Raw genomic sequence first — 72,089 nt, 5'->3', positions numbered from 1 at the left:
CAGTCCAATCAAATTTATGCAACGGAGCCGTATATTTTAATTGCGCTCCTAATTTTCAAGTCAGTCTGCACGACCAAACTATACTCAACACTCTGACCTTAAATGTTCATCTACCCGAAATTAAATTTCAAAACGAAAGACATGGATATTTATTACTATACAGTGTATATTTTAAACAATCAATTTCAGAATTTAATCCAAGATGTTTACTACAAGATAATAAATGTGAAACAACAATTTTGGCCGTTCCTAGCAAAGACACTCCAACGGCTACATACACACCTAAACAACTAAACTGGGATGAGATAACTATACCGGATCAATGGAAAATTGAAATTACGCAACCTCCCAGAAATATTGAACAGAAAAATATATCAAAAATAATTGAACAAATAGACGGCAAAATATTATTACAATTTGGATCTTATAGAGATCCGCTACCACCTAGAATAAGTCCATACCACTCAAGAGCTTCCTTTTCTGAATATCGCACTGGTCAATCCAGTACAAACTCAGAAACAGAAAGCGTAAATCAAAATGTTAGACAAGAAGAACCAATTAAATTCAAAGCTCCAATAGCCGAGCCTCATCAAGATATGTACCCAACTTCACCAACTTTATCAGACTTCAAATCAATAAATGTTATAACCAAAACATACGAAATAAATAAACAATACATAAAAGAAGACTTTTATTCAAAACAACACGAAGAAAAAAGGAAATGGTATTTTAATACCTTTCCTAAAGAAGAAACTATATTATATCGAGAAAATTGGTATAATTTTATGAAATCCAAAGAAACGGACATTCCATTTTTCAAATGGTTTAAAGATTATGCAAACACCAATAAAATAAATTATCCGTTCAAATCAATTAATGTAAATACAACATTAAGCCAAGTTTGGGAACAAACGGATGGGAACAAAATTAGATCTATCCATCCACCTCTGAAGGATATAAAAATAAATACTGCAAATAGACAAGTTATTGCAACCCCGTTCAAAACCGGAGCTAATAAAGATGATAAAGATCCAATTCATATGCAAGATATAAAATCAATATATCAACAAAACAATTATCAAAGCCAGATATTACACACAATATCTAGACAAATAAATGAAATAGATATAAAAATAAATAATAACGAGACTAATAAACAAGAACAACATCCCTTTTCATCAATAACTCCACCAATATTTAAACCAATAAACATGCAAGTAAAATTACCAGATAACCCTATTTTAACATCAATCGCATCCAGACTAGACAAATTAGACAGAGGCAAAAATATAAATATTATAGATGAGAAAGACAACGAATCAACTTCAGCTATAATATCCGAAGACGAACCAATAATCAATCGAATAAAAAATAAATCAACAAAATCATATTATAAGAGACATACTCCACCAGATTTATTATTTGAAGAACACCATAAATATTCCGCAAATATGTATTCCGGAGACGGGATATATGAATGGAATATTGATGGAAGATCAGAATACGAAATAATGAATTTATTACAAGAAATGGGAATGGCCGCTATGGCCTATAAAGCAAAGGGAAATGATGATAAGCAATCATGCGTATTATTAATAGTAGGATTCAACGGAGCATTAAGATACTGGTGGGACAACTCACTAGACAATGTTACCCAAGAATCGATTATCAACCATACTGAAACAAGAACGGTAGAAAATACTGAAGGAGAATTAGAACAAGTGGAAACACAAAACGCAGTAGAAGTATTAATTCATACTATAACCATGCACTTTATAGGAAATCCGAAAGAAGAACTAGAAAGCAAAAAAATAATCTTAACCAATTTAAGATGTCCGACATTAGGAGATTTTAAATGGTATAAAGATGTATTTGTAACAAACATATTTCAAAGAAATGATTGTACTCAAGCCTTTTGGAAAGAAAGATTTATAGCAGGATTACCAACATATTTTGCAGAAAGAGTAACAAACAAATTAAAAGAATATTCAGGAGGACAACCAATCCCCTGGAATTCAATAACTTATGGTCAATTATTCGCATTTATCAAAAAAGAAGGATTAGCAATATGCCAAGACCATAAAGATAAAAAGAGAAATGAAAAATTTCAATTTAAAACAAATATGGGATCATTTTGTGAACAATATGGATATAATCAACTCAATCCCCCATCAAGAAATAAAAAAATTAAATATAAAAATAATCAAGGAAAATTTAGAAGACATTATCAAAAATATAATAATCAAAACAAAAAATTTAATAAAAAATCTAATGATCAATATTATTCAAAAAACAGAGAATCTTATAAACCAAACAATAAACAAAAAATTGTATGCTGGAATTGTAAAAGGCCAGGACATAAGTCCTCAGAATGCAAAATGAAAAGAAAAATCAATGAAATATTTCAGGACCAACCTGATATTCAACAAAAATTAATGAAATTATTAATATCAAAATCAGAATCATCCAACGAATCAAGTAACGAAACCTCAGAAATGAGATAGACAATATAAGCAATTCTTCAGAAGAACCGCCAGAGTTATCTGACAACCTATGCGACTGCAAATTAATTAATGTCATTACAAAGGATAACGATAAACAATTCTTATTGGAAATAATCGATAAAATAGACAACCCTGATATTAAAAGAGATTATTTAATAAGACTAAAAGAAATAATTAGTAGAGAAAGCGAATTATTAACCCCAGATACCTTTAGTTTAAACAAAATATTCGAAAATATCCAACCCAAAGTTTGTTTAGACAAGTAACAACAGGAGAATTACAAACCGAGGTTAAACAAATAAAAAGTCAAATAAAGGAATTACAAATAATAGTCAACCGACAAGAACTGAGCCAATTCCATATGAATGCAAGACTAGCAATAATAGAAAATAATTACAATAAACCAAACGGCACTAATAAAACTGACCCATCTACAAGTAATCAAAATACGTCTTTAAACAAACTAAAGGGAATAGTAATAAGCGAACCAAATGAAGATGAAACAGAATATATACAAATGATTAACAAAATAAATTACCAAAAATGGTATACAAAAATAACTTTACATATCGGTAACAACTTCAAAATAAATGTAATAGCTTTAATGGACACAGGAGCAGACTATAACTACATCCGAGAAGGAATTATACCAACTAAATATTATGAAAAAACAACTGAACGTTTAAGTGGCGCTAACGGCACCAACTTAAAAGTTCAATATAAATTACCAAGCGCTAAAATATGTAATCAAGGCTATTGTTTTAAAAATCAATTTATAATGGTTAAAAACTTATCACAAGAATTAATTCTTGGAACTCCATTTTTTACGCAAATATATCCATTTAAAGTAAATGAGATAGGAGTAACAACGAAAATAATGGGAACCAAATTAACGTTCGAATTTTTATCACCTATGAAAACAAAAGAAATATTGAACCTACAACAAAATACAATAGGAAAAACGATCAACTTGATCAAAAACAAACAAAATCATATTCAATACTTACAAGAAGAAATAACATACAAAAAAATAGAGGAACAACTCAAAACGCCATACACAATAAGTAAAATAAAAGAAATAGAAAACAACTTGATAAAACAAGTATGCTCTGAGCTACCGAATGCCTTTTGGCAAAGAAAACAACACATGGTAGAACTACCGTATATAAAAGAATTTAACGAAAGAAATATACCAACAAAAGCAAGACCTATCCAGATGAATAAAGATTTATTAGAAACCTGTAAAAAGGAAATAAAAGAGTTATTAGATAAAAAATTGATAAGGCCTTCCAAATCCCCTTGGAGTTGCGCAGCCTTTTACGTAAACAACCAAGCAGAGATAGAACGTGGAGTACCACGATTAGTAATCAATTATAAACCGCTAAACGATGTACTACAATGGATAAGATATCCAATACCCAATAAAAGAGATTTATTAAAAAGATTATATAATGCAAAAATCTATTCAAAATTCGATATGAAAAGTGGATTCTGGCAAATCCAAATTTCAGAAAAGGATAAATATAAAACAGCATTCACTGTACCCTTTGGACATTACGAATGGAACGTAATGCCATTCGGTCTTAAAAATGCACCAAGTGAATTCCAAAACATAATGAATAACATATTCAATGATTATTCTAAATTCACAATCGTATATATAGATGATGTTCTAGTATATTCAACATCAATAGATCAACACATAAGCCATATTAACACATTCCTTAATATAATCAAGAAACATGGATTAGTTGTATCTGCTAAGAAAATGTCATTATTCCAAACAAAAATACGATTTCTAGGACATACTATATACCAAGGAACTATCACACCAATAGCAAGATCAATTGAATTTGCAAATAAATTCCCTGACGAATTAAGAGATAAAACTCAATTACAAAGATAGAAAAGAAAACTCAGATTCCTGTGTCAAATTTTCTTGATACTTCAAAGATTACAACTTTTCTTACCATGAAAATAAATAAATTTTATAACTTACATTGTTGTGTATAGCTTGCATTGTTGCTGCTTGCTTTTATGTTAATTGTATATTCTTTATGAGCTCATAGTGATTATAAATTTACAGGTGTTTGATCTTACATACGTGAAACACTACGATACGAGACGTTTGCAGCGAAAAGAGATGATTGCAAACTTAGTAAGTAACAATAATAGCGCTTACCACTAATATCAAAGGTATTAAATAGCTTACATTTTCAAATTCCTACCACCTCATCCGAACTATATAGTATTGTATACGCATCAATTTTTTAATATAAACACGGCCATCAAAATTTAACATAATACATCTTAACATTTATAAACCCTTTACACCCAAAAAAAACTTAAAAACCATCAACGTTATTATGCATCCTTCTTGCAAATCCAAACTTGAAACACATACAATGAAAGTATACGATTATATAGAAATATATCTCATACGATTCTCATATCCCGCGCGTAGCGCGGACCGACCCTAGTAATTGATATATCGATTAGTGTTGGAAGACGGGGCTATAGTTAAGTTTTGTTACGAGGAAAAGGGCTAATACGTCCAAAATGTTGCAACCTAATTTTAATGACTTGTTGGCATAAAACAACATACATAATCGCATTTATTATTTTGTAGCAAATTATAATGCGAGAACGAATCAGATTTTCACTCAGCACTTCATATATATATATATCCTTTAAAGTATGTGTATGTTTGTTTATTTGATTTTAGTTTCATTTATTTATGAAAGATAACTTTGAAAAGCACGTCTCAACAAAACTCAGCCGTATATTTTTCGTTGACGAAGACTTAACCGAAATAATGTCGTAAGATATTATGTGCTTAGCAAAGAAGGACACGAGTCTTCATATAATACGAATCCTCCCTCTTAGACCATCAAAGAATTGTTACCAAGAGACGAAAAGTTCACTTGAAACCATTTGCAGAGCATAAGATGTCCACCAGGGCCGTCAGGAATGGAGGTAAGAAGAGAAGAGAGACAACTACAAATTTAGTATATATTTTTTGGTTTATATTTAATTTAAATACGGTGAAATATTTTGATAGTTGATTTGATCCATTGGACTATTTCTCTAGGTCGTGAGGAGCGTCGCATAACGGTGCGTCCGTCTTCGGGATCAATCACTGCAGATCGCCTTCGTTCCTCGCGTGGGACAACTGCAGTTCATGAGGTAACCAAAGAGCTTCGGATGACGGAAAGACGTTCTTCGTCAACAGCGACGACTGCACGTCGTCAAGATTTTCAAAGGACGGAACATCGTTCCTCCTCGCGTGTGGTCAGTACTGCAGTTCGTGAGGATTTTCAGACGACAACACGTCGTTCCTCCGGATCGATCACTTCACGAGAGTTTCGGACGTCGGAGCAACGTTCCTCAAGAAGGATCTCTTCAAATCGCGAAGAGGTCCGGACGGGGGAGCATCGAACGATCACTACAAGTCGTCAGCAGGTTCTGATGTCGAAGAGTCGTTCTTTGGGAACGGTCACTACAAGTAGGCAAGAGGTTCGGGTGGTGGGCCCTAGTTCTTCGCGTACAATCACTACAAGTCATCAGGAGGTTCGGACCTCGGAGCGTCGTTCTTCGGGAACGATCAATCGTGAGAAAGTTCGGACGAGGACGACAGAGCGTCGCTCATCAGGAACCATCCCTGCTGGACATCAGGAGGTTAAACGCCGTTCCTCCAGAACGATCACAGCCGATCCCCACCGCCGCTCCTCTTGAGGAGACAGATTCCTTCAAAATGCAGCGTACAAGAGTCTTCTTTTTCTATGTGTGGTTGAAACGTATTTGCTTATGTTATGTTTATCTTCTTTCTATGACTTTGCTTTTGTTGTTCAGCCTTTCTTTCTTTTTCTAAATAAGAGTCCCAAGCAAGTGTAATCTTAGGTTGTGTTTTCATTTACATTTGCCTTCTGATAAAAGTATAAAACATAAATCAAAGAGTTAACTATTGTACTTAATAACGAACTAAGACCAGCTCCATTGGTGAGCTTTTAAAGAAGTTCTTAACATTAAAGAAAAATAAAACAGTAATTAATATTAGTGAGAGAGTGTAGAAAGGTTCTTAATTTGGACATTTAAGGACTGGTTCTAAACATCAAATGACAGATGTTACACTATCATTGTTTCAATTGGTTTTAAAAAATTAATGTGTAACTAAATTATTATAATAACATTATTTTTTTTGTTTTAGAAACTCTTATAGGTTTTAACTGATGGAGCTGCTCTAACAAACTACAGTCCATACGAACAAATGGCTTGTTGGACAAACTTAGTTGACAAGCCATTTGACAGTTCTACGTTTTAGTATTTTTGTAACATCCCGAGTTGTGATATGTGAAAAAAACTTAAGAGAATTGATTTGGCTACCTATGTCACCAAAGTTGACTTACCTTTTCCGGAGCACATCCAGAAAGAATTCCAGAGTTAAGCGTGTTTGAACTGGAGTAGTGGAAGGATGGGTGACATATCGGGAAGTGATTCGCGATAGCATGCGAGTGAGGCCAAAGCATGGAAAAATGTCGGGTGGTGATTGCAGGGTCAGTAAACAATGATTTCGAGCCTTTAGAAAAATTAACGGACCGATCGCTGGAACGGGATGGGCCCACGGGCCGAGAGAGCGGGCATGGGTGACCCATTAGCTGTGGGCGGTCGGGGCGTTACAAGTGGTATCAGAGCTGGTTAGCCATCTCAGTTCTGACCTGAGAGACGTCTTGAGACATGTCGTGGGGCGCAACGAGGACGTTGCGTTCTTTGAGAGGGGGTGAATTGTAACATCCCGAGTTGTGATATGTGAAAAAAGCTTACGAGAATTGATTTGGCTACCTATATCACCAAAGTTGACTTACCTTTTCCGGAGCACATCTTGAAAGAACTCCAGAGTTAAGCGTGCTTGAGCTGGAGTACTGGAAGGATGGGTGACCTATCGGGAAGTGATTCGCGATAGCATGCGTGTGAGGCCAAAGCATGGGAAAATGTCGGGTGGTGATTGCAGGGTCCGTAAACAATGATTTCGAGCCTTTAGAAAAGTTAACGGACCAATCGCTGGAACGGGATGGGCCCACGGGCCGAGAGAGCGGGCGTGGGTGGCCCATTAGCTGTGGACGGTCGGGGCGTTACAATTTTACACTGTTTTTTGTTCTGATCGTGTATGACAATCTTAGGGCATGATTATTGGTAGGACTAATCTTTGAGTCCTTAGGTTATTTAATTAGTATTTTGATGTTAAGAGTTTTAGTTAAGGACAAACCTAAAAATATAGATTATTGGTAGGACTTTTGTAGAATTTTTAGATTATTTTATTAGTATTTTGAAGTTAGTAAATTAATTAATTATTTTAATTTTATTGCATAAAAATAAAACATATTACATTAAAATTGAAAACATAATAAAAGTACAAAGTTGGAAAAAAAAATTGCAAAGAACATAAATAAAAGCAAATAAAAGAACCTGTCTCACCTGTTTTTCTCTTTAAACTGCCACTGGGTTTAGGTGTGTTAAGGCTAAGTCATTTCTGCTCAAACCTCAACACACACCATGCATGTTCAAGAGTAAACTTGGTGTTATGATCAGCGTAGAAGATCTGGTGAGCAAGCTTCAGAACATCAGTGTCATTCTGGCCACTGGCTTGTTGTCTTTCTGCAGAAGCAAATGCGGCACATAACTTGTTGGTGAGCTCATTTATTTTGTGCCACTTTTGCTTACAATGGATATGCTCCCTCTTCTCACCCTCTGTAGCATGACGAGTTGATGCATAATATTCTCCAACTCTTTTCCAAAAGGTCCGTGCATTTTGATCATTTGCAACAATAGCATCCTTAGATGTGTTTAGCCACGCACTGATTAAAACCTCGTCATCAGCCGGGGTCCATTTCTTTCTCTCCCTACGCTCTACAGGTGTGACTTCAGGTTGAGTTGGAAGGTCAGTTTGTTGTGAACTGAAAGGAGGGAGTTCAGATGCTCCAAGGTTAACAGTACTAGAATGAAAACTTTCGAAATGAAAGTTTTCATGGACAACACTTGGTTGTTGACTGTGAAGAAGGCCTAGATAGCTAGCGGACTGGCTATATGGATTCCTTGAATCCATGGCAATTACTATAGAGAAGGGATTATAGAGGAAAAAACTATTTGGTTACTGGTTTTAGCTAAGCCGAGAGCTGAGTAAAGAAGATGTTGGATGGTTGGGGTTAAATAGGTTCAAGTGTTAAGTGTAATAAGTTCTAGTGTTAATGCTCAACCATAAACTACCGTTGTCTAATCAAAAGTTATTACAAACTACGCAACTTAAAAGCTATCAAGTGGAACTTAACAAGTTGACTAGATTTATTACTGAATTTCGTTTCAAACAAACTACAATTCAATCAACAGTAGCAACAAGACACAAGAAATAACCTCCTCTCACAGTTACGAAGCAGTTTGAGAACAAACTTATTAACACCTATCACAGTTATGAACAAACTTAACATCTTAGTATTCTGTTTAATTGCTTATTAACAACTATACAACTTCTCAGTCAGAAACTATCCACGAACGAACGAGAAGAAACCAGACACAACATTTCGAAATCGAACACCATCTAGTACTATCAGTTTAAAAAAAAATGAATTTTATCAAGTTTATAGAGTTCAATTAATCATCTACTACTATCAGTTTCAAAGAGAATCGAATTTTATCAAGTTTATGTAGTTCAATTCATCATCTAGTGCTATCAGTTTCAAACTAATCATCTACTACGAGAAGAAACCAGACACAACATTTCGAAATCGAACACCATCTAGTACTATCAGTTAAAAAAAAAAACAAATTTTATCAAGTTTATAGAGAGCAGTTAATCATCTACTACTATCAGTTTCAAAGAAAATCGAATTTTATCAAGTTTATGTAGTTCAATTCATCATCTAGTGCTATCAGTTTCAAACTAATCATCTACTACGAGTTCCCCAATCACTGATAAACTAAAAAGAATTTTTCTGTCACACATCACCCATGATTCAATCACAAACAACCACATACAATCACAAACATCACCCACGATAAAATATAAAACAACCACATACTATCGGTTACAACGACGAGGACAGAGGATTGAGCGTTACCTTATTTCGATTCTAACCGGCGGAGAGATTAAACGGCAAAGAGATGACTCAGCGGAGAGAGGAAACGTCGGGAGACAGAGTCGGAGAGATAGATCGGCGGAGACAGATAGATCGGTGGAGATAGAGCTCGAGAGACAGATCGGGAGAGAGAGGAAACGTCGGAAGACAGAGCCGGAGAGATAGATCGGCCGAGAGAGGGAACGGCGGAGATAGAGCTCGAGAGAGGGAACGGCTGAGACAAAGATCGGGGGAGATAACGGTTCGTGTCAGACAGAGATCGGGAGAGGGAACGGGGTGAGACCGAGATCGCCGTCGAGAGAGAGAAGGGAGAGGATGAGAATGACTCGACTCCGCTTTCCCAACCCTAATCCGCACACTCCCTCGCGCGATGACACGTGCCATTAAGGACGGAGACAAAAACTTCTTAATTAACATACGTTTTCTTCATTTTTATTTCATTTCGATTTAATTTTTCGGTTTAATTCTGTAAGGACGCAGTTTGGGACGCCGATAATCATGCCCCTATGTTGCCTTTGATCATCTTGATTGGCGTAGTGATCAACGAGTGGTTGTAGCCTCTTTTTGATGTGAATAGGGTTTCAAAAGTCCTTTGAAGGGCTTGCACAGAAGTGTCCTGCTATGTGTGGTTTTGATTTGAGCATGAAATGTGTAGAGTTTTTTTGTATAGAGCCATTATCCCATTATCTTTTGGAGTGCTGAATATAGTGGGCTATTATCCCATTATCTTATTGGGCCAGATTTTGCAGCAATCTCTAAATGTCTCTTTTGTTAATCCTAAATAACATTCAATTGACCAAAAGAAATAACATATACTATTCAATACGATAGCACGTTGACAGCACAAAGTCATTGATTGGCCCAGTGCCCATCAAACCTATAAAGCAATCACATTTATATTGCATCTAATCTTTAGTAACGTTACTACCCAATTTTCTGCAAATATTGACCATAATTATTTATTTCAGCCAAAAATCTTCATCTTATAGGAAGTGAAACGTGGTTTGGACATCAATCGTTTTATATAAACTATAAACGCATCGCTATTATAAAATTATAAGTCTTGACTTTAAGGGATATCACTCATAAGTTTCGTTTAAATAACTAAATACACAACTCACAAGATGTGTGCAGACAAGAGAGGTATGGATTGGTGTGTTGGACTATTATCAGGAGGAATGATTAATATTCTGCTGTTGTGGTTAACCATCTGTATTATTGACCTATTTTCTAGTTGATCAATAAATTATTTATTGTATATAGACCAGCATGACTCAATCCAATAAGGACAATTACTGACTATTCTCAACACGCTTTTAGCAGCTTCTTTAGAGTTTATAGCTTCAGACGAGACTTCGGTTGAATGGACTGACTAGCCAAACGTCTTCACCATTATCAAGCTTGAATCATATATCGATTAAATAACTTATCCATTTAGAGTTAAATGAGAGGAGCGAGTGGGTCAGTGGTCGCATCACCTCTGCTGCCATCTCACCAAGCGTGATCGAACCCAGCGACTGCCTCTTATAAGAGGAACTACTAGGCCATTGTGCCACAGAGAAAAAAAAAACAGAAGAGTTAAATGCATGCATTCGTTGTTTCATCATATACGGTCTATGTATGGAAAAGTATCAACTTCATAAAGTTCATAAAGAAAAATTCCCAACTTGATGATATATACATAATATTATATATTGTTATAAATCATGGAGTGGATTGCCACTAACCAGGCCCGGTCCAAGACCGGCCCAATACCTAGAAGATGGAGGGACGGCCGAAGCCTAGAGAGAGGAGAGAGAGAGAGCCGACTTCAGGAGAGAGAAAGGCGGCCACAAAGCTTAGAGAAAAGGAAACCCTTTCCTTTTCCTAGTAGATGTAATCTTTCCATTATTATGTATGAGTAGTTTTCCTAATCCTAGTGAGTTTAGGTTTTGGATAATTTCCATTTATCTTCATCTTGTAATCCTTATATAAAGGAACCCCCTTGATCATTAATAAGAACACAGAAATATTCAGTATCTAAACTCTCTAATTACAACACGTTATCAGCACGATAGACTCCAAAACCCTGAGACAAAACCTAACCTAAAATCCGTCACACATAAACCCTAAAACAGGCGCAACATAAAATCGATCTATCTCTCAAACCCTGAGGAACCAGACGACGAGCCACATATCAAATTGAAGCACTTGACGAGACAAATCCATCAGCGCAAACCGTTCGTCGATCCGATCTCAGACGCGCCCACACTCACAGAAACAATATTCGGCACCGTCTTGGTCTTTTGGAACCCTAATTCCGAAAAAACCCCAAATTGTTCTTGCTTGCGTTCTGGCTTACAAACACCCGATCAGCTCCAGCCCTAAGGTGTTCCTGATCCTAGACGACCTCAGTTTCCAGTTCACATCACAGCCAGCTTGAGTTACCAATCAACCCGTTCGCAAACTCAAGAAGAAGACACGTCCGACGTCCTCGGCGCACATCTGCGACCAGACGCCAAACCATCCGATCCCGATCAGACGCGTCTCGCCTCAGCACGCGACCGTTCCAGCTCGTCCCATCTTGTGTCCGTTCGAGGTTCTCTTGGTGGTCCGGGTTCTACAATCTGCAAAACAAAGGTAATCCTAATTCTGAGAACATGAATTGAACATGGTTGTTTTGTAAAGATTGAAACCCTAAAATCAGAACTCTAAAGATGAAAGCCATAGGAAAAATAGATCAAACCCTAAAGAGTAAATCGGAGCTCGAATAAGTCTGATCTTCTAAACCATAATTCGAGATTGATCCATTGATCAATTAAAATCAAAGTCTTAATGATTTTGAATCTCAAATAAAATCCCCTTGATCAAAGATCAAAGTTTTTCGAAATCCCCTAAAAACCCTAATTTTGGAAAATCGGTTTTAAATTGTTTGATTTGAAGTTTGATTGTTTGATCACCTAGAGCTATTGATAGGATTGTTTAAATTCGAATCTAAATCATTCAAACTGAAACCCTAAAAAGTTTAAATTCGGTTTTAAAATGTCTTTGTTTGATGATTGATGATCTGAGATGTTAGGATTGATAGATTGATTAATAGATCTAATCTCAAGATTCGAAATCCTTAAGGCCTTGAAACCTTTAATCTTGATTGATATTCCTAAAGCCCTTGAAACCTTAAATCTCTCATTACTTAAAGATTGAAAGATTGATTTAAAGAATTTACATATTGAATGAGAGTTAGGTTGCTAGATCGTTTAATTCTAAAACTTAATAGATATACAATTAAGAAATAGAATTGAATCTAGATCTTGTTTAGTATATGGCCGTGTGGCCTAATGCATTGCTCACACTTGCGGCCTTGTGCCCTTGATTGATTAAAAGACGTGTGGCTTAGTGAATATCAAAGTGACCGTGTGGTCTAATAGCCGAATGGTTATATAAACCGGATTGCATTATGATCTGATCCTTAATATCGTTGTATCACATAATAGTCGTGAGGTATAAACATCACAATGCAAAGCCATATGGCCTAAGCATCATATTGAAAAGCCGTGTGGCCTAAAGTATTATAGATAAGACTTATGAAATCATATGCACTGATTGATTGCAAGAATTCTAAATCATGAATTTATTGATGATTTCAAATGTCGAGATTTGAGCCTTCGGATTATGCTGCCCTAGATATCTCTGGAGATAATTATCCAGAATGGGAAATGAACACTTCAATTGCCCTGAAGTCTAGAGGACTCGGGAAATGTATCATTGAGAGAAATGATGAAATTGAAAGTGAAAAGCATAAAGCCATAACAATTATGCGCTATCATCTCACTGAGGAACTGAGAAATAAGTATGAAGATATTGAGGATTCTTATGATCTTTGGATAAAACTAAAATCCATATACTCAATGGAATTATGGCGAAAAGCCATGAATGATTGGAAGATACTCAGGTTCCAGGATTTTAAATCCGTGGAAGAATACGATTCTGCTCTAATGAAAATCGCCAATAGTCTTGAACTATGTGATGAAGTGGTTACAGATAATGATCTACTGTATAAAACATATTCCACATTCGATCCAAAGGATCGGTTGCTATCATATACAGCTAAGGTTTTCACAACCTATAATGACCTATTGTCATATCTATTCATATCTATTGGCAACTGAGCAAAGAAAGCAGAAAGTTAAAGATATCATTGACAGATTTGAGAAACTTCAGAAAAGATGCATTGAGCAACAGAACAGTGAGATGAGATATCCTGAGGCATTGGATTAGGATGAATCCAAGAAAGCCGTGTGGAGTAATATAGATTGTGAGGCCGGCTTATACATTGACTAAAGAAAGATCTCGACATGATAATTTTATTTTAAGTCTATGATTTTGTGATTTGCTTTTGACCTACTTGATGATTCACGATTTTTATATATATATAAAAGAGTTTGCTTTGATTTCATTATATCTTGCCTGATCTTACTTGAACATATGAATGTTTTTACTGATAAAGAATTGCCTAAAGGGCATAATATCCAAGTAAGAAATCGTGAAAGTAGTATAGTGAGCCTAGTAAAGAAACTATGGCTAAGGCATTGTCTAAAGGACATTAGATACACCCAATAATATGTGACCCATTGAGATATGATAATATGGTTTCTAAATAGAAACAATGGGCAAACAAAAGGAAACAAGTTCCTTCAGATTTTGAAAGAAAAATCGCCTAAGACCTTATAAGAAAGTGGTCGAGACTATACCTAATGATCTCTACTAATTTAAACTATGCTATAAGATCAGTATGATGAGAGGCAAGAACCGTGGTGACCATATTGAGATACACCACGAAATTTTACACTATATGGCATGATAGGATTAGCCATCCGAAAGTCTAAACTCGATGCAAAGATTGAAAAGGCACAGAGTTATCCCGTAAAAGATCTCACGTTGTGAAACATGTACACAAAGGGAAACTCATTAGCCTTAATTGTCCCAAGCACCACGACCTTATAGTATGGTCATGAGGGGGAGAGAGAATAAACCCATGATCAATACTACAAGTTCGTGTACCACTATGGTCTAAAGACCATGTTATAAATGGCTCGGCCATAAAAAGGTCATTCCTCAGCTGTAGAGGCCATACCATGTTACAAATGGTTCGGCCATAAAAGGCCATTCCTCGGCCGTAGAGGCCATGTTTTAAAAACGGCCAAACCATAAGGCTATTACTCGGCCAAAGAAGACCATGTTATGAACAGGTCGGCCGCAAGGGCCATAACCGGCCAGAGAGGCCATTTCCTATAAAAAGTTCGGCCATGTAAACCATTATCTATAAGACTAAGATTCTAAAGTCTATAAGCTTGGAACATTATGAATTTACATGTATAGAATTTTCATATGCATCAGGCCATATAAAGTGAGCATAGATATTCCCATCTCAGATTATATACGGGTCATAAAACCAGACATACATCATCTTAAGAGATTTTGAATAAACCACCACATACATACATGTGCCGTCTAAGATGGAACCTCAGTAGAGGATTGGGAATATATAAGAATAGGACTTTCTCCACGAAATCAAAAGGACCGAGAGCCAAAACATGGGTGATCAAATAGTGGCCAAGAACGGATTACATGAAACAAATGAATCCGAATATTAAAGGAGAAAGATTATAAGCTGGATAAAGTATGTTAAAAGTACGAATGGTTTTAACCATCATTGTTTTGGCAAAGATCCTCGGACTAGAGATTATAATTTAAGACGTCCAAAGAAATATTATATAAAGCTAGCTAATTGAGAAGCTAATCGAAATGTCAGACACTGACCCGAGAAATGACTAACCAGCTTAGCACCAAATGAATGTCCTAGAAGAGACATAATCAAGTTGCTATAGAGTCTATACAAGATAGACCAAGTGTTCCATAAGACAAAGGAATCTCGGATAGAAAAATGGTGCATAGAATACAGATTCGAGATTATAAGAGAAACCATACCAGACATTGAGAAAAGGCTGCGCAGCTACACATCTAAGGTACCAAACCATGTGGCTTGGGACGCCAAGCTACTAGGTAACAAAGGTCCTGGATAATGAAATCTCAAAGTGATCATATCATGTCCGGAACATAATGGAACCACATGAAAGTGTCGACACACACACACATTTGTATAAAGATACATAAAGAGAATAGCACTTGAACATAAAGAGATGAACGAGGATCATGAACCCACGAATGAGTACTCATACAATCATAAAAGATCATAGAGATTAGAAAAGATAAAACGTGGAGGTTCAAAGTATCTAAAAGAGAGATGGGCGTATTGGCCATATACATATACAGAAACGCCATCTGATCAACCAGTGAAATAGATGGATCTTGTGATAAGTAAAGAAACCGTGAGAGATGTACATGATGTAAAGGTGTTCATGTTTTCCTACTAACAGCATTATACTAAAGCTTGTTACACAAGGTACTCACAGAGATCAAAGGAACAGATTATAAGGAGATAAACTCCTATGTGGTGGATGCTGCTACAGATTTTCGAAATTGACAATGGTCTGGTCATAAGAAAGAAATTAGATACAATGATGTAGTAAGCAGCATATGGATCACTGGATAAGATGAAAGAACAGCTTCGTTCCTAAGCTGATTCATGGACTGAAATCTAAAGCAGCTGCATATAGTATGTAAAAGAAATTGATCACGCATGATCATTGATCTTGGAGTTGTATAAAAGACAATCCAATACAGTCCATATACTTGAAATTCCTTGTGATTATACTAAACCTAAAAGAGGCATAGAATAAATCTATATGGGTGCCCGGCTAAAGGCGTCCGACCCTCTGGCTAAAGGCGTCCAACACTCCGACTAAAAACGTCCGCCCCATCGGCTAAAAGGCATCCGGTCCTTATCCCTTGATCACGGACTAGTAGAAACAAAAGATCAACCATCAGGTTGCAATCCGACATCAGATCCCCTAAGTAAGGATCCAGCATAGCAGAACGGTCTGCTGCCGTATAAACTCCACAAGGCAAGTAGTGGACACTTATAGACGACGTCTATGACCCGGTCATGATTCGGCCAGATTGATACATGGTCGATGGTAACCATAAATCGCCAAAGTAAAGAGCAGTTGATAGTAGACGATCACGTCTAGACTATGGACACATACAAACACGATTTGCAAAGACCAAATAGTGATCTCTGAGGACAATATGGTTCATATTGTTTAGCACACATGCTTTACCAAGACACTTAATGTCAAAGGACATGAGAAACGACCTAAGAAGTCGAAATGGTCTAATTACGGTTCAGTAATGAAACTGGGTGATTACTCCCATCCTATACATACAGGAAATATCACGCACCAAGATGCGTAGAATGTAGAACCTACAGTGAGGTTCACATCAGGGGGAGTAGTGCGTGTTGTACTCTTTTTCCTTCATCATGGTTTTGTCCCACTGGGTTTTCCTGATAAGGTTTTAATGAGGCAACATGAAGCGTACTACGAATCATGTATGGTTATGGCATCCAAGGGGGAGTGCTATAAATCATGGAGTGGATTGCCATTAACCAGGCCCGGTCCAAGACCGGCCCAATACCTAGAAGATGGAGGGATGGCCGAAGCCTAGAGAGAGGAGAGAGAGAGCCGACTTCAGGAGAGAGAAAAGCGGCCACAAAGCTTAGAGAAAAGGAAACCCTTTCCTTTTCCTAGTAGATGTAATCTTTTCATTATTATGTATTAGTAGTTTTCCTAATCCTAGTGAGTTTAGTTTTTGGATACTTTCCATTTATCTTCATCTTGTAATCCTTATATAAAGGAACCCTCTTGATCATTAATAAGAACACATAAATATTCAGTCTCCAAACTCTCTAATTACAACATATATATATATATATATATATATATATATATATATATATATATGTATTAAATGTCAGATCTGGAATTATATTTTACCAGAATCAATATAAAACAAATCCTCGATATAATAAATATAATATATAACTAGATTTTAACCCGCACGTCCGTGCGGATATTTTTTTCATTTTATAAATATATTTGATATTATTAAAAATGTTTTAAATATATAATTTTTATTTTAGTATTATATATTGTGTAACTCTATAATATTATTGTTTATATTTTTTTATTTGGCATTATTAATATATAGTGATTTGTTTAATACATTTTACTTTGTTGTTAATTTTTATTACTTACTAATATATTTTCGAGTTAGGTATAATAAAATAATAATATGAAATTATCAAATAGATAACTTCCTTCAAAATATTTTTTTATTTAATTTATAATTTTTTCTATAATACATTTTTATAATTTATTTGTTTATATTATAGAAAAAAATGTTTAAGATAATTTATATTTACATGTTGTGTTTAAAAATACATACTTTAACATATATTATTTTAGTATTTTACATGATTTTTAAGTAAAAACATTGTTTTGTTTAAATAATATAACCCTATTATTTTAGTAAATTTTATACATAATAGCATCTATCATATTATTTTAGTAAATTTTATTGATATAATATATTTTTTTGATGTTATGATACTAAGCTTTATTTTTATTTTAAATTAAGATTTCAAAATATTAGATTGTTTTAATTTTTACAACATATATAGTTTGTTTTTCGTGGTGGATTTCTAAAAGTTGTTATTTATTATCTATAATTTTATCTTTTGTAAAATTTGAAATATTATGATTTTGAGTTTGAAATCCAATAATAACTTTTAGAAATCCACCACGAAAAACAAACTATATATGTTATAAAAATTAAAAGAATCTAATATTTTGAAATTTTAATTAAAAATAAAAATAAAGCTTAGTATCATTCAGCAAAAAAATAGATGTGGTATTCTTATTATAATAAATAGATATGGTTACAGTGGACCCAAATGGAAGAAGTGGTGGATTAGCACTTTATTATAATAATGAGTATCAGATTAAGATTCTATATTCAAGTAACCGAATGATAGATGTGGAAGATGTGGCTTTGGGGAAAAGAGTGTTTCTAACATTTGTTTATGGAGATCCAGTTCAACAAATGAGGGAACGATTAACTCGGTATGGACTTTCAAGATCCGAACCCTGGTTTATTATTGGAGATTTAAATGAAATTACTGGAAATCATGAAAAAGATGGAGGAGCTCTGAGAAGTGCGGACTCATTTATTCCCTTTAATGATATGATACGAAATAGTGGCTTACTGGAGTTTTTGGTTCGTTTTGATAAGAGATGGGTTGGACAAGAGGGCCTTATGGATGATATAGTGGCAAAAATTAGCAACTGTCGACACGAAATTGCAAAATGGCGGAAAAACAATCCACCATACGGAAAGGAAAAAATTAATGAATTACAGAAAGCCCTCGAAGAAAGTACAATCAGATAATACAAGATCTCAGGAGGATATAGTGGAGGTGTCCAGGAAGTTAAAGAGGCATATAAGAATGAAGAAGATTATTGGCATCAGAAGAGTATGAATATGTGGTCTTCTTCAGGGGATCTTAATACAAAATTTTATCATGCCTTAACTAAGCAACGACGAGTTCGTAATAGGATTGTTGGATTACATAATGCTGCGGGGAATTGGATTACAGAGGATAATATGGTGGAAAAAGTGGTTGTAGACTATTTTGAAAATCTGTTCAGTACCACTTCACCTTCAGGCTTCGAAAGTTTCCTCGCGGAGGTAACAACCGGTATCACTCCTCAGATGAACCAACGATTGCAGAGGCTAGCGACTGAGAGTGAGGTTAAAGAGGCTTTATTTATGATGCACCCAGAAAAGGCACCAGTGCCAGATGGCATGACATCCCTCTTTTTCAACATTCTTGGCATATTATTAAAAAGGATTTGGTAGAAATGGTAAACAAATTTTTGGTTTCCGGAGAAATGGATCCAAGGTTAAATATTACTAATATCTGTATGATTTCAAAAACGGAGAGACCAACGAGGATGACAGAGCTGAGGCCAATTAGTCTATGTAATGTCGGGTATAAAATTATATCGAAGGTATTGTGTCAGCGGCTGAAATCATGTCTTCCGTTCCTCATTTCAGAAACTCAATCGGCTTTCGTGGCTTGGCGGTTGATAACTGATAACATTATTATAGCCCAGGAGATGTTTCATGGGTTACAGACTAATAAGGCATGTCAGGGAAAGTACATGGCAATTAAAACGGATATGAGTAAAGCGTATGATCGAGTAAAATTGGATTTTATTCAGGCTTTACTAGAAAAGATGAGCTTTGATCTTCAGTGGATTAAGTTAATGATGGAATGTATATCATCGATTCAATATCGGGTTTTACTGAATGGCCAACCACGGGGTCTCATTATTCCACAGCGGGGATTAAGACAAGGAGATCCTTTATCCCCTTATCTATTTATATTGTGTACTGAGGCATTGATTGCAAATATTAAAAAGGCGGAGAGCGAGAAACAGCTGACAGGCATGAAGGTAGCCAGAGCATGTCCATCAATTTCTCATTTGATTTTTGCGGATGATAGTCTATTCTTTTGTAAAGCCCAAAGAGAAGAATGTCAATCTATTCTCCGGATTTAAAAGGAATATGAGATGGTATCAGGTCAACTCATTAATTTTGATAAGTCTTCGATCCAATTTGGGCACAAGATCGAGGAATCAATTAGACAGGAACTAAGGGATTTTTTTGGATATTCAGAATCTGGGAGGAATGGGAACTTATTTAGGATTACCAGAAAATCTTGGGGGCTCAAAGATTCAAGTTTTCAGCTTTGTGCAAGATAGACTTAACAAAAGGGTTAACGGGTGGACTTTCAAATTTTTCACGAAAGGTGAAAAAGAAGTGATTATTAAATCAGTAGTTATGGCATTACCAAATCATGTGATGTCTTGTTATAGATTACCGAAGGCAACCGCGAAAAAATTGACAAACGCGGTAGCACAATTTTGGTGGAGTCCAGGGGGAAGTACAAAAGGAATGCATTGAAAATCATGGGACAAGGTATGTGTTAGTAAGGAGGAAGGAGGATTGAGGTTTAAAGATATCATTGATTTCGACACATCGATGCTTGGTAAACAGTTATGGAGTTTGATTGAGAAGCCTAATACTTTATTCTCTCGTGTTTTCAAAGGTCGGTATTAAAGGAATGCATCACCCATGGAACCGATTCGCTCATACTCTCCGTCATATGGCTGGTGGAGTATCACATATGCTAGATCTCTGGTAAGCAAAGGACTAATCAAACGGATGGGATCAGGATCATCTATATCGGTACGGAATGATCCTTGGCTCCCAACCACTCGCCTGAGACCAGCCAATTAAAACCAACACAATCATTACCATGACCTCACAGTGGATTCTCTCATTGATCCTACTTCGCGAAAATGGAACTTGCGGGCAATTCGGGCTTTAGTGGACCCACAGGATGTGAAAATTATAGAAAGTATACCTATGAGTAGAATTCAGATGGTCGATGGAGATGGTTGGTATTTCACAAACAATGGGAAATATACGGTCAAATCAGGATATCAGGTAGAGCGGGTTTACCCAGATAGGGAAAGACCACCAGTGATGTTTGGACCTTCAATTGACGCTTTAAAGTCGTTCTGCTGTAAAATACGATGTCCACCAAAGATAAAACATTTTCTATGGCAACTGCTAACATGATGTGTAGCAGTCAAGAAGAATTTTCAAGCGCGAGGGATAACTGGTGATATATGTTGTGCAAGATGCGGAGCTGACGAGGAATCAATTAACCATGTGTTTTTTGAATGTCCTCCAGCACTACAGGTATGGGTGCTATCGAAGATATCATCAAATCCAGATATATTTCCAACAAGGTCTTTTTTTACAAATATGGATCATTTTTTTTGGAGAGTTTCCCTCCAATTAGATGATCAGTTTGCATGGATTTTATGGTATATCTGGAAAGTAAGGAATAATAAAGTTTTTAGTAATCTTGATGTGGATCATAGGGATACACTCAAAGTGGCAGAAACAGAGTCCACACTATGGACTGAAGCGCATATAGCAAAAGAATAGAGGACAGTGCCACAGGCAGAGGTTACGGCATTACCGTTAATCCCAGGTAGATGGTGTTTCACAGATGGTTCCTGGAAAGAGAATAATGGTTTCTCCGGACAGGGGTGGTTCAGTACTTTAGAAGGTTTTGATGGGCTGATGGGGGGCGAGGAATGTTCGGGCTAGTCTCTCTCCTCTCCATGCGGAGATGGAAGCACTACTTTGGGCAATGAAATGTATGAGAAACTTACGCCAATTTCAGGTTACGTTTGCAATAAATTGTTCTCAATTGGTGAAGATGGTTTCAGAACCAGAAGAGTGGCCAGCTTTTGCAAGTTATTTAGAAGATATTAAAGCGCTGAAAGGAAGTTTTTCCCGATCAGAGATTGTCCATGTGCCAAAAACGCAAAATACAAAGGCGGATAGCCTGACATGTAGTGCCAGGAAGCAGCCGTCTTTCGTCGTTCACATGGATCAACATCTCTCAGTTTGGTTTACAGAGTATGTATGAGTCTCTTTATGTTGATGACAAAAAAAAAAGATTTTGAGTTTGAATGTTTTTTTCAAAATTTTATATTTTGTCAAGAAAATTTTGAAAAACTACACTATTATTTTTGAGTTTGGAAGATTAAATGAATTTTGAATTTGTTTTTGTTACTACATTAATACATTGTTTTATAGGAAATAATTTTGGAATTATTTTCTAAATTTTTCTCAACCGATTTTGTTATAATTAAAAAATATTATAACTAAAATTTGATTTTTCATTAATATTTTAAATGAATTACAAAAATTTCATAGTTTTTTAATAACGTGTTTTTAAATAGTATATGAACTAAAGGTTATTATATATTATTATATTTTTGTATATAAACATTTTAAAAAATATATTGTTGAGAGTTTAAAAAAAAAGAAAATAATATATATTTGTAGATATAAAAGTTTAACCAATGTTAATAAATTTATTTTTGTATACAAATATTATATTGTTTATGAATTTTAACCCATTATAATGATGAGTGAGAATTTATTTAAGTGAAACAATTTAAAAAATAAAATTTCTTAGTTTACCTATTTAATATAATTTTTTCATATTTAATTCATATAGCACTTCTATTTTTATATAATACATAATAGAACTATAGTATTTATAAAAAATAGTATATAATTTTTATTTTCTTGATTTATTATAAAATTTTAGTTAATATTGATTTATAATAATATTATATTATTAATTTTTGAAATTAATTAATATTTTATTTTATAAAATATTTAAAATTTTTAAATAAGATTTTGTTAGATTATTTCTCAACAAATTTGTTATAATTAAAAAAAAAATTCAAATTTATATCTTGTTTATTTTTAATGTAAATAATCAAGGGGTTTTTGCAAAATTGACTCAAAACATGAAGTCAACCACAAAACTAACATATGTATTTTTTTAGAATTTTCTTTTTACCTGCTTACCACACAAGTTCACATTATTTACGAAAATGCCATTAGCTTTTCTTTTTTTTCGAAATGACATTTTTAATATTTTGTTTACATGTAAGTCGTCTAGAAAAAATATATATTTTGTTTAATATTTCAATTGCAAAACTAACCTGAGACGACTTGCATATAAGTCGTCTAGAAAAACCAAAATATTAATTTTTTTAATTTTCTACTGGACGATGACTAACTTGTAAGTCGTCCAGGAAAAGTCAAATTTCTGACACCTTCCGGCAAATGCAAAACTAACTCGTTTTCCCTAGACGACTTCCAGACGATCTCCGTGGAAGTCGTCTAGGTTAGAAGTCAATTGCAAAACTAACCTAAATGGATGAAGGAAGTCCAGACGACCTCCGTGGAAGTCGTCTGAGTCAATGTTTAATAAACTTTCATTTTACCTAAACCTATAAATAATTTTAATATTTTTTTGTTAATTCATGTATATTAGTCAATATGAGGTCTACTGAATGAAATTTATTACTTAATTGGTGATATTTATGAGGTTACCAACATTCACGTTAATTAAAGTTTCTAACTGATCCGAGAAGACTTCCGTGGAAGTTTTTAAGTCTTCTACGCTAGTTTTTGAATAACTTGTATATTTAAGAGTGATAAGTAATTTCAAGATATGTAAAACTCATATTTTCAAAATATGTTTCCTCCCTTAGTTTTACTAAATTTTTCTAAGTTTTTCAACGCAAACTTGTAAAAAATGTGATATGCTTTTACTAGTTAATCTTGTTTGTTTCCATCTCTTAAGTATTATTGTTATAGACACCAATGATGATTATTGTTATGAGTTGGAAGAAGGGTTAAAATGCTTCTTAAAATGTTGTATCAATATGAGGCTACCAACATTCTTGTTTATTAAGATGAGAAGAAGGCCATTGGAGTTTATTATTGCATATCGGGATCCAAAGATAAGAAAAAAGGCTATTAAAGTATATTATTTCATTGATTTGTAAATGTGTAAACATATTATTAGCACATATATTACATATTGGGAAACATTATTACTGATTTTACAAAAAATTCACAACTAAAAGAGTAGACATGCAAATCAAAAACAGACCACAGACAAAACTATTATAAATCATTCCTTTACAAAGACAAGCTTGGACTCCACTTGAAATGGAAGAGGACTTCCTGGAAGACTTCTTAGAAGTCGTCTAGCACATTATATTTTAGACGACTAACAGGTAAGTCGTCCCAGAAGTCTTCCAAATCTGAAAAACCTGCATATTAAATCCAGATCTGAAAAACCTGCATACAAAAAATTTCAAATGGCTTAAAAACAGAGAAAATGAGTGGAAGATTAGATATATCTACCTTTATAGAACACACAAAAATACATATCTAAAATTAATAGATCTACCTTTAAATGAGTGGAAGATGAGAACTATCTGATTAAAAACCTCCAAAGAGGATAGATTATTGAGAAAGACATGAGACAAAACTGAAAAATTCATATAAAGTTTGGTGTTTTCAAGTCAAAGAGATTAGAGTGTGTTTGGAGAGTTTTAGTTTGGGAAAAAAAGTAAGAACTTTATACAACATAAAATTACCAAATGAAGAAAAATCGGACATAAAATTTACCAAAACGCTCAGATCTGTTATGAAAGGGAGAGACATGGGAGAAAACTCCGTCAGACGACTTCATGGAAGTTTTCTAGCGCATTATATTTTAGACGACTAATAGGTAAATCGTCCCAGAAGTCTTCCAGATCTGAAAAATCTGCATATCCAAATCCAGATCTGAAAAAACCTGCATATCCAAAAACGTTCAAATGGCTTAAAAACAGAGAAATTGAGTGGAAGATTAGATAAATCTACTTTTATAGAACACATAAAAATACATATCTAAAATTGATAGATCTACCTTTAAATGAGTGGAAGATGAGAATCATGTGATGAAAGGCCTACAAAAATAAGATAGATTAGTGAGAAAGACATGAGACAAAAACAATAAATTGATATAAAGTTTAGTGTTTATAAGTTCAAAGAGATTAGAGAGAAGTTGAAGAGTTTTAGAATGATGAAAATTACATTTTTGTTGCAGCCATTTGAGAAAATGAGAGAAAATGTATAAATTTTTCTTTATATAGGGAGACAAAAAATCTAATTATGTTAAACATTTTTGTTGCGGCCTTTTGAGAAAATGAGAGAAAATGTATAAATTTTTCTTTATATAGGGAGACAAAAAATCTAATTATGTTAAATATTTTTGATTCAGACAACTTCCTAGTCGTCTAAGTCGTCTGGTTTAAATTATTTAGGCGGGAAAATAATTTTTAAAAAAAAATTAAGCGGGAATATTTGGACGACGTACATGAAATCGTCTGGTTTAAATTATTCACCAGACGACTTACAAGTTAGTCGTCTAGACCCTAAACATAACCCCTAAACTTAATTAACTAACTAAACACTTCATAAAATCAAATTAAACTTCAAAAATATTTGTTATACACAAAAATAAACACTTATAGGTAAAAATTTAATTTTTCAGAAAAAAACATTTAAGGTTTCCAAAATCTAGCCCTAAGAATACATACAATACTACAACATATGTTGTCAAACCATAAAACCAAAGAATATCATTATTAACTATTTTCACTCATCTATGATGAAAACTATTCAATTTTATTATATCTTAATTTACATTACTTAAAATTGTTTATATTTAAATGATTTTAATTTTTCATTTGTCAAAATATATTTTTAAAAATTTAAAAATTATTTTTAAGATCAACTATACCAGACGACTTACTATGACTATATTCGTAAAAATGACTTATGTTTTTTTGTTTGGTCACAAGGGACTGGCTGTAATTACACAAAGTTTTTAGGTTAGTTTTGCATTTGATTCCAGTTTGGGTATACTTTTGCAATCTAAGTCAAGTTTTGAATCATATTTGGTAAATCCCCCAATAATCAAATATGTCATATTAACTAATTTTTAAATGGTTCTATTATGACTTTTTAATGATTGATAAAAATATAACCATAAATTAATAGATTAGACGTGAAAAAATAATAAATTAGCATAATATGCGTAATAATAATCTTAACCAATCGACAAGAAAAAGAACCAAACCAAAGATAAATTATTCACATTTAATTATGTAGATGATTGATTGGGGTTTAACGGTGAAAAAGTTGTTGTAAGTCGTTAGGATTTTGAGCTGTATTTATAATTTTTTAACTGTAGAAGTTAAATACGAAAAAAAATACTACTACTGCTATATCTTTCCTACAACATAGTTTTAGACTTTTTTTTTTTTTGATCAAATAACATAGTTTTAGACTTTAGTACACAAAACAGCTACATCCATTTTTTTTAATCTTTTTATTGTAGTTTTGAAAATTATTTTAAAACATGATTAGTAAAATTAAAGGATACAGAAAAAGTTAAAACTAAAACAGATTTTAAAGCCCAATCAATACGTGAAAGATAGAAGAATTATATGTGAACTAAAACTTGACAGCGCGCAGATGTTTGATTTAACTTGTGTTCAACATAAATTCATAAACCACTGATTTTATAAAAAAAATTCTCATGTGTATTTTTTTTATGTTTTGTAATTTACATATAGAGTATAATATATTATTTCATAATATAGATGTTTGCTAATAATTTCTTTTATTTGTACATAATAATATAGATTTTTGATAATATAGATGTTTGATAATAACCAAAGATGTCTTTTGTAAGAAACACTCATATTCTGCCCAAGAAATTATAACAAATATTTAAAATTGATTAGCATATATTTTTCATAGGATATCAGAGCTGTATTGTATATAGGAAAATATTATTTCCCTTTAATACAGGCGATTTAGTTAATGTTCGAATAATTGATGTCAAAAAACATTAATATTCGTATAATATTAATAATGGTCAATATATGAATATCAATTTGGTTAGATAAGCTTTGAAATTATAATTAATTAATTTAAATTGATTTTAACTGTAGTGGAAGAATCTATAAATAAAAAGAAATACAAAAAAACAAGTATTTAATTTATGTAAATGCAATGGTAAAATGTGTAAATAAAAAAAAGTAATAAAATATTGTTATTCATGTTTCCAAACAATTTTCATTTATATTGTTATCTATGTTTCCAAACAATACCAAAAGATACTTTAGTTTTAATAATATAGATGTGATCAAAATTTTGTATTTAAAAATAGATTATTCAATTAGATCTCTAAATTGTTTCGATATTTTCATTAAAGAATATAAAACTATTTTGAGAAATAATATAAAACTATTTTGAGAAATAATTAGAAGAAAATAAACAAGGTCAAACCTAAACTGATAGGGGGGTTATTTGAAAAAATATACTGTAATTAATGAAAAAATCATAATTTTCATGTGGTCAGCTGGTCTTTTCACCTTGCCTTGTTACTAGACTATTAGACATTAGTAGATCCCGTGTATTATATATACCACTACTGTTCATTGTATCTATAATTTAAAAACTCTAATTATCATAAAAAAATTGACTAAATCTACTTTTTATACTGTCTTTTTCTACATCCTCATCCTAGGTTCGTTTTTTTTTTTTTTTGTCAACTCGGTTCGTTTTCTATTTACCATGTGTACACATAACTATTGTTTTTGCTGCCAACTAAATTAGAAAAAAAGATTGATACTTTAAGCTTTAAGCTTTAAGCAAATATTTTGACAGGGCTGGCGGTGAAAGAGGTTGAAGGACAAAACAGAATGTGTCATAATTTTATCACAGATAGATTGTGGCGCTGGCTCATGCGGTGCTCTGTGCCTACAATTTTGGAAAGGAACTGGCAAATGCTTTCAGTTAATTGACCAGACCTTTGCATGTCTCTGTAATTTTCCTTGCAGTTCTTGAATATTTTTGTTTCATTGTTCTATCTAAATTTTACCAATGAAGAATAAAGTGAAAACTATTTTTTCCCATAGGCAAAACAGAAGAACATAAACATATAGGCCATGTTTGTTTCTCCATCTGTTATTTCCATTTAGTTATTCCATCTAAGTGATCCATTCAGAAGATCCATCCAGATTTTAAGGATTGTTCGTTTTTTCATCCAGATGAGCCATCTAAATGAACCATTTAGATGAATTTTATGTTTGTTTCTTTTTTTATCATTTTCATTCAAATGAGTTTGATACACAAATTACAAATGTACCATTGTTTAGATTTAATCATATGTTTGATATTAATTTTAACTATACTAATTTTTATTATTTAGTCTAAAATATATTTATACTAAAATTACCATTTTGACATTTATAAATTTCATATAAATTTATTTATTTTTATTTAAATTTGCAGTTTTGCAGTTTGGCGAAAAATACGTTTTTACGATTTTGGCGGAAAAACGCGTTTTTACGGTTTTGGCGGGAAAATGTGTGTTTTCGGGAGAAATCACAGTTTTGGCGGGAAAACATGTTTCTTCGGTTTTGGCAAAAACACTTTTCTGCGGTTTTGGCGAAAAATCACGTTTTAAGGTTTTGGCGGAAAACGCGGTTTTGAGGTTTTGGCGAGAAAATACAATTTTCAGTTTTGGCGAGAAAACAAGATTTTTTTTTGTTTTGGCGTGAAAACACGTTTTTGCGGTTTTGTCGGGAAAACGAGATTTTTCGGTTTTGGCGAGAAAACGCGTTTTTGTAGTTTTGGCGGGAAAATGAGATTTATGGTTTTGGCGGAAAAACGAGATTTTTCGGTTTTGGTGTGAAAACGCGTTTTTACGGTTTTGGCGGGAAAACAAGATTTTCAGTTTTGGCGGGAAAACAAAATTTTTCGGTTTTGGCGAAAAAACAAGATTTTTTGGTTTTGGTGGGAAAACGAGATTTTTCGGTTTTGGCGAGAAAATGAGATTTTTTTTGTTTTGGCATGAAAACGTGTTTTTGTGATTTTATCAATTTTCGTATGTGGCAAAATGATATTATATTAAAATTTGTAATTTATGAATTACATTAAAGGCATAATAGACATTATATCATTTTGAATGAACCATCTTCATTCAAATGGTTCAAATTGGTTTAGCTGAAAGGACTTTAAAATTAAACCTAAATTTCTAAAAATTATTCGAATGATCTATCTGGATGAATTATACTTTTAGTGGTTAAACGAACAAAACTCTCATTTCCACACCCAGATAGTTCTTCCAAATGGAGAAACGAACAAGGCCCATATTTAACAAGAAAACTTTATTCTAACACTATCACTTCCCATTCCACAGTTACTACAGAGTCTGAATTGTATGACAAAAGTCTTGCACTGGTCAACGAACTATTCTCTCTCCTCTCTCTTCTTTCACACATACTTTTCTACGTCTATGTCCGTACGACGCGATTTCTTCTTTACTTCTTCTTCCTTTATCTTTATTTATGAGTAAACACTTTTTTGTCCCTTTCCCATCTCAAAATTTTCTCTGGTTTTCTTGACAGAGGGATAGGAGAGAGAGAGAGAGAGAGAGAGAGAGAGAGAGAGAGAGAGAGAGAGAGAGAGAGTCTTCTTACTTACTCTTATGATTTTTCCTTAATTTTCCAGAAAAATCTCTCTTCCTCCTGGTTGTTATATAGATCTGTGTTCATACCTACCTCTTACTCCACATCTCATTTACACACGCTGTCCCAAAACACAGTTTATGTCTCTTTTCAGATTTCATTGTTCATATAATCTAGCTTCTCAATTTTAGTTTTCCTATTAGAAGATCCTTTAAAAAGTCGTTTAAGTACATTCTTGGGTTCAAGTACTCTGATCAAAAGTAATCATTTTTTTTTTGCTTATTTCCATTTGTGTGTTTCCACAAACATTCCCTAAAAAAAAGTTCCAATCTTTCTGCTACTTTTCTCTCTCCTAAGACATGAATTGTCTGTTCTTGTTCAAATCAAAGAAACCCAAACCCACAAACCAACAAAAAGACAAAAGAAAAGGAAAAGAAATAGCACAAAACTCAGCTCCTGAGCTGAGGAACCAGAGCGAAAAGTCGTCGTTTAATCTCCAGACGCCGAGATCTTTGCCTTCTCCTCGAAGTATCAGAGACTTGTATACAGATAGAGAAAAGAATCTTAGGGTTTTCACTTACCAGGAACTCAGTGAAGCCACTTATGGGTTTAACAGAAAGCTTAAGATCGGCGAAGGTGGATTCGGTAGTGTTTACAAAGGAAAGATTCCCACCACAAAAGATTCTGATTCTGATTCTCCACTTGTCGTCGCCATCAAGAAACTCAATCGTCAAGGATTACAGGTCTTCTCTTTGTTCCTTGCTCTGTTTTAAAAAAAAATGTAAAGTCTGAAAGTTTTGCTCAAAGTTTTGATCTTTTTTATCTTGTCTGTGTTGTAATGGTGTTATTAGGGTCACAAGCAATGGCTAGCAGAGGTTCAGTTTCTAGGAGTAGTGAATCATCAGAACGTTGTGAAGCTATTAGGTTATTGCTCAGAAGATGGAGAGACTGGGATCGAGAGGCTTTTGGTTTACGAGTTCATGTCGAATCGAAGCTTAGAGGATCATCTGTTCACCCGTGGATCACGTATATTACCATGGAAACAAAGGCTTGAGATCATGCTTGGTGCAGCTCAAGGATTGGCTTATTTACATGAAGTTAAGGTAAAATATTTGTAACGAAACAAAACCCATTAGAGGAAACCTGGTTTTAAGACGGATCCTTTTGATAGTTGTGACTATATAGAAATGTTGACATTGACCATGATTAGTAGATCAGGAATGAGACATTTTGAGAACCGTTGGGGGAGAAAATGTGGGGTGTATCCTGAAACATTCAGTGTCTAGTTTCTAAGTTTAATGTGATTTCAGTGGATGGATGATAAGAGTGTGTGGTATATTTGGTTGGTCAGGTGATATACCGAGACTTCAAAACCTCTAATGTGCTCTTAAATGATGAATTTTGTCCGAAATTATCGGACTTTGGGCTTGCAAGAGAAGGACCTCAGGGCGACAATACTCACGTCACAACTGCAGTAAGTATTGATTACTTCTTACCTTCTTGGGTTTCATTGTGTTGTTGGTTTTAGTAGTGTGCATTCGGTTAGGTTTGGTTCTGTTTGGCTTCATTACGATTTATAACTAGTTAAACAGTTTTCAATAAAGTTAAAGTTGCATAGACATGTTAGAACATTTTATATTTTGAAACAACAATTTTTTTCTAAAACATCATATATTATAAAACGGAGTAAAATTTTAACATATTTTCTTCTTGATTGTTTACTTCATTTTCTTAATAGAGAGTTGGAACACAAGGTTATGCAGCTCCTGAGTACGTGCAAACAGGCCATCTTCGCTTAAAGAGTGATGTATATAGCTTCGGTGTTGTTCTTTACGAGATCATTACAGGACGCCGAACCATTGAGAGGAACAAGCCAGTAGCTGAACGAAAGCTATTAGATTGGGTGAAAGAGTATCCTGCTGATAGTCAGCGCTTCAGCATGATCGTTGACCCTCGGCTACGCAACAATTATCCAATTGCTGCAGCTAGGAGTTTGGCTAAACTGGCTGATCTTTGTTTGAAAAAGAACGATAAAGATCGACCCGCAATGGAGATTGTCGTGGAAAGATTGAAGAAGATTATCGAAGAATCTGCTGGTGGAGAGTCTTCGATGGCTGGAAGTAAGGAAAGTACAAGTCAGGTAAGAAGCAAGAGTCGGGTCGCTGGACCTGTGAAGGGGAGTTTGAGAGGAGGAGTTAGTGTTAGAGGATGAGTTTTGAGTTTAGAAGACCTTTTTTGTGCAGGTTTAGTATATATAAATAAGTGTTATGGTTTATGTATTACTGTGGGATGAGTAGAAGAAAAAAATCAGTAGCTTATTATGTGTTTATAAAAGAGATTTAATACCAGCGAATGGCAGAGAAGGGTGCGTGTGTTTTTGCTGTTGATGGTGTATGCGATAGACTGTAGACACGACAATTTCGACGATTAACGTTTTGAAATTCGTTGTTCAAATGTGTTGCACGTACTGTATATATAACAAGTAACGATCAAACGTGGCTTATTGCTGAAATGTGAATTTCTGTGAATCCTCTCAGTGTCGTTGAGTAAACTCTTCATGGCAGCAAAATGACAGCTTTGAAAAAAGTCTGTTTCTCATACTCCCGCAGCGAGGCCTGCGGGTTCATAGACCAAAATATTCTTCAGCTTTTTGATTTTTTTTTTAAATTAAGAAACAAATCCGCGCGAAAATCAAATAATATACTAAAAATTAAAATTATTTAATATTAATAGAATTATATACTTGCAAGTATATTTATTTTGATTTAATATAATGGAATGTATAATAGTTATACTTAATTTTTAATATTTTTTATTTTTTTTCATTTAAACAGTTAATAAATTAGTTTTTTTTGATAAATTAGTTGATACATTAGTTAAAATAACAAAATTTAATAACGAAAAAAATAAATAATAGTTATTAAACGATCATAATACAAGTTTATAACAAAACTTTTACTTCAATAATATACCAGTTGAAATATATGTAATGTTTTGAAAGTACAGAAAAATAAAAGTAATAGTTCTAAAAGAATTTGAACATTTTCCAAAAGGGCAAAGAAAATAGCATACATGGTGTTGGAAACTTAATATTTAAACAAAATTTTGTTTGGACGTACACACACAATAAAAATGGTACACATGAACTCATTTTATAAAAAGAAACAGCCATTTTACAATTGTTTACAATTGCTTTCCAGAAAATATATGTAATACAAAAATATCTTGCATACAATTACATTTCATTATTGATAATACATGTATTTTGCATTAGTAGTTTTGAGCTTATGTGAAAATATCTTGCATACAGTTATATTTACATCCTTATATATTTTGTCAATTTCTTCAAACTAATGAATTTTCCGTTTTTATATGTTTTTCAAAGATCTTTAATGAAATTTTAAAAATGAATCTCTAATTTTCATAATATATTTAGTGATTGACGTGAAGTTCTTTTTTGGGTTGTTCTTTTAGTTGTGATTTATCATTCCCACAACTTTTTATATACAGAAGACTAAAAATTGCAATGGTTGACAACTAAATATTGCAATGGTTAGTTAATGGTTGCAATGGGTAACACCAATATTTGCAATGACTCATCACTGAGTACTATAGTTACTAAATGTTATAATCACCCGGGGCTACAATTACCAACAATTACAATGGTTCATTATCACATATTGCAATGGTTCATCACCAAAAATTGCAATCACCAACAGTTGTAATGTTTCATTTAGTCAGATTTAGTTGTTCATATAGATAAATATAATAGTTCACTTAATCGGTTTCAAAGAATCATTTAAATCTCCAACAATCATTCCCAGTTATGTGTAGTTAGAGACTCAATTAATAAATATTCACATATGTCAATCTCATTTATAAATTAAAATGTGTATATATAAAAATATTTGTTCATGGTTTACATTTTCTTAATATTGATCTATTAATAAATAAAATTGTCTAAATAGACCACAACATTTTACCTGACACCCGAATAAATGAAACAGAATCAGACAAAAAATATGCACACCAAAAATGATATTATAAACCATACAATATAATTGACAACCATACAATTAATTTTTATTATATAATATTATAAGAATAATTAAATTACACAACAAAAAAAATTATCATAATATTTTTAAGATATTTATAATAACATAGTCAGAAGAAACATAGTCATTATCAAACTTTGCAAAAAAAAAAAAATTAATCTAGAAAAAGTAAATAAAGACTAATAACATCATTATTTAATTTAGGATTTTTGGCTATCGAATTGGAATAACCCTTATTTTTTGTTCACAATGTTTCATTTAAATATCATTTAAGAATTTATAAGCAGGTGTGTAACAAAAAAAAAAAAAATTTATAAGTAGGTAACTGCATACAATTTTTTCACCATTCTATGAACAAATTACAATGAGGAACTCTTTTATATGAACTATTCACAAATATATATATATATATATATATATATATATATACACACGAAAAGTCACAACTTTTAGATTTAAGATGATTATTTTAAGATAATACATTTACAATATATTATGAGTAAACACATCGTTACAACTCTGTTTCATATTAAGTGTTATTTTAACTTTTAATTTTTTTTTCAATATAAATGTCGTTTTACATTTTCAAGGTAAATATTAAATGTTTTTTCCAGTTTTTATCCTTATTATTAGCTCATTAATTAATAAAATCAAACAAAATCATGTATTAAATATGGGTAAAACAGAAAATTTAATCATTTTCTTAATTCGTGTGCAAAAACCTTAAATGTCACTTATAATGAAACGGAGAGAATATAATGAAACAATAAAATCAATGATTTTCAACCTTTGTCAAGTATTAGGTTACACAATATATTTATATGATAAAACCACTAAAGTTTTTTTCAAAACTAAGATACAAAAAATATAAATAGAGTTTTTTTTTTTGTCTAAATATATATAGATTTGTATACATACTTTTCTGTAAGACTGTAACCCCTGACCTTATAGCTTCAACCCCGCTTCTTACATCATAACTTCTTACATCATTTTGTTCAAAAAAAAAAAAAACTTCTTACATCATAACTTTAATCACATCTACTCATACCGAAAAGGACAATGATGGGGAGGGTGAGTAATGAATTATTCATGAACCCATCAAAACATAATATATATTTTACTACTATAAAACAATCATCATAACATATAAACTTAGATATTAACATTCATACAACTTGGTTTAGTTTCCAAATTTATTCTTGCCCAACTAAACAAGATATTCATATAGTCTTCCTCGTGATGACTATCACCTATCGTTAGTTTCAGTCGTCTTCATAACGACTGAAACTCGTGAGAGCTCTAAGACCCTCATGAGTTGAGGCAGCTGTAGGTGACACTCCCATACTCGGCGCGTTAGCTGTTCATGACCTACATATAAATGTAACTCGTCTGCATTTCACAGTCTTTTTCGTGGAAAGACCATGGCTCATAGCTTGATTATCCGTCTCTTACATCACACACTCATATCATATCGTACATTTCGTACCATATTGTAACATCATCATATCATACTTTAGCATAACATCACCATCTCACACATGCATATAAAGTTCATTATACTGAAACATACTCAAATCCTATATATTCCTACAATCATATTATCATCAAATTCAAATGTCAACAATCATCATTTCACGTAAATTATCATAGAATTCTTAATTTTACAATCAGATCTAAGCCTACATATCATAACTCATGTACTATAATAGAAAAAATATGAACTATGCTTTCATAAGTTCCTCACCTGAGCCACTTGATGATGATTAATCATTTTCTCCCTACTTCAACAACACGTTTTCCCATGCTTCCAAACTCCACACCATCTTTTCTATGATTCATACCCATAGGTCTACAATGCTCCTGCCAAATTTGAGCTCAATCGAAGCTCTTGTGCCCAGCCAAATAATAGTTCGTCAGACATATTACATTGTTTTATACTGCATAAAGATACAAATAACTGACAAACTGACCGTCCACTTCTCAATCCCACCGGTGAATCCTGAGTCTGCAGTGTTCCGTACATCTATACAAAATTTCAGTCAGATCGGCATACAAATGAACCTCCCACGTTCTCTTGAAGTTGCTGCAACAGACCAGTTGAACCTCCCAGATTTGAGCTGCTGCTTCTGCTGCTTGCGTAGGAAGCAAAGCTCACCACCACAAGGTCATAACTCTAATCGCAGTAACGTCGGCTTTGTACGGTTTACGTGGCATATCCTACTTTAAGAATCAATACGTGTATGCTCTCCTTAACTCAAATATGAACAAATCCTCCTCTCAAAAACAAATCTCGGAACTGTTCTCTTTCTTTCTCTTCTCCACCTTTGTTTTTTTTTCGCCTTTGCTCCCATCTCGTTCTGACAACCATATCATCATGCCTTGACCACACCAAACTTATATCTCTCACCCACAACGCTTTTTCATCACGGTGTTAATCTCTTTCGACGTCTCCGCCTCCATAATTATACTTCACGTGCTCTATCCTTCTTCTCCTATTGTTTCTCATTTGCTTCTTGAATATTTATTCTACTCCAAAACACTTATTGTCATATTGCTAACATCAGAGGTTTCCTCTTTATGGATGTCCCAATAATATAGGTCTGGTTACAACGTTTCAAAGGAACCATTGTTCTTGAATGGTCAATTACACAAGAGTGTTCACATTCATAGATTATGTATTATGATACAAGAGAGTAAAGATGCATGAGTAAAAAACATAAAAACAAAATTTCACAAAAACATTCAGTCACCTGTGATGAATCTGGATCTGGACATTTCAAACAAAACCCTCCCACACTTGTTCTTCCCATCTAAACTTGCGCAGAGGACTCTCTCTCATTTTCACTTCAAACAGAGTGAGATCATAGCAATTTGGGGGAAGAAAGGAGAATCTGCTCCAAATGGAAGGTGTATGTGTGTCTGTTTGTGTCTTAAAAAATCCATGAGCAGCTAAAAGTTTCTAACTTGTATACTGTAAACCCATTAGCCAACCCTTTTGGCTACACAAATGTTTCTCCCAACACTTTGATCTACTTCATAGAATTGCAACATAGATTACTGAAACTGCATACAAAACCCACGATGGATATACACATTAGTATAAAAAAGTTACTCATTCCCTACATGCATAATTAACAATGAACCTGACATTAATTTCCAACACTATCCAAAACCAAGATTGCAGAAACGTAAAGTTCCAAGAATGTATTACAGTCCCGACAAGGTCCACGAATCAACAGTCAAGACAAGAGATTCGAATTCTGGAGCTTCAAAATACATACCTTGTTATCCAAACAAAACTCAACCTCGTTCTAACCAGCGACACAATCTCTTTGAGTCTCGAACAAAGACATGAAATACCGGTCGTGAACAACTCGGACATTGAAATATATAACACCAGAGCAAGGTATGTCCACATGGAGCCCTCTAACCGGAAACCACAAGAAGAGATCTTGCACCGATAAACCACCGATCGTTCTCCGTAATATTGGCTTCGTAATATGTAAACTTCCAAAAACCTATACAATCTCTTCAATATATAAACTTCTGAAAAGATACAACTCTTGAGTGAAGATAATGACGGGAAAAGCTGTGTGTGAAAGGATGCAACTCTTAAAGAGAAATAATTTCTACAATTTATTTAGGGAATGCCTTTGAGGAGATACGATGAAGGCGACGATTGCTAATGTGTCATGACGTCATACCCTTCATCCTAAACAAAATTGTATCCGTTGGATTATATTCTCGGAACCATTCTCATCGTTAGATTTTGATTTTTTTTTCCTATAATAAAAAGATGACATCAGTGGTTAAAAAAAACAGGTTTGCTATTATATATAAATTCGATTATTCTTCAGCTTTTTGATTTTTTTTTTAAACTGAACCGATTTATACCAATATTTTCTAACTGAACAAATTGAAAATAATCAAAATTATCTGAATATAATACTAAAAACAAAACCAAAATTATCTAAAAAAATCCAAAACTTCGATTCAATTCGATAACAAAATTGTAAAGTCAAATTAAATTAAAATTGAACCTTAATTGATTTCGGTTTAATTTAGTAGCTTTTTAATTTCTAATTTAACCGAAAATGTGATTCAACCAAACCGAAATTACTGAATCAGATGGCCTACTAGCAGCCACCAAACAAGAAAAATGACTAAGTTTAGTTTTGTCAAAAAAAAAACATAAACTTACATAAGTTCTCATAGCTTTCTCGTATATATTATATTCTCAAGGTTGAACATGTACTTTATATTACATGTATTTTTGTTTTCTTAAGAAACAAGAAAATTTACTCAAGGCATGCCATGGACGCTAATTCATACAGGCATTTACAATTTCTCTCTTCTCATACTCCCAACACATTTCTTAGGTTAAAAAAGAAAGAAAAAAGGAGTTAAAACTTAAAAGGATCTTTAGCTTTCTCCTTTCCTTGAAAACTTCAAGTGAAAGTGAACTGATCTTTTAGATTTAAAAAAAGATCAAAAGAAGATCCAAAGACCAGCTTCCAAACAACGTTAAGCCACATTCTCACTTCTTTTGTTTCTTTAACCTAATTATATTTTTATTTATTATAGTTCCCAAACTCATCATCAGATTCGGAACTTCAAGCTGCAGCAACAGGACCGTTGTGAATAGCATAGCCACCAGATCTAGTCGGAGAAGAAGAAGAGCTTCTTTGTTCTTTTCTCCTCATTGCTGATTTCACTGAATAAGACAGATTCTTTTTCTTCTCTTCTTCTTCATCTCTCTCTATCTGTTCTTGTCTACACTCTTCACTACAAAACGGTGTGTCTCCTCTGCAATTACACACAAATAAAATATCAAAACTTCGATTCAGATTTAAAAATTGAAAAAAATGGGTATTCAAAAAAATCATTCTTTTTTTTTATAATTAAGAGGAAAATGAAACCAGATCTGATGTAAAAGATCTAAGATTTACCTGTACATGTAGATATCTCTGTTATGAAGTGGCTTCTTACAGAGGAAACACGAATCCAAGTAATGAGGCTGTTGATTGTCTAATCTGAAATCATGGAATCTTCGGGAAACGACAGATCTCGGAGACGAAACAGAGTATTGATGGTAATAATAACCATGAGTGTAGGTATTATTGTGACAAAAGTTCGTGTTCCTGAGACTAGAGTAAGAAAGAGGACGTGAAACGACACCGTTTTGTAAGTTTCCACCAGAAAACCCAGCTTCCATCTCCGATAAGGAAGAAGCCAGATCATCATCTTCTTCGATGAAATAAGGTTTTCTCGCTGAAACATCCATGTTTCTGGTTTAGAGAGAGAGAGGCTTTGTGGGTTGGTTGAGGATTTTATGAGGAAAGTGTGAGTGCGAGAGGTTTTATAGGAAAAGATATTTTGTTTTCTTTTGGGGTTTAAGAGAGAGGAAGTAAGAAACAAGGGGCGAAATTTGAGAGAGAATCTATTGGCTTTGTTGTAACCAGAAACCTTTCTTTACTTCTTTCGAAAGTATAGAAAAAATCGAAAACCACTTTTGTTATTTTCTAGAAATGCTTTATTGACACATAAGGAATAATATTCGAGGCGTTAGAAAATAATTTACTCGTTTCGTTGTTGTAAATAAATACAGAAAGAGAGAATTAGTTTTTCTTATTCATAACATAATGCGACATTTATATATAGGGAATTACAAGAAGTATAAACCGTCATATATAAATGGAAAGATTACAAATCCTAAACCAATAAGATAAAAAAAATCCTAATCATACGAAGAAAAGAAAAACCATGAGAAAAGAAAAAGTCTAAACCGTCTTTGGTTATGGTATTCACTTAAACGGTTCATAACATTTTCCCTTGAATGTTATAACCATTAAGAGCTCGTAATACGCTTTGGATGTTGTCTCATTAAAACCTTACCAATAAAACCCAAAGGGATAAAATCATGGTTAAGAAAAAAGAGTACAAGACGTATTACTCCCCCTGATTTGTACCTCACTGAAGGTCTTTCAGTCGACGCATCCCAATCTGATGCGTAAGCTTCTTGAATGTAGAGTTCGGAAATGACTTAGTGAATAGGTCGGCTGAATTGTCACTTAAACGAACTTGTAGCACTTGGACCTCACCGGCAGATTTGACACTCCTCACTGAAACTTGAATATCTTGATGACCGTAGGACCAAATGACTTTGAAACACTTGGAAATCGAAGCGAACATCCATGTATAACTTCAGGCACACGTCTAGATCTTGGAAGATGGGAATATCTAGCAATATCTGGGATATCGGTCGAAATTGGGTATTCTGAGACAGCTTGTACATGTCTCACAAAAACAGTCATATCTCAAGTTATATCAGCTGGAATGACTTGATTCAAATTGGAGATAAAAGTAGACTCAAAGATCTTTCTCTGGACGCCAAGTCCATGTTTTAATTCCATCTAGAAGATCTTTTTTGATTCGCAAACATTTGACCTTCGTTTCTGTCCCGCGAATGGAATGTGTTCATACCTTGATTCCTTTTAAAGTATGACTGATCTTTGATCATTCTCTTCTCAGTCTCAAAAATACATTAGAAGATTGATATCTTTATCACTTAAGTGATAACGTTACTCTTTAGGTATGTATCATTAAGTGTTCTTTGTTGCCTCATTAAAACTTTAACATGGAAAACCCAATGGGACAAAAACCATGATAAGGAAAAAGAGTACAACTACGAAGCATCATCATATTTCTCCCCCTTGAAGCATCATCTTAGGGAGATGTATTCTCATCATATATATAATCCTTTTAGGAATTGCTATAAGCATATTCTTAGAGAATAAACTTGTTTGATTGTGAGATAATCTCTTAGACCATTGGACTCTTGGTCTATTTGGAATCCATGTCCAAATTTCTTTTTTTATAGACAATCTTCTAAACATGTATATTGTACATACGAGTTATTCCCCCTCTTCTTATAAAATTAAATAGTATGACCATTCATCTTATCATACAAAATCACATCTTTCAATCATGAAAGAGATCATAAATTTTTCAATTTCATGGTACTTCATGAGTAAGAATTATTTCCTTTATATACTCAAAATACTCTCGCGGTAATGATCTCGAGAACTAGTATTTACTGCTTTTAGCAATCCAAATTCTTAGGAGTTTACTGCTTCTTGCAGTTTATATTATTTTGAATCATTGACATCATTGTCATTTTTCAGTGGCTTTCAATTCTTGCCAGACTATAGAAACTTGAAAGTTGATGCTTCCACCACATGATGATGTGTTTCTTATAACAATTTCAGGTCTTTGTGAGAAATTTTGTGCAACTACTCTTTTGCACCTCACAATTTTTTTTCATCATTTCATTGATTCTTTCACATAAGATCCATTTATATGCCACTGGTTTTACACCTTCAAGTGTATGGACTACTTGTCCAAATACTCTCTCTTTCCAAGAGATCTGCATCTATTGATTCTTTTCATTTTCGGTCATTTATCATATTGTGTACACTTTTCAATAGATGGTTTATGATCCTCATTCTCATCAACTGCTACATTGCATGCATAAATATTTAACGACGTCGATTTGATATCGGTTCCATATTGTTCAAGACATGACATATCTATTTGAGATTTCTTTATTCTCAGGTACCTGAATTTCTTCCAAGTCATGTTTTCTATCTCTTCTTGAGATTCTTAATATTTTATTCCTCGATTCTGCCATTCTCATTCATGCTCTTTTTTTCGAGGATTATTATATTTGGAACCGATAGGTCTATCACGCTTCAGGTGATCTTTAAACTCATTTGCAGTTTGAAATTGTCCTTCTGGGACATCTATATTAACTGGAGCATTTACAGCTGGTACTTGTGACTTAATCACTTTCTTAGGGTCAGTTAACGAGTCTGGCAATTCATGTGTTAATCTTTGTAATAGAATTATCTCTATACATTCATTTTGGACTTCTATTCGCGCTCTTTAGTCCGAGGATCAATGATAATTCATTTCAACACGTTAATTCTCCAGCTGATTATTTTCTTCCCCTAATGTTGGATAGACTAACTTTGAGTCTTTAAATAAATCTTGTAAAATCTTCTAGATTTTATCATCAGTGGAGATTATATCTAACATATTCATAACCTCCTTTGAGGTCCCATCTTTTATTGATGTGGTGGAGCAACTACAACTTATCCAAATTTTCTAGATGGGGATCTTTGGTTTCTGACCCAAAACCAATTTGATGGAGAGAGTTCTTAATTACTCTTTGGCATTATGAAAATCAATGCTGCTGCATCTTACGTATAAACATTAGATACAATATGTTCATCATGTATCCTCACATGCATAAATTAATCATCAAAGGCTTGTGAATTCACCAGTATTACCAATTAGTCTTGCAAACATTAGGCTGCGGATCTATGACAAGGATACATGCGAACTTCTTGTCGATGCATTAATTATAAACATATGGTGGATGATCATTCCACCAGTGGATGATCATTCCACCAGTGGGTGATCAAGCCCACAACATCTCCTTGTATAAATAGACTCCAAATCTTTTGATTGGTGAAAAGCGTATTCTTATATTGCCTTATAAGCAAGCAGCATATAGAAGATCATTCGTAAGAATCTTCTGGTTCTTCAATGAATGTCTATATGATTATCTTTCGCATTATTAATAAACCGGGATGGCATAACCGGCTTGCAAAACATTACACGTTCAGTAAACTTCTGGTTTACTATTACATTTTCTCCATTTTCTAGTCATTGTGTAGTACAATACAATAGTGCCTTGGGTAATACTTGTGATTGAAAGTATTCAACATTTCCCTTTACTTATTGTCTCAACATTGTTAGATGTAAAATCCCTTGGTTTTATTTTATAAATGACTCCTCAAATCTATTTTCAGTATGAACATACTTCTGGATGTTCCACTTACTAGGGATGTGAGATTCTCTAATTCTCCCCCTCGAGATGATAACACTACATTTTTGTCAATCTCGAATAGAATCTCAACTGAAAATCAACAACATACCCAACTTAAGGTCATGTGTTATATCTTAAATCCTTTTGATCTTTGAGACTTGGGAAAGTTTAAGTTTCGTTCCCATAGGCATACATGTATTTGCTCTTCTAGAGCTTCCAATAATCTTGATACTGCAAGACATTGTACTCACAATAATTTTCTTTCATCTTTAGATGGTTAAATCATATCATTTCTTTTTATTACCATCTTTATTTTCTCAACTTTAAGTGAGAGTATGAGTTTTAAAAAGAAACTCTTTGGATCTTAACCTTACATTAATAGCTCATTATTTTTTTGAGTCTCAAGGAGACAAGATGCAAGTATAAACTTCTTTAATCTCTTTTGTCTGTTGGACAACATTACTTGTTTGAATATGTATTCTCATCTTTGCATTATTAAATATTTTCCGAAATTTTTTACTTTGATCTGAACATCCAAAGTAGTTGAATTATATTTACAGAGTCAATGTCTTGTAATCTTTAGATGTAAAATACGTAATGAGCTTTAAGTTATCACATTCAGGTGATTATACCTCTTTGGATTTGTTTTCCAAAACTTATGATTCTCTTAATGTCAAGTCTTAAACTTAAAACTTTCACATATAATAGTAATAATAATAATTATCTTAATTTATATAAAAAATATGTATAATCACAAGTATCTTATTATACAAAAAAAATAGATAATACTCTATGGACTAGATTATTACTATCATGCTATTTAACAAGGTTTAACCAATCAATCAATTTAGTGATTAAATTTCATATCACTTGTACCACCTTTCATACAAATTATTTTATCTAATCAAGTTTTAGTTAACCTTGTTTATAAAGCATAAAAACAAAAAACTTATCTTGGAGAACTGCAGCGAATATGAGATATGAGATATTGTTCGCACTCCTCAAGTATTATCTTCAATATGTCTCATCTGTTAGTCTTAATTCATTTGAAATTTTTCTTATGACCATAGGGCATAGCACAATTGTTAGTACATTAAATATATATATATATATATATATATATATATATATTTATATATATATATGTATAAGGTACGTCCAAACGATTGAACTTTCAATATTTACCAATATACATATATATAAAATATTATAATATTTATTACACATTCATACCAATACCACATAATAATTACTTATCTCGATTGGAATGGAGATTACGTTGGAGAGTTTCAAAACTGAAAACGGAGGCCACATCAGAGACTACGGTCGGCAAAAGTGATGAGAGATTTTAACCAAGTCAATAATCTCTAAGCAGGACTGCATGTTACTTTTGGAGATTAGTCGAGCATGCCATGAACGATGTGAAACAAATAAAACTAGACGTAGTAGCAAAATTACGATGAATAATTAGACATGTACAACATGACACCATAAATATAATATATCCTTTTAGATTCATTATACGACTTACGAGCACCATAATAAATAGTATAAACTAATAGACTTAAGTAAATAGAAAATAGAACTTATCTTGATATAGAATCTGAGATGGTCTCGTAAAACAGAGATGGTGTACGAGACAGAGATGGTGTACGAGACGGCTTGATTAAGGTTTCTTATAAAATCTGTTTGTTTACACGGCTAGGGTTTTTGCTTGGATGATTAGAGTTTTGTGTTGATAACGTGTTGTAAATAAAGGCAGAAAGAAGAAATTAGTTGTTTTTATTCATAACATAATGTGCTCTTTATATATAGGAAATTACAAGAGGAATAGACCGTCATAGATAAATGGAAAGATTACAAATTCTAAACCAATAAGGAAAAAAAAAATTCTAATCATACAAAGAAAAGGAAAACCATGAGAAAAAAAAAATCTAAACCACATTTGGTTAAAGCATTCACCTTAACTGTTCATAACAGTCGTGACTTATTATTCATCCTGCTGCAGTTTCAGAGGAACTATTGAGAGAGCTTAGTAAAAATGGTAAAATACTTTTTCCACTCGAACAACATTATTAAAGCAAATCTCGCTTTTAACTTTTCAGTCAAATCATACAGGAAAAATATACTAACTTATACCGGCTTTAACTGCATATCTATACCTAAATTACATAACATATTTTGGGGAGTCAAGTCGTAAGTAAATACTCTCTCCATTTTAGTTTGATTGTCGCTGTGCAACAAAATTTTTGTTTTAAAATAAGTACCGTATTAAAATTTAATACAAAATTTATTAACAATATTCTCTGATTTATTTTTCTATCGGTTAAAATATGCTTAGGTGTATAAATATTAATGGTGATAATTAGTTCGACAGTGACCGTAAAAAATTAGCTATTAAAGTTTAACTGCAAAAAAAATTTGTAGAGAATTTTGCATTAGTTAAATTTGTTGTACGTATAAGTTATATATGTTGTATATATTTTAAAATAAAGTATATAAAATATATGATAAATATATAAAATAATTAACTTTATCAATTAAAATAATTTATATTGACAGTTTTTATAAATGATCAAAATTTACTGTTATTTTAAATGTATGTAAATAGTATTTGTGTTATTTAAAATATTTCAATAATTTTAAAAACACCCAAAACTAAATTAAAATATTTTTAGATTTTTTTATTATGTTTATCTAATTGATTTGATTTTCTTTAAAAAATCGTAATTTAAAAGCTTTTTAAACTAAAAATATTCAAATAATTTTTATTAATTTTCTAAGAAAATGAATTTTTAAAAGAACAAGTAAAATTGTAAATATCATAATACTCAAAATGAAAAAATTCAAACCTTAAGAAATTTATATTTAAAAAAAATCAAGTAACAACAAATTTTAAATTCAAATAACAACAAATTTTAAATTCAAGTAATTATTATAAGTTTTAAATTCAAGTAATTGATTTTTAAATAAAAGTTTTCTTAAGTTTTGAAATTGTTAAACTTATAATACTCGAAAAGAAAAAAATCAAACCTTAAAACTTTTAATTTTTTATAAAAAATTCAAGTAATATAATTTATTATAAAGTTAAAATTTTGTATTACTTGAATTTGTAAAAAAAATTAATTTCTTAAGGTTTGAATTATTTTTTGAGTATTATAAGTTCAACAATTATAATGAATTTTTTTTAAATTAATTCTTAAAAACTTAATTTTATTTTTTAATTTAGACAATTTATAAAAATTACTTGAATTTTTAGTTTATTTTTTAAAAAACAAATTGCGACCTTTTCTAAGAATTTATATTTATCTAGTTTTATTTAATTTTCTGATTTATTTATTTTACTGATTTTTTTAGTAGAAAACTGACAAATCATTAATTTTAAATGCAAATGAATAATTCCGTCATTTTTTACTTCATGACAAGTAAGTTAAGTTGATTGTTTTGTGTGATAAAAATGTCTGGTCGAACATTTAATAGCTAGTAAAAAAAATAAAGGTTTAAAGTGTTATTGAATGTCATTTTGAAAATTTTTTATGCGATTTATTTATTGCACCGGAAAAATAACATGTTTACTAGACGTATATAGCAGAAGATATATGCAGTAACTAATGAAAACGAGTGTATGCCCTCCCACTATAATTATTAGGGGCATTGCCTCCGCGCAAACGCGGAGTTGTAGACATATTTCTTGTTTCATCTCAATATTTGTTAGAGTTTTGTAGCTGTGAATTTTGCGTTTTGGCTTAATCATTGTTTTTTTAAGCTTTTTATTGTTATAGAGTTAGAGTTGTGAAGATGTATTGTGTATGCATTGTTCTCCATTCATGAAGGACTAAACTGTGTTAGTAATGTGATTGATATAGTTCGTGGTGTTGCTTGCTGTGTCACTGAGACTTACTGTTGAGATTACATAAATTATATTAAGGTTGTTGAGAGTACCTTTTGTTTCTGGATATTTTTTCTCCAGTTTAGTTGTGTAAGTTGTGTGTATTAAGTAATAATTTTTTTTATTCTTATTATGTTGGTTATATGTTTTTTTACTTTTAAACTTGTTGTTTTTATCGGACATTTAAAACAAATATATGAAGACTTGTTGAAATAACTATAAAATGAGTGACAATTAGTATTTGGGTCTTAATGTGTTTTAAACGAATATATGTATTTCTCATAAGAAGAAAATTGCGTTGTCATGTTGACATTGAGCATATAAACTATTTTTATAAGACAAGAGGAGTGAGCAGGTGGAGATGTTGTTTCCGTATTTGTGTCTGTGGGATTGTCTCTTGTATCTTTTGGTGTGGCTGTGTTTGTTTCTCTTTTATTTGATGGGTAATATGTAAACAAAAATCATTGTTAGTTGTATTTATCAGAGTTTGTAACTTACTCTGCTTTTTTGTTTAGGTAATTTCACTGATCTTGGTTGTCGTCTTCGTCTTCTTCGTAAGCATCTGTGAAAGTAAGTTTGTAAATTGTTAAATACTTGGCTGTGTAGTTTTTATTTGTTTAGCTGGTTCAATGTATGTGTCGTTGAGTTTTAGTTGAGTTGATTGGTTTGGTATATCTGTTTTGAAGTTTATTTGTAAGATTAGATAAAAAGAGAAGTGATCATTAATGATTCGTCTTTTTTGGGATTCTAGTTTTTGGTGTTTTGATTGTTTGGGTTATTGTGGTTTCTTTTAAACAGTAAAATAAAGATTTGTGTAAAATTAGATTGATAAGTATGAGAGATAAATAGAAGACCACAAATCTTGGGTATGAAATATTTTTTGATTATTGATGTTAGCACAATATAGACAGTAGTATAAAGAGAATTATGTGTTAATTGTTTCTTACGGATCAATGAGGAGATGGATAACGACTCGAGTTGTTTCTTTGGTGAGGCCAGAGCCCTGGATAGAACGGATTTGCCCAACCACATCTGTGAGTTTAAATATCAGTTATGATATCAAAACATAATATAAACCCAGATGCAATATGATAATATACCTGGGAGTTCTAGGTTTGTGTACGCAATCACTTGGAGATTGTCGAACAGTCTAATCTTGACTGAAGATTGATCTCAGGAGCACCCGTGATGACTTCATCAATAATGGTTAGTGAGATGAAACGAATGAGGAATGGATGATAGTTATCTTGTACATGCTTGAGCACCTAGAAACCTCAAAACGATCGGCTTTCACAATGGAACCAGCTTTCAAAGATGGCATGTAATGATTAGCAAATCCAACGGGAGTAAACCCATGAATCACGGAATCTGCAAATAATATTATTCAACAAAGAATCAGAAAATAAATTAAAACAATTATGTTAAATAAGTGTTATAGATCGAAGATTAACTTACCTTTTCATCAAGGAAGAAAACCGTGATTTCCACAAACTCCCTGTCATTCTTGAAGTTCAGGGAATCCCAGAAGCGAGGAAGCCAGAGACTATGCTCTGACTACTACGACCAAGACGAAGAGATTCGAAGGTTGAGTGACGGACGCCGAGATGCCGGTTTGACGAATTGGAAAGACAGAGAGAAACATTTTCTATAAGTTGGTTAAATCTAAAAGGAATCAATGAGTTTTGTGGAGATGCAGATTGGGTTCATCAAAGATGAGAATCACATATATAGGGTTTATATAGGGGCTACAAATCAGGAACATTTATGATCAAGCGATTTAAGATGTGGACATGAAGAGTTCACCGGTGAAAAAATAGATTACGAACAGACACATGGTGCAACTCTGTAACTCAGACTTGTTTGAGACAGTGATGAAAAGAAATCAAACTCATGTTAAACGACAACAATTTACAATATGGAAAAACTATAATTGTTGCAAAGTTGTTTTTTTTTCATATAACGTGATGAATATCATTTAAAAATGAAACCCATAACGCACTTGTAGGCTCGACCCTCAGAGGAAGCCAAAGAAGCAAGAGCTTCCAACCTTCATAAATATATATTAGGTTTGACCATCAATGTACAAAGTATCATTTAGCTTAGTGGTATAAATGTTGGTGTTTATATCTCGATAACCCGGGTTTGAGCCATGAATTTGACATTTTTCACACTTTTTAAAAATGGAGTACACAAAACGCTGACGTGGCGCGCTGATGAGTGAGCAAAAATTCATCTATTATAATATAGATTAATTAGCCAATATATTCACCCCTGCATATATGTAATCTAATTTTTATGATAAGTTTATAATTTTACCATTAACACCAACACGGCAAAAGTTATTTATCTAATCAGTGAGCAGTTATGATTTGCTACAATCAATACCTTTTTTTGTGCACGTTACAATAAATATCTAAATTTACATATATCCAAACTATAAAAATAAAGTGTCACATCCTTCCAAGAAGAAAGGGTTAAGAATTGGTAAGAGTTGTCAACAGAAAAGAATTGGTAAGAGTTTTTAGAGCATCCACAATGGTGATACCCATTGTGGAGTCCTTAGGATTAGATTAGTATTATTATTATTATTTTTGAATAGTTAAGGATTCTTGTGAAAAATGTGTGTACAATGGTGATTCCGAAATTGGAATTCTTAGAAATAAAAAATGTATTTTTTTTTGTTTAATGAAATATAATTTTTATATATTGGATGATTAAATAGAACAACTTAACATAAAATACAATAAATAAACATAAAAAACAATAATTAAACATAAAAATACAACAATTAAAGATAAAAACCATAATTTTACATAAAGATAGAAAAACTAAATAAAAACATGATTAAATATAAAGATTACACATAAAAGTTTATAAGATGATTAAATATTAAAATACAACATGATTATGAATCACCACCTAATGAAGACTCAACATGATTATTTCAGAGCACTCTTTTCTCTCCGGACATACACACATCAATGGAGTAGTTTTCTCATCTCCAACCACATTGAACACAAATAAGTCTCCTATCTCGCATCTGTTATCGAGACAGAACTTTCTCCAGCCTCTTGTGATGTAATACTTGCCGCCAGATTCGCTAAATCGCAAACTCACATTCCATAAATTTCCCTCTTTGTTCAACAGTATCGTCTCTTGGCATTGTTTGTGCAAAGGAGTAGAACTCGTAGCTCCCACAGGAAGATACTGCAAACAAATAACGTAAAGACACATAATAGATTAAACCATTTATTTTACTAACTAAATTGACTCACAAGTTTGTCTTCATTTAGATTTGAAGCAGTGACCTCAGCCAAAAAACAGTAGTCAAATGAGAAAGAAGACATTGCCCCAGTTCGTCCTGAAATATAAGAAACAATTTTCCACAAAAACATCTCACAAAATTAATCCTTAAGAATATTATAGTATTTTTTTATAAATTGAAATTGAAATTTTATTAATTGCATGATACAAAAAAAGATACAATGATAAATATAAAGAAATCAAGAAACACTAATTATTAATCTTCATTACCAAATTTATTCCAAATATTTTCGATTAAATCATTTTTTCAACCGTTCATGAATATGCTCATCCCGAAGATCATTCCGATTGGGAAACATATTATTCAGATTTGTAGGCATGTTGGTTTCCACCTGTGAACTTCTGGTGACGTCTCTTTCTTCAAATTCAGATATATCGTACCGCATGTATCCATCTCGTTCATTTTCAACTATCGTATTGTGTAGTATGATACATGCTCTCATAATCTTCCCTATCTTTTCTTTGTTCAATGTACTAACCGAGTTTTTGACAATCGCAAATCGAGCTTGCAATACTCCAAAAGCCCGCTCCACATCTTTTCGGGCTGCTTCTTGAGCTTTAGCAAATAACTCTTGTTTTGGAGATTGAGGGAGTTTGATAGATTGGATAAATGTTGACCATTTTGGATATATACCGTATGTTAGATAGTATGCCAACTTATACCTGTGTCCGTTGACCATGTACCTTACCTTGGGAGCTCGACCTTCAAAAATGTCATCAAACACAGGAGACCGATCGAGGACATTGATATCATTTAAGGTACCTGGAGGACCAAAAAAAGCGTGTCATATCCAAAGATCTTGTGAAGCAACAGCCTCTAAGACAATTGTCGGTTTTCCTGATCCTCGTGCGTATTGTCCTTTCCAAGCGGTCGGGCAATTTTTCCACTCCCAATGCATACAATCAATGCTCCCGACCATCCCAGGAAACCCTCGTTTTTCTCCAATATCGAGTAGTCGTTGAAGATCCTCCGGTGTGGGTCGTCGTAGATAGTCATTTCCGAATAACTGTATTATTCCGTCAGTGAAATTATGTAAACAGGAAAGTGCAGTGGTCTCACCAAGTCGGAGATATTCGTCAACCGTGTCAGCCGCAGAACCGTAAGCAAGCATACGAATTGCTTCCGTACATTTTTGTAGTGCAGAAAGACCGAACCTCCCGGTTGCATATCTTCTTTGCTGAAAGAATGGAAAGTTCTCGGATAGCCCATAGACAATACGCAAGAATAAATCCTTATTCATGCGAAAGCGGCGTCTGAATATTTGTGACGAGAATGTCGCATCTTCGCTGAAGTAGTCATTCCATAAGCGGTCTTGTCCTCCTTCACGGTTTCGTTCAATATAAGCACGGCTCCTTTGGTTACTGGTTTGGGCCTCGACTATGTTGGTGAATGTATCTTCGAAGATTTCTTCGAAAACTTCGTCAAATCTTTCTTCGAAAACTTCGTCAGATGAAGATGACGACATTTTCCTATAAAGTATAAATTTTATTTTTTTAAAAAACTTTTTTTAAAGCTATAAGTTCAAAGAAGGTATAAGTTTTATTTTTCCTCTAAAAATATGTATAACGTTTTTTTTAAAAAAAATATAAGTTAAATTTAGTATAACTTTTTTTAAAAACTTTTTTTAAAGCTATAAGTTCAAAGAAGGTATAAGTTTTAATTTTCCTATAAAAATGTGTATAACTTTTTTTTTTTAAGTATAACTTTTATTTTTTAATATGGTTTCTATAAGTTTTATAAGTGTGATACAAGTTTTAAAACTATAAGTTTAACACATTAATTTATTTATAAGTTACAAGTTGATTTGGGTTGGTCATACATTTATAAGTGTGATACTTGTTGATTTATCAGTGTGATACAAGAATGATCAACTACTCGACCTTCTAAGTTAGATGTACCTACGCCTAGTTGATTTATATGTATGATCAGCTATAAGTTCAACTACAAGCAAGATCAACTACATGTAACTAAGAGAAGCATGAGTGGTTCATTACAAGTTACCGAGTTTATATGTATGATCAGCTACAAGCATTATCAACTACAACCATGATCAACTACAAGCATATAAGAAAAGCAGTACTTGTTGATTACAAAGAGTTGCATATAAGAGAAGCATGAGGATTTCATTACAGGTTACCGAATTTAGAGAAGCAGTAGTAGTTGATTACAAGTTGCTGGAGATAATAAGAGCATCCGCAACTTCCGAGTTACTGCAAAAGAGATTACAACTCCGACTGGTGGAAACTAAGCAAAAGAGATAGCTACCTAAAGACATGATAGAAGGGAAACTTATAGTACATTTCTTAGAACTACCCGTGACTTGGATTCACTTCAGCCAACCGACAAAACACTTTCAGAACCCGTGACTAGGTTCACATGTCCAACAGCTACACCTAAAAGAAAACAAAAGACAAGAGTTAGCAAATAAATAAAGTAATATGACATGTGATACAAATAGAAACTACATCTAACTACATGTAACTACATGTAACTACGCCTAGTTGCATTAAACAACAATCAAAGAGGCTTTCAACTACATGAAACTAACCTAATACCTTAAATATCATCATAACATCTAAGTCATGAGTTTCAGTTTAAGAGATTCTTCCATCTCGGAGAGAGGATCTTTTTTGGCAAGTAAACGTTCTAGAATCTTTTGTTTAGACAGCTTTTTTTTCATTTCCATGATGGACTGAAGCTGTGACATCTCTTCTTCCTTGCCACTCTTCTTCCTCTTACCAGCTGCTTTAGCAGCTTTCACACCAACTGGTCTGCTTTCAGGTTCGGCAACATCATCTTCTGTATCAATGTCCACCACTTGTTTGCGTTTCTCCTTCCCACCATATTTAACCATATAGGTGGTGCACCATTTCTGGTCATGCCTCAGCTCCCTCCATGCATGTTCGAGGCTGAACTTGTGCTCGTAAATGTTGAAGAATGAGTCGAGGGCAGCTTTCATCACATCGTCTTCATTCTGACCATTTCTCTGCCCCCTCAACGCCGCCTCATAGCATCCAACGAACTTACAGACCTGCTCGTTAATCCTAGCCCACCGCTGCTTCGCTGGACCAAGCTCTCTAGGTACTGTCTCAACCAGTTGAGGGCTTGCGTTGTAGTAGTCAACAATTCTCTTCCAGAAACGTTCAGCTTTCTGGTCACAGCTGACAACAGGGTCTTTGCTGGTGTTAAGCCAAGCACCAATGAGGATTTTATCCTCATTAGGAGACCATTTCCTCCTCTCTTTGTTAGCAGACTCGACAGTAGGATGGACAGCAGACTGGACACCAGGTTGGAAAGAAGACTCGACACCAGGGTGGAAAACAAACTCATCAGGACCTTGGGACCCGAACCAAGCTGGTTCGGGTGACTCAAGATCAACTGAAGATTGACTATACATTAGATTAACAAAGCCAGTTGTGGTATTCATGTTTAGATTATTGGTTTCTGTTACTCTATTAGCAACACAAACCCTTAAGTAACCAATAGAAAGTAAGTTCGCATTTAGTTTCGGAGTTGTTAGGCAGATAGAAAGCAAACAAGCATTTACCACCACTCTAATCATACTAATAAGTTCTACACTAGCTACACTTAAACCTAACAAGTACGATTCTATCAAATCTAGCATTAAAAACAATTAAAGCATGAAGAGATTAGTTTTTTTTTTATTACTGAAACTAGTAAGTAAGCGTGAAACAAGTTACCTGCCAACCCCATCTCGAGTTCTGACACTGATGTTTAAAACCTCCGAAGCTCTTCCTTGAATGACATAAGATAAAACAGTTAAAATTTCAAATTTTAAATCAAATTAATTATCTAAATAAGGTATGAAACTTACCAGCCCATAACGATGACCAGTATTACCAACACCAGTACACTAACTCCCTTCGCCAAACCATAGTTAATCACTGATGTCTTCTTAGTTAACACACCCACGATCTTCTCAAGCTTAGCCACCTTCTGGTCACTCTCAAAGAATTGATCCTTGACCATCCTAAGTTGTGTCTGCGTTTCACGAAGCTCTTCTTGAATCGCCACATCCCACCATTTCCAGATGTGGGAGTCTCCATCATCAACGTTGTTGCAGGAGAAGTACCTCCTTCCTGGATCTTTACGAGTGTACGAGGTTTCAACAACAAGCTCACTACCGCAATAGCATGTCCTCGGGATTCCTTCATTAGCCTCAGGTTCTGGTGGGTACTGATCCGCCTCTGCAATTATGTAGCTACTCTGAGCTTCATCCCCGTAGAGAGCAGCTTCTGCTTCAAGTAAAGAGTTGATGTCGAACTCCTCTGATGAAGGCTGAGTGTAGCTATAGTCTTGTCCCATGTTCGTTGGCCTGCACAAAAAACGAGAAACTATGTTAAGAACACATTCACTAGGGAGTTTAAGAACACATTAACTTAGATATATGATCAACTAAACAGTTTACTAGCTACACATTAAGCTAACAGAAAACCGTACAAATACGTTTTGAAACCAGAAAAATATAAGCCACAGGAAACCATACAGATACGTTTTGAAACCAAAAACGAATTGAAACCCTAACTACATCGATTGAAACCGAAAACGAAAACGAAAACGAATTGAAACCGAAAACAAATGATGAGTTTTCCAGCTAACTAAATCGATTGAAACCCTAACTACAAACCAAAAGATCCCCAATTGAAAACGATTTGAAAACAATTTGAAAACAATTTCAAAACCCCAAAATTTTTGAAACAATAAATGGAAGAAATCCCCAAATCGATTCAAAGGAAATACGAAGCATAGAGGGAGACGAGAACAACATGGAAGCTAACATATCCTTAAATCTACCACAGAATTAGTTTATTTACCTTTGAAGATCGACGATGGAGAGAAATCGAAGATGGAGAGAAATCGCCTTTCGTCGAGAGCTCTGATTTTTTTTTCTCACCTTCGGTCGCAAATGTTTTTTTTTTTCGACATAACCCAACACAACATCTCGCCGGGCCAACCATCAGACGGCACGTGCAGTAAGGACTTATCCTTCGAAGCCTTATTTACGGACTGATCCGTACCGATCCGTCTAAAGCTGAGTCTAATTTACAATTTTTTAATTGTAAAAAAACTAAGGATTTGGGCTACGGACCCGTGACGGACCGCCGTTGCGGTTGGTCTTAAACGTAACAAATAATAGGAATCAACAAAATAGCGGCAATATCGTAGTTAAAGGAAATATTAAAGGGCGTGAATATAAATAATCATATTTCATCAGGGTTCTACAAAACATGGGTCCCACCAGCACTTGGGAGACGTTAAAGAAAATCATGGGGATTCGGGGAGGAGTAGGAGGTGGACCTACGCGCGTGTTATTTGTTTCGTTACCGTAATGACGACATCACTTTACTACTTGTGTGTTTCTCTTCTTTTCTTACTCGATAATTTTTTTTAATTGTACTGTATTGTTTTTCTTTTTATTTATTAATTTATCAAAACCTGGTAAAAAGAAATAAATAAAACTGTCGTTTTGTCTTCTTTATGAATTTCCGTGGTGGGTGACGTATTTTGGCGAAGACTTTGAGGAGCTTGGTGAGCTAGGATTGGTAGTGGTGCGGTAAGGTCGGTGTTTTAAATGTAGTATAGGTGTGAGTGACTGAGTGTGACTAGTTGTGATTTTAGTTTCAACTATATAATAGCCCTCCGTTTTTTTAATATAAATCATTTTAGAACTGTGCACATAGATTAAAAAAATCATTAATTTTCTAAAAAAAACATCATTAATTATTTACCTAACCACAAATCAACCAATAATAAAATAGAAATTATATTATTATTGGTCATATAACATTACGTGTAAATAGATTTTATATAGAAAACCGAAAACGACATATAATTTGGAACATAAAATTTCTCTAAAAGAACTTATATTAAAAAACAGAGGAAGTACTGTGTTACAAAATTGTGTTTGATTTATGTAATGTATAATTTTTTTGAAATTACTTTTCATTAATATTTTTGAAACTGTACGGCTCTTACAATCTTCAGAACATCTATGCTCTGACATGCTACCAAATTTGATTTATGTATAGATTTTTATTAATACTTGTTATGGTTTATTCAAATCGATCGGTATCTCTGAAACAGAAAAATAACAAATATTTAAATTAGAAAAAACGAGCCATAAGATATTTGTGTTGGAATTCATACCGGTTTATAACGATTTATAAATCTACTTATGAATTCAGTTGCCTAGAATCTCATGTCAATACTGAAATAAACTTAGATCTCAAAGTTTCGAATATACCTGGTTATTCGCACAGGAAAGATGAATAAACCAAGTCGAGATTTCAAGCACTCCAAACGTCATGCCTCTACCGGTATCCATACACACACAAACTGGATCGATACGGGATGCTAGTGCCGTCGAGATCAAATCTCAAAGAACTTGACAAACTCTTTTGTCTCTTAGGGTTTCATATTGGCCGGCCACGTTTTCTTATATGTCTAAAACATCAGCATCACGTCCTTTATATAATTGGTACCAATAACCTAATTTGGTTAACTAGATCTCGACCCGCGCAACTGCGCAGGTTTTTGTTTTCATTTATTTTTATATAAATATTTTGTTTTCAATTCTCAATTGGTATATATTATAATATATAAGTGTCTATCAATTTTTAAAACATAATAAGTTTACGGTATATTTTTTCAATGAATAGATTGTTTCAAACTTTCACATGTATTTGTATCTTCTTCTATATATTTATTTTTCGATTTTATTTCATTATTAAAATCGTAACTATATATATAAAGATTAGTAAAATATTGTTTTATTGTCATATTCAAAGATATTGTAACATTTCGCAAATTTAGAAAGTTTTTAGAAAATTAAACTTTTCGCTTCATAGATTTATATTATCGAGTAAATAATTAAACTTTTAGTTTTTGTTTTATTTTTAAAATAAACTATATAGTTTAAAACAAAAATTTCATTGGTTTAAGGTAGTAAAGATTAATCATTGTTAGATAATATGTTTTTTGTTATTTAAAAAAAAAATTATAATTTTAAATGTTAACATCGACAAATATTTAACATATGGAAGTATAGTATTACAACATTAAATTATATATATTTAATTTATTCTATCTTTAAATCCAATGGATCATCTATTGTTTAAATCCAATTATTGATAGCCCAATAAAAATTTCTGGTAGGCCCAAAATTTAAATGATAAGATTAGAGATTAAATGTAACATGACTTTCTAGGAATATGTCTATTAGGTCCATTTTTTAAAAAAAATCACACATGAATCAAGGTTGTGACTTCTGTTTTAATATATAAGATAACATATGGAAGTATAGTATTACAACATTAAATTATATCTATTTAATTTATACTATCTATAAATCCAATGGATCATCTATTGTTTAAATTCAATTATTGATAGCCCAACAAAAATTTTTGGTAGGCCCAAAATTTAAATGATAAGATTATAGATTAAATGTAACATGACTTTCTAGGAATATGTCTATTAGGTCCATTTTTAAAAAAATCACACATGAATTAAGGTTGTGACTTCTGTTTTAATATATAAGATAGTGGACTTAAGCCCAATTATCTTAATAAAGAGACTAATGCACACACGTTCCTTAACGTGTTTATAATGTGACGTGCAATCATATATATAATGCTAATATCATATTGTACTATATACATTATGCAATAATAATTACGAAACCTTGTCCAGTTTGCTTAGGTGTGTGACCATGTAGGATCATATAATACTAGCAATGAATTTTAAATTCATAGATTATAAGCGGTTTCTAGCAAACACTATAACCATCTAATATCATACGATTGTCGAAACCTCGACGTTACAACTTCTACTAGAGTTAGTACAGTATATTTCAGGACATTTCCAACAATCTCCCACTTTTACTGGAATCATCTATTCTCATAATCCCTTTGTCTCTATATCTTGATCTCAGCATAAGGCAAGAACTAGTGTCATCCTTATTAAACTAGATCGTGTTTATCGAACTCTGATTTATACTGATAAAAACAAACGACTGACATTCACCTCGTGTGAGCATGGCCATGCATTTCTCAGTATCAAATCTTCGATAGGCCCAGAGATATATATATTTTTTTTTGTAACACCATATAGGCCCAGAGATATTTATCTCCCGTTGTATGGGAGGGACAAATCCCATCTTGTTCTATCCCTGTTCATTAAAAACTTCATAGAACACCTAATCAATGCCTTTATAATCACCATTTACGGCTAACGTTTGACAAGGTCAAAGTGAACTAATCCATAAATAAAGAATCATGACGAACTCAGGTCTAAGGACTATACTCTATAGTCGTATTGAGAAACTCTTATGACACTCATATAACAATCTTGTAGAGTTCTCATAGCGGGTCAGTCCGATCATGTGTTCTCTAACACATATCCATGTGATTGACTTCAATACCACATATTGAATGACTCCATAAAACTTAGTCATCAATCACCTCACATACTAGCCATTCGTGGTCATTAATGTCCCAAGTTAACAACCTTGACTAGGGACCTCAGTAATTTATAGCATCTTTCACTTATAGAGTTTCATGATCAAGTCACATACTTGATGACCTATAAGAATGATATACATTATTTTGGGACATTTATTTAATTATCCAATAATCAAATAAATCTGAAACAATTTCATTAATTTGAAAACATAACTAATGTATATTAACATGAACATCATATCAAAAACATAAAGCCTCCCACTAAAATCAAGATCACATCTTAAGATATTTAATACCCATAGCTGCATTATGACTCTCATACTTAGGCCATAGAAGAGGCTTGGTCAATGGGTCAACAACATTTGCATCCATTGAGACTATGCTATGGTGCTTTTCTTGGAATTCTTCCAACCCACCAAACAAGCTCATCAATTCCTCCATATACTAAGAATTTATCCTTAGTATTCTCAAATACTTGAGGATATTCTTGATGATTGTCCAGTGACTTTCTCCTGGATCATATTGGTATCGACTCGTCATGCTCAAAGCATATGCAACATCTGGACGAGTACAGATCATGGCATACATGATAGATCCTTTAGCAGAAGCATATGGGATTTTACTCATGCACTCTCGCTCATCCTGTGTCGAAGAAAACTGAGTCTTGCTAAGAGTTATGCCGTGAGACATTGGCAAAAAGCTTTTCTTGGAATCATGCATCTTGAATCTATGTAAGACCTTATCGATATAAGTATCTTGACATAATCCAATAGTCTTATTTAATCTATCTCTATAGAGTATAGATTCTTATTCCAAAGATATATGTAACTTTTTCCATGTCTTTCAGTAAGAAACAACCTCAAAGTATGACATCTACATACAACACCAAGGAAAACTGCGCTCCCACTAGTCTTCTTGTAAGCGCAAGGTTCTTCTTTATTTCTAATGAAATCAAACTCTATGATTGCCTCATTAAAACGAAGATTCAAACTCCGAGTTGCTTGCTTCAAGCAATATATTGGAGTCAGGGCCCATCATAGCTTCCTCAAAGGACGTAGGTTCGTCACTCTCTATTATCAATAGATCATGATGATCCGTCACCCAAACCTTATATCTATCAGGTTCGTGACGTGTCCTTTCGGACCTACGCACTTCAGGTTCCACAGGTGTAGATTCTACGACTCTTCGTAAATCTAATTGATCATCTTCCTAAGATGGTGAAATCATCTCCTGTGTTTCTCGAACTTCTTCGAGTTGTACTTTACTCCCACTGTTCTTCTTAGAAAGAAATTCTCTCTCAAGAAAAACACCACTATGAGCAACAAACACTTTGTTCTCGGTGGGGTAGTAAAAGTAATAACCTTTAGTTTCTTTAGGACAACCAATGAAGTAGCATTCATCAGATTTAGGTCCAAGCTTATCAGTAAACATACGTTTGACATAAGCATTAGAACCTCAAATTATCAGAAAAGAAAAATTTGGAACCTTTCTAGTACACATCTCATATGGTGTCTTCTCAACTGATTTTGATGGACATCTATTTAGCGTAAACACAAACGTTTCTAGAGTGTATCTTCAAAACAATGGTGGAAGATCTGTATGACTAATCATAGACCGAACCATATCTAATAAAGTTCGATTTCTCCTTTCGGACACACCATTCCATTGTGGTGTTCCTGGAGGAGTGACTTGTGAAACAATTCCACATTCTCTTAGATGATCATTAAACGCTTGACTCAAATATTCTGCACCTCGATCAGATCGAAGAACTTTTATTTTCTTGTCAAACTGATTTTGTACTTCATTCTGATATTATTTGAACTTTTCAAAAGATTCAGACTTATGTTTCATTAGATAAACATAACCATATCTACTGAAGTCGTCAGTAAATGTAATGAAGTACTGATAATTTCCTCTAGCATTTATACTCATTAGTCTGCATACATCAGTATGTATAAGTTCCAATAAGTATTTGGCTCTTTCACCGTGTCCAGTAAAAGAAGCCTTAGCCATTTTACCCAATAAATAAGATTCACATTTTTCATATGATTCATAATCAAATGAGCTCAAAAGTCCATCACTATGAAGCTTTTGAATGCGTTTCTTATTTATGTGGCTCAAACGACAATGCCAAAGAAAAGTCTGATTCGTGTCGTTAGACTTGAATCTTTTGGTACTGATATTATAGACAGGCACGCTTTGGTCTAGAATATAAAGTCCATTCTCTAATGGACCGCTACCATAAAAGATATCATTACGATCAAAGGAACAAAACTTGTTTTTGATCGAAAACTGAAATCCTTCCTAATCCAAACAAGGAATGAAAATAATATTCCTACTTATAGCAGGTACATAGTAGCAATTCTTAAGTTCTAAAACTAGGCCTGAAGGTAAAGACAAGTGAAATGTTCCCACGGTTAATGCAGCAACTCTTGCTCCATTTCCCACTCGTAGGTCCACTTGACCTTTCTCTAAAATTCTACTGTTGCTTAAGCCATTCATATTCGTACAAATATGAGCACCACAGCCGGTATCCAATACCCATGAAGTAGAACAAGAAGTAGTAACATTTACTTCTATAACATAAATACCCTTAGACGATGTTTCAAAAGTCTTTTTTTTTTCCAGATCTTCCAAGTAGGGTTTAAACTCTTGTTTGAGAACAATTCTCGGGTTTAGATACCATTGGAGGAAATTTGATCCACTCAATTTGTCCTTCTTAAGGGCATATTGGAATGAAAATGGGTTGTGAGGAGTTAACATTACTGGAATAGAAGAATAGCAAATATTAATATGATGTTTAAGAATTAGAGAAATCTCAACAATTAAGAAAATTCATATTATATTCAAAATGTTTTCCTCAAATGAATATAATAATCCAAGATCCATATTTCACTAGAACCCGAATGAGCTTTTGCTCATCGCCCGAATGTTTATCTATTTAGGTAAGCAACACTTTGCTAAATATATCCAATATAATTCTTGGTTGTCAGACGACATCTTATGTCTTATCCAACCTATGTCTCTAAGCCCAAAACCGTTTTGATAGCTTAGTCAAGTGAACCAATCTTATATTCATATGGTAACCGTTACCATCTACCTCACTCATGTAATTGCAGACACCTTGCTTTGGCAAGTCCATCTTACAACGAAACGAGCCTCGATAGTTGATAAGATTGGGTAGACATCAAAATTACTTGAAATTAATTGGGGAACAAATTTTAAATTTTAACTTATATTTAAAATTTTATATCTTATATAAAATATAAATATAACTAATACATATCTAATATGTATTTAATTGAATTATCAATAATTAAATTAACTTTAATCTACTTAAAATTATTAATTATCATTTAAATAGTCTTAACGTTATTATTAGAATCTAATCAAATTAGATTTCTAATTCAATAAAAGATTAAAGCGATTGAACCAAACTAATCTTATAAACCAACTAAACAATTCGTTGGTTTAATTGGTCTTTACACATCTCATGTGTATTATGTCAATTTAAAACCAGGCATTCAAGCATTACAATAATACAAGTGCCTTTATAAATTAATTATATGTACACATGAACCATACATATACAACACGCATGGTCATCACATAATTTCATGACATATATTTTATTAGTCTTAAAATTTAGCAACTATTGTTACAATAATACATGCTTGATTTTAGATTACTCATGCATGTACTCTACATGCAAATAAGGTATCAAAAGTGTGATTTAGATGATATACATTAATCGCATACCTAGGGATGATCATATCAGCTGTTTAATATTTAACGTATATTCTAGACTTTCCAAAAGTCAATAATCTTTAACATATTATTCAGTATGTCGTGATTGTAATATACAATATCAACTTAAGATATTGACCTTTCCAAAAGACATGTGTATCCAATATACGCATATCTTTGTTTTGGAAATTGATGAACATATTCATCAACTTACGATTATCATAGACTCAGTTGATTAACAATTAAAACAATAACTAACAAAATTATTTATCTATATCAATATATAAATTAAATAAGATTATATTTCAGTATTAAACAAGTAGGCTCTGATACGACTGTTGGAATTCATACCGGTTTATAACGATTTATAAATTTACTTATGAATTCAGTTGCCTAGAATCTCATGTCAATACTGAAATAAACTTAGATCTTAGAGTTTCGAATATACATGGTTATTTGCAGCGGAAAGATGAATAAACCAAGTCGAGATTTCAAGCACTCCAAACGTCGTGTCTCTACCGGTTCCACACGCACACAAACTGGATCGATACAGGATGCTAGTGCCGTCGAGATCAGAACTCAAAGAACTTGACAAACTCTTTTGTCTCTTAGGGTTTCATATTGGCCGGCCACGTTTTCTTATATGTCTAAAACATCAGCATCACGTCCTTTATATAATTGGTACCAATAACCTAATTTGGTTAATAGTGGGCTTAAGCCCAATTATCTTAATAAAGAGACTAATGCACACACGTTCCTTAACGTGTTTATAATGTGACGTGCAATCATATATATAATACTAATATCATATATTTGTACTATATACATTATGCAATAACAATTGTGAAACCTTTTCCAGTTTAGTTAGTTGTGTGACCATGTAGGATCATATAATACTAGCAATGAATTCTAAATTCATAGATTATAAGCGGTTTCTATCAAAACATTATAAACATCTAATATCATACGATTGTCGAAACCTCGACGTTACAACTTCTACTAGAGTTAGTACAATAGATTTCAGGATATTCCCAACAATTTGACCACTAATATATGGCAAATAAAGAAGAATAATATTAACATTGTTGTCAATGCACCATATATAGTGGAATTTGCATAATCATATAAGAAAAATAATTCAACCTCAAAGTTCAGAAAGTTATACACCACTCGTATATGCGAAACTTCACTTGAATTTGTCACTGTATTTGCTAAATGGCGAAATACATGGTTTGTAAATTTAAAATTCTACATAACCCAAAGGCAAGGCATTTCATTATTTCAATATTTGCATATTTCCATAAATATCTATTCTATTAATTTAGGGTCCTAAAAATTTATGGACAGAACTTAGGTTCACCCTTTAAGGTGAACCTTTAAATTCACTCCACCCTTTAGGATCATTCAAAGTGACACATAGATTATTAATTAAAAAACATTAAATTAAATAAAAAATAGTTACAAAAAATAAAAACGCTAATTTTAACGACGTTAATGCTTTCAGCGAAACCTTAAACCCTAAATCTTAAATTCTAAACCCTATACCCTAGATTCTAAACCCAAATTCAAACCCCTAAACCCAAACTCTATACCCTAAACCCTAATCCTAGACCCTAAACCCAAATTATATACCTTAAACCCAAAAAATAGACTATAAACCGAAATCCTATACCCTAAACCCAAGTCTTATACCCTAAACTCAAACCGTAAACCTTAACCAAACCCTATAGCATCTAAGTTTGGGGTTTCATTTTAGGGTTTACCGTTTGGGTTTTCGGTCTAGGATTAGGGTTTAGTTATAGGTTTTAGGTTTAGGATTTACGGTTTGGGTTTAGGATTTACCGTTTGGACTTATGGTTAAGGTGGGTTTAGGGTATATAGTTTGGGTTTAAGATTTACGGTTTGGGTTTAGGGTCTACGACTTGGGTTTAGGGTATAGAGTTTAGGTTTATAGTCTAGTTTTTGGGTTTAGGGTCTAGGATTAGGGTTTAGGTTATAGGGTTTGGGTTTAGCGGTTTGGATTTGGGTTTAGAATTTAGGGTATAGGGTTTAGAAATTAAGATTTAGGGTTTAGGGTTTAGCTGGAAGCGTTAGCGTCGTTAAAATTAGCGTTTTTATTTTTTGTAGCTATTTTTTATTTAGTTTAATATTTTTAATTAATAATCTATGTGTCACTTTGATTGGTCCTAAAAGGTGGGGTGAATTTAAAAGTTCACCCTAAGGGGTGAACCTAAGTTGTGTCCAAAATGGACAGAACTTAGGTTCACCCCCTAAGGTGAACCTTTAAATTCACTCCACCCTTTATGATCATTCAAAGTGACACATAGATTATTAATTAAAAAACATTAAATTAAATAAAAAATAGTTACAAAAAATAAAAACGCTAATTTTAACGACGTTAATGCTTTCAGCGAAACCTTAAACCCTAAATCTTAAATTCTAAACCCTGTACACTAGATTCTAAACCCAAATTCAAACCCCTAAACCTAAACCCTATACCCTAAACCCTAATCCTAGACCCTAAACCCAAATTATATACCTTAAACCCAAAAAATAGACTATAAACCGAAATCCTATACCCTAAACCCAAGTCGTAGACCCTAAACTCAAACCGTAAACCTTAACCAAACCCTATAGCATCTAAGTTTGGGGTTTCAGTTTAGGGTTTACCGTTTGGGTTTTCGGTCTAGGATTAGGGTTTAGTTATAGGTTTTAGGTTTAGGATTTACGGTTTGGGTTTAGGATTTACCGTTTGGACTTATGGTTAAGGTGGGTTTAGGGTATATAATTTGGGTTTAAGATTTACGGTTTGGGTTTAGGGTCTACGACTTGGGTTTAGGGTATAGAGTTTAGGTTTATAGTCTAGTTTTTGGGTTTAGGGTCTAGGATTAGGGTTTAGGGTATAGGGTTTGGGTTTAGGGGTTTGGATTTGGGTTTAGAATTTAGAGTATAGGGTTTAGAAATTAAGATTTAGGGTTTAGGGTTTAGCTGGAAGCGTTAGCGTCGTTAAAATTAGCGTTTTTATTTTTTGTAGCTATTTTTTATTTAATTTAATATTTTTAATTAATAATATATGTGTCACTTTGATTGGTCCTAAAAGGTGGGGTGAATTTAAAAGTTCACCCTAGGGGGTGAACCTAAGTTGTGTCCAAATTCTAAACCCAAATCCAAACCCCTAAACCCAAACCCTATACCCTAAACCCTAATCCTAGACCCTAAACCCAAAAACTAGACTATAAACCTAAACTCTATACCCTAAACCCAAGTCGTAGACCCTAAACCGAAACCGTAAATCTTAAACCCAAATTATATACCCTAAACCCACCTTAACCATAAGTCCAAACGGTAAATCCTAAACCCAAACCGTAAATCCTAAACCTAAAACCTATAACTAAACCCTAATCCTAGACCGAAAACCCAAACGGTAAACCCTAAACTGAAACCCCAAACTTAGATGCTATAGAGTTTGGTTAAGGTTTACGGTTTGAGTTTAGGGTCTAAGACTTGGGTTTAGGGTATAGGATTTCGGTTTATAGTCTATTTTTTGGGTTTAAGGTATATAATTTGGGTTTAGGGTCTAGGATTAGGGTTTAGGGTATAGGGTTTGGGTTTAGGGGTTTGAATTTGGGTTTAGAATCTAGGGTATAGGGTTTAGAATTTAAGATTTAGGGTTTAGGGTTTCGCTGGAAGCGTTAACGTTGTTAAAATTAGCGTTTTTATTTTTTGTAACTATTTTTTATTTAATTTAATGTTTTTTAATTAATAATCTATGTGTCACTTTGAATGATCTTAAAGGGTGTAGTGAATTTAAAGGTTCACCTTAGGGGGTGAACCTAAATTCTATCCCTTTTGGACACAACTTAGGTTCACCCCCTAGGGTGAACTTTTAAATTCACCCCACCTTTTAGGACCAATCAAAGTGACACATATATTATTAATTAAAAATATTAAATTAAATAAAAAATAGCTACAAAAAATAAAAACGCTAATTTTAACGACGCTAACGCTTTCAGCTAAACCCTAAACCCTAAACCCTAAATCTTAATTTCTAAACCCTATACTCTAAATTCTAAACCCAAATCCAAACCCCTAAACCCAAACCCTATACCCTAAACCCTAATCCTAGACCCTAAACCCAAAAACTAGACTATAAACCTAAACTCTATACCCTAAACCCAAGTCGTAGACCCTAAACCCAAACCGTAAATCTTAAACCCAAATTATATACCCTAAACCCACCTTAACCATAAGTCCAAACGGTAAATCCTAAACCCAAACCGTAAATCCTAAACCTAAAACCTATAACTAAACCCTAATCCTAGACCGAAAACCCAAACGGTAAACCCTAAACTGAAACCCCAAACTTAGATGCTATAGGGTTTGGTTAAGGTTTACGGTTTGAGTTTAGGGTCTAAGACTTGGGTTTAGGGTATAGGATTTCGGTTTATAGTCTATTTTTTGGGTTTAAGGTATATAATTTGGGTTTAGGGTCTAGGATTAGGGTTTAGGGTATAGGGTTTGGGTTTAGGGGTTTGAATTTATGTTTAGAATCTAGGGTATAGGGTTTAGAATTTAAGATTTAGGGTTTAGAGTTTCGCTGGAAGCGTTAACGTCGTTAAAATTAGCGTTTTTATTTTTTGTAACTATTTTTTATTTAATTTAATGTTTTTTAATTAATAATCTATGTGTCACTTTGAATGATCCTAAAGGGTGTAGTGAATTTAAAGGTTCACCTTAGGGGGTGAACCTAAATTCTGTCCTTAGAATTTAGAGTATAGGGTTTAGAAATTAAGATTTATGGTTTAGGGTTTAGCTGGAAGCGTTAGCGTCGTTAAAATTAGCGTTTTTATTTTTTGTAGCTATTTTTTATTTAATTTAATATTTTTTAATTAATAATCTATGTGTCACTTTGATTGGTCCTAAAAGTGGGGTGAATTTAAAAGTTCACCCTAGGGGATGAACCTAAGTTGTGTCCAAAATTTATCTACGATTTACAAGTTCTCATTTACTTTTGGACTTCCTTTAGAATAGCACGTGTTTGGACATGTAAATGTGTTTGGTTCCTTGAATATATCAACTTAACTTACAACTTAATTTAAACCAACATAGAATCATCGATCATGTTTGGTTCCTTAAATATATCAACATCACTTAATTTAAACCAACCTCAAAACAAATAGTACTTCAGTTATCGTTTTTTTTTAATACTTCGGTTATCTATCATCTACAAATAAAATAAGAAGCTCAACGTTTTATAAATGTGCATCAGTTTAACAATACAAGTGCGACCTTTGTATACATTCATTATATCCATCCTACGTACCTTAGACTAAACCAACTTTATAATTTGCTTCTCTTTACTTGCCACGTTCTCCACCACATCAACTCAATTCACATTTGTCAAACTTTCATCATTCCAAAAATGGTCACCGCGTATATATTTACATGACTTTGTGTAATGCACCATTCTATGCGGTAATCTACTTGAAGAAGAGTTCAGAATATATCATTCTAGGCTCCTAAGTGTTTATGTTGCATGGTGCATTACACGATACTTACAACCTCAATATATCAATATAAATTAAAAAGTATACATATAAAAATTATCAATTTTGTAAATTAGTTACACGGAATATTCTAACAACATATATATAGATTAGCTCAAATCTACACTAACTTATCAATATTTATTCGAATATATCTTCTTAGATATTCAAATTAAATAAGATTATTAGAATTATCTCTTCCCTGATATTTAGAGTTGGCTATTAACCAACTTTCTAGCTATATTTTAAAATTAGATATCTTAACTGACTTCAACCGATTTCAAAATTTATGGATCGATACTTGAAACAGAATATACCAAACAAATCTTATGCTACGCTATAAATTAACGCTGAACCCCATAATACAACTCACATCACCAAAAACATCTAAGACTCAAATGGCAATGGTTACTTCTAATGGAAATACTCTTTTGAAAGCTGTCAAGCCATTCAAAACCGGATGGAAGGTTGAAATCAAAGTTCTGCACTCATGGACTCAGCACTCATCTTATGATGGTGGAGACACTCTTGAATTCATACTCGCAGATGTAACGGTAGTTGTCTTCATCATTGTTGTCTTCGGTTTTTAATATATTTATCTAATATCACTGGCTAAACTATGTTTATATGCTTTATGCAGGGCGATAAGATACACCGTACCTGTAAATGAATCTTCACTCCGCGTGCTAAGAAACACATGTTGGGTGGTCAATGGTGTTTCATTGAGAATTTTGGTTTAACCCCTGCTACCGGAAAGTATAGAGCGACGAGCCACAGATACAAGCTTTCCATCATTGGCAGCTCCTTAGTGACCAGTTCATCCCTGAAAATTGATGGTAGTTTTCTGTCATTAACCCCTTACGAATCAATCATTAATGGAAGTCTTGATTCCAATTTTCTCATTGGTAAGTATATTTTTTTAAGATTTAAGAACCATTATATGAACTAAATAAGAGTTTTACGGTTTCAGATGTAATTGGTCAAGCGATTGATATCGGTGATCTTCAAGTTGTGCAATTCCTTGGTAAGAAAAGAAAAAACTGGAGCTAACTTTGACAGACACAAAGTAAGATCAAAATATCATTATTGTGTCTTACTATACTAAAAATATTGAGAACATTTGCTAAATTGAAATACATTTTTTAATAGTGATCAGCATATAGCATGTTGTCTTTGGGGTCGTTTTGCTGAGCAAGTTTTAAATTCTTACCATGTTGGTGAAGAAAACACCATTGTCTGTTTGGTGAGATTTGCAAAAATCTCTGTTTACAAGGGTAATATTTTAAATAACATTTTAACGTTTTAATTTTTTTCCTCGATTCATTAAAACAAAAATTTTGTGCTGTAAGACAAGTCCAGGTTACAAATGCATTTGAAGCTTCCAGTGTGATCATAAATCCTACTGGCTCTGATGTGAATGAATTTTTACGACAGTAAGTTGTATATCACTAAATTATTATGTAAATAAACAATTTTAAACTACTTTAAATTATTACATAATATTTAGGTTGCCAAAAAATGAACTTGCTCTGACAACTGGAAATGTTGAAGTTGTTAAACCCAAAGGAATCAAACGCCAGAAGGATACTTGGTGTATTTATCCAGAGCGATCAATAGTGGATATTATCATGGCAACTGAGGTTAGTTTTAATAATATATCTGTACAATTTACCTAGCTGGTATGCAATAGACACAATCCCTAACCCAATTTTTTTTTTGTTAGATTGAGAAATGCATTGTTAAAGCAACGGTTTTGGCAATAGACACCGACTGGGCATGGTTTTATTTTGGTTGTGTAAGGTGCAACAAAAAGGTGACAAATATTACAAAGACAATATTGCTCGATCCTAAGCAGCCTTTGAGACATGTGTGGCGTTGTGGTACCTGTCACCAGAATGTAACAAGTGTTGAACCAAAGTAAGTCCTTGGTAACTTTAATCACTAATTTTGTGATACAAGTATGAGTTGGTAACTTTTTTTTTCATTATATTTCAATAAGGTTTAAACTGCATTTACTCTTAAAAGATGACACCGGTGAAACTAAGGTGATGCTGCTTGATACTATTGCTGAACCAATAGTGGGAGTAAGTGCTGATGAACTCCTCAATGGTTCCTTAGAAGAGGTAAATAGCATGTTGTCATTTTATTTACAAAAATCGTTTGTGTACAGTAATGAACTCCTTAATTGTCCATTTGTTATTGTTTATATTGTAGATGGAGGATCCTGAAGACTTGCCTAATGCTATTAATGATCTAATTGGGAAGACTTTCAAGTTTGGTGTGTATGTGAACAAAGAAAATGTTGACTATGGAGCTAATATATAACATTGGGAAGACTTAGTCTCCTGATGAAATAATATTGAAGACCGAAGACTACAATGATGAAGATTCACATGCTAATGCTCTTTCATTTGAGATGACATCAGGCCAGGTTTGAAAATTTATAGTTTATATTATAAATTTTGTGACAATCGTCTTATTCCTATTTTGTATTAATACTGATATTGTAAATTTTATTTGTAGATTTCTCTGCTAAGCAATGAAAATGAGGATGGAACATGCTCAGCTTCAACTCCACTTTCCAAACGCAGTGGAGACAATCAGATTGATGATCTTGCTTCAACTACTAAGAAACATTGTTCTAAGGCAATCAAGATGGAGAAGAAAATCAAGGTGGAAAAGATTGAAGGAGAGTAGCTGGAGTATGCTTAAGGTTGCTATCGTGTGGACATTCTATGTTCGCAAACATGTTTTTTTTTTATCTTTAGGGTGTTTTCATTTATTCTGCAATAAATTATGTTTTTGTTTCAATTGGTCTTTATGGTTTTTGTTACATTTCAATAATTAATAGTTTTAATAAAAGTTGTCTTTATTAGATTGAAATAATGTTTTTTTTTTTGATTTTTGATCTTTAAAACTACAAACTTCAATATACGACTTCAAACAGGTCAGTTATATTTAATCTGTTCATAATAGTTAAGCAAGATATAGTTATCTACTTACCTCTGAGATGTTGGTTTTAGCTGTATCCTCCTATTCCTTGTGTCCCACGAATAATCATGATAATATTTAGAAATGTCTAAACTTCTTTAAAAAATAGATGCACACGCATATTAGGATCATAACTATTTTAAGCACCTAAGACTAAATTTACAGATTAAAAGATATCTACAAGGTTCATAGTCTAAATCCCGGTTTTGTCAATTTTTAACAAAAGCCTGATTAAGTCAAATTTGTATTGCATTCATATTACATTTATTATATCCTCCCTACATCACTTAATTTAAACCAACCTCCAAATAAATAGTACTCGGTTATCTATCATCTACAAATAAAATAAGAAGCTCCACGTTTTATAAATGTGCATCAGTTTAACAATACAAGTGCGACCTTTGTATACATTTATATTACATTCATTATATCCACCCTACGTACCTTAGACTAAACCAAATTTATAATTTGCTTCTCTTTACTTGCTACGTTCTCCACCTGGTACACCAACTGAATTCACATTTGTCAAACTTTCATCATTCCAAAAATAGTCACCCAGAAGAAATATATTACATGACTTTGTGTAATGCACCATTCCATGCAGTAATCTACTTGAAGAAGAGTTCAGAATATATCATTCTAGGCTCCTAAGTATTGGTGTTGCATGGTGCATTACACGGTACTTACAACCTCAATATATTAATATAAATTAAAAACAGAATGTATACATATAAAAATTATCAATTTTGTTAATTAGTTAAACGGAATATTCTAACAACATATATATTTATTAGACCACTGTTCGTGTTCTCCGCACTAAGTTTACAACATTACTTATTATATATATATATTAATAGACTACATATTTATTAGACCACTGTTCGTGTTCTAACTATGGATATATTTTATTTGTTTTTTTTTTCAGCTATGTACACTATTGAGTTTCAAAAAAAAGGTCTACCCCACTCTCATATTCTGCTTTTTATGCATCATTCCTCCAAATTTCCTAAAACAGAGGACATTGATACAATCATATCAGCTGAGATCCCAGATAAGTCATCTGATCCTGTTCTTTACACTGTTATTAGGGATATGATGATTCATGGTCCGTGTGGAGCTGCTAATATGAATTTACCGTATATGGAAAATGGAAAATGGAAAATGCGAGAAGAATTTCCCTAAACCTTTCGCTGAGACTACTACTGTGAATAAGGATGAGTTTACAGTTTACAGAAGACGTGATCAACCTAACCGTTATGTTGAGAAGAATGGTCTGAAATTAGATAATAGATGGGTCATTCCTTACAACAGAAAACTTTCCCTTCGCTACCGAGCTCACATTAATGTAGAGTGGTGCAACCAAGCTGGCTCTATTAAGTATTTATTCAAATACATTAATAAAGGAGCAGACCGTGTAACAATGGTTGTTGAACCACCAGGGCCATCTGACACCAACCCAGCAGTAGGTAATGGAGGTGAAGTTGTAAAACAAGCTGTGGTTGTTAAAAAAGAATGAAATAAAGGATTTCTTTGATTGC

At 33.0% G+C, this 72,089-nt stretch overlaps 5 protein-coding genes across 5 annotated transcripts; 2 read left to right on the top strand and 3 right to left on the bottom strand.

Annotated features, from left to right (window-relative positions):
* The first annotated feature begins 5,214 nt into the window (after positions 1-5,214).
* Positions 5,215-6,403, top strand: LOC106418659. The gene is made up of 2 exons (XM_013859402.3): positions 5,215-5,480; positions 5,596-6,403. The coding sequence occupies exons 1-2, from the start codon at positions 5,453-5,455 to the stop codon at positions 6,237-6,239; spliced, it is 672 nt and encodes a 223-aa protein (XP_013714856.1). The 5' UTR covers positions 5,215-5,452; the 3' UTR covers positions 6,240-6,403.
* Positions 6,404-8,025: 1,622 nt separating this feature from the next.
* On the bottom strand, positions 8,026-8,604 carry LOC106430020 (glutathione S-transferase T3-like). The gene has a single exon (XM_013870791.1). The coding sequence runs from the start codon at positions 8,602-8,604 to the stop codon at positions 8,026-8,028; it is 579 nt and encodes a 192-aa protein (XP_013726245.1).
* A 20,809-nt stretch (positions 8,605-29,413) lies between these two features.
* Positions 29,414-32,076, top strand: LOC106416435 (probable serine/threonine-protein kinase PBL19). The gene is made up of 4 exons (XM_013857312.3): positions 29,414-30,365; positions 30,474-30,725; positions 30,974-31,096; positions 31,361-32,076. Exons 1-4 carry the CDS (start codon positions 29,982-29,984, stop codon positions 31,832-31,834), a joined length of 1,233 nt encoding a protein of 410 aa, XP_013712766.1. The 5' UTR covers positions 29,414-29,981; the 3' UTR covers positions 31,835-32,076.
* Positions 32,077-37,877: 5,801 nt separating this feature from the next.
* On the bottom strand, positions 37,878-39,126 carry LOC106416733 (FCS-Like Zinc finger 1-like). The gene is made up of 2 exons (XM_013857648.3): positions 38,630-39,126; positions 37,878-38,486 (listed from the first exon to the last, which is right to left on the bottom strand). The coding sequence occupies exons 1-2, from the start codon at positions 38,962-38,964 to the stop codon at positions 38,294-38,296; spliced, it is 528 nt and encodes a 175-aa protein (XP_013713102.1). The 5' UTR covers positions 38,965-39,126; the 3' UTR covers positions 37,878-38,293.
* A 13,236-nt stretch (positions 39,127-52,362) lies between these two features.
* LOC125592547 (glutathione S-transferase T3-like) lies at positions 52,363-53,214 on the bottom strand. The gene has a single exon (XM_048767778.1). It carries the CDS (start codon positions 53,212-53,214, stop codon positions 52,363-52,365), a length of 852 nt encoding a protein of 283 aa, XP_048623735.1.
* Between the last annotated feature and the right edge of the window lie 18,875 nt (positions 53,215-72,089).

The sequence above is a fragment of the Brassica napus genome, chromosome C9, assembly GCF_020379485.1.
Source record: "Brassica napus cultivar Da-Ae chromosome C9, Da-Ae, whole genome shotgun sequence".
Classification (NCBI taxonomy): domain Eukaryota; kingdom Viridiplantae; phylum Streptophyta; class Magnoliopsida; order Brassicales; family Brassicaceae; genus Brassica; species Brassica napus.
This window is presented reverse-complemented; position numbering and strand designations above follow the sequence as displayed.

Bases quoted from the DNA above. Each gene is read 5' to 3' on its own strand.
- LOC125592547 (XM_048767778.1), bottom strand. From the start codon at position 53,214: ATGAATACCACAACTGGCTTTGTTAATCTAATGTATAGTCAATCTTCA.
- LOC106418659 (XM_013859402.3), top strand. From the start codon at position 5,453: ATGTCCACCAGGGCCGTCAGGAATGGAG. The intron at 5,481-5,595 runs GTAAGAAGAGAA...CTATTTCTCTAG, and splicing joins CAGGGCCGTCAGGAATGGAG to GTCGTGAGGAGCGTCGCATA.
- LOC106430020 (XM_013870791.1), bottom strand. From the start codon at position 8,604: ATGGATTCAAGGAATCCATATAGCCAGTCCGCTAGCTATCTAGGCCTT.
- LOC106416733 (XM_013857648.3), bottom strand. From the start codon at position 38,964: ATGGATGTTTCAGCGAGAAAACCTTATTTCATCGAAGAAGATGATGAT. The intron at 38,487-38,629 runs GTAAATCTTAGA...GTGTAATTGCAG, and splicing joins AGAGATATCTACATGTACAG to AGGAGACACACCGTTTTGTA.
- LOC106416435 (XM_013857312.3), top strand. From the start codon at position 29,982: ATGAATTGTCTGTTCTTGTTCAAATCAAAGAAACCCAAACCCACAAAC. The intron at 30,366-30,473 runs GTCTTCTCTTTG...TGGTGTTATTAG, and splicing joins TCAATCGTCAAGGATTACAG to GGTCACAAGCAATGGCTAGC. The intron at 30,726-30,973 runs GTAAAATATTTG...TTGGTTGGTCAG, and splicing joins CTTATTTACATGAAGTTAAG to GTGATATACCGAGACTTCAA.